The sequence below is a fragment of the Rhinatrema bivittatum genome, chromosome 16 (genome assembly GCF_901001135.1).
Source record: "Rhinatrema bivittatum chromosome 16, aRhiBiv1.1, whole genome shotgun sequence".
Lineage (NCBI taxonomy): Eukaryota > Metazoa > Chordata > Amphibia > Gymnophiona > Rhinatrematidae > Rhinatrema > Rhinatrema bivittatum.
Window position 1 is genome coordinate 2458686 of NC_042630.1, and position 66603 is coordinate 2525288.

Consider the following 66603-nt stretch of genomic DNA (forward strand, 5'->3'; position numbering starts at 1 on the left):
CTCAGAGCCATGGACACCTCAATCACGCACTGACTGTGTATTATACACCCACCGTGGGGGAAACAGGACACTCAGAGCCATGGACACCTCAATCAGACACTGACTGTGTATTATACACCCACCATGGGGGAAACAGGACACTCAGAGCCATGGACACCTCAATCAGGCACTGACTGTGTATTATACACCCACCATGGGAGAAACAGGACACTCAGAGCCATGGACACCTCAATCAGGCACTGACTGTGTATTATACACCCACCATGGGGAGAGCCATGGACACCTCAATCAGGCACTGACTGTGTATTATACACCCACCATGGGAGAAACAGGACACTCAGAGCCATGGACACCTCAATCAGGCACTGACTGTGTATTATACACCCACCATGGGGGAAACAGGACACTCAGAGCCATGGACACCTCAATCACTCACTGACTGTATTATACACTCACCATGGGAAGAGCCATGGACACCTCAATCAGACACTGACTGTGCTTTATACACCCACCATGGGAGAAACAGGACACTCAGAGCCATGGACACCTCAATCAGGCACTGACTGTGTATTATACACCCACCATGGGAGAAACAGGACACTCAGAGCCATGGACACCTCAATCAGACACTGACTGTGTATTATACACCCACCATGGGAGAAACAGGACACTCAGAGCCATGGACACCTCAATCAGGCACTGACTGTGTATTATACACCCACCATGGGAGAAACAGGACACTCAGAGCCATGGACACCTCAATCAGGCACTGACTGTGTATTATACACCCACCATGGGAGAAACAGGACACTTAGAACCATGGACACCTCAATCAGGCACTGACTGTGTATTATACACCCAGCATGGGAGAAACAGGACACTCAGAGCCATGGACACCTCAATCACGCACTGACTGTGTATTATACACCCACCCACCATGGGAGAAACAGGACACTCAGAGCCATTGACACCTCAATCAGGCACTGACTGTGTATTATACACCCACCATGGGGGAAACAGGACACTCAGAGCCATGGACACCTCAATCAGGCACTGACTGTGTATTATACACCCACCATGGGAGAAACAGGACACTCAGAGCCATGGACAACTCAATCAGACACTGACTGTGTATTATACACCCAGCATGGGAGAAACAGGACACTCAGAGCCATGGACACCTCAATCAGGCACTGACTGTGTATTATACACCCACCATGGGAGAAACAGGACACTCAGAGCCATGGACACCTCAATCAGACACTGACTGTGTATTATACACCCAGCATGGGAGAAACAGGACACTCAGAGCCATGGACACCTCAATCACATACTGACTGTGTATTATACACCCACCATGGGGAGAAACAGGTCACTCAGAGCCATGGACACCTCAATCAGGCACTGACTGTGTATTATACACACACCATGGGAGAAACAGGACACTCAGAGCCATGGACACCTCAGTCAGGCACTGACTGTGTATTATACACCCACCATGGGAGAAACAGGACACTCAGAGCCATGGACACCTCAATCAGACACTGACTGTGTATTATACACCCACCATGGGAGAAACAGGACACTCAGAGCCATGGACACCTCAATCAGACACTGACTGTGTATTATACACCCACCATGGGAGAAACAGGACACTTAGAACCATGGACACCTCAAACACACACTGACTGTGTGTTATACACCCACCATGGGGAGAAACAGGACACTCAGAGCCATGGACCCCTCAATCAGACACTGACTGTGTATTATACACCCACCATGGGGAGAAACAGGACACTCAGAGCCATGGACCCCTCAATCAGACACTGACTGATTATTATACACCCAGCATGGGAGAAACAGGACACTCAGAGCCATGGACACCTCAATCAGGCACTGACTGTGTATTATACACCCACCATGGGAGAAACAGGACACTCAGAGCCATGGACACCTCAATCAGACACTGACTGTGTATTATACACCCACCATGGGAGAAACAGGACACTCAGAGCCATGGACACCTCAATCAGACACTGTGTATTATACACCCACCATGGGGGAAACAGGACACTCAGAGCCATGAACCCCTCAATCAGACACTGACTGATTATTATACACCCAGCATGGGAGAAACAGGACACTCAGAGCCATGGACACCTCAATCAGGCACTGACTGTGTATTATACACCCACCATGGGAGAAACAGGACACTCAGAGCCATGGACACCTCAATCAGACACTGACTGATTATTATACACCCACCATGGGGGAAACAGGACACTCAGAGCCATGGACACCTCAATCAGGCACTGACTGTGTATTATACACCCACCATGGGGGAAACAGGACACTCAGAGCCATGGACACCTCAATCAGACACTGTGTATTATACACCCACCATGGGGGAAACAGGACACTCAGAGCCATGGACACCTCAATCAGACACTGTGTATTATACACCCACCATGGGGGAAACAGGACACTTAGAGCCATGGACACCTCAATCCGGTACTGACCATTTTTTTTAGCCTGGGGAGGCAGGTGAGAGGCAAGAGGAGAAATGATATTCAGATCAATAGACAGCTTCAGAAATTAGGAATGTTTGCTAGGTTTATTGTATCTGATGTAATTTCTTGTTGACATTCAGGAGATTCAACTACAGAATCTTTCTCATTAATACTTCCTGACCCGGTGATATCAGGATCAGTCCAGGCTTACTTTTTCATCATAGGTAAGACTATTCAGTTGGCTGTGGGTTTACTGAATGGTTTCTTGCTGGTTTGGGGCTTGTGGCATGGCAATGTGAATGCATCCAGTGTGGTGATCTCCCACCAAATTAAACCCTATAGTGGATTAGGATTTCATCTTTATTTGGTCATTACCAAAACATTGATCCTACAGGGGCTCCTGGGGTCTGCCGACACCACATCAGAAATGATTACTGCACTACCAGATATTAGGGTCCTGGTCTTGTCTTCCACCTGTTAGGGGATGTGATGGGGAAAGCCCTGCAGTACACAGACAACCTCCTGGCGATGCCATATGGAAATGGAGAGCAGACTATGGCCAATCTAGACCAAAATATCTGTATTATGCAGTTCTTGGAGAGAACTGGACAGTTGACGGACACAACTAAGAAGAATGGTGTGCAGTTTCTGATGCAGGGTATGTAGGATTTTCTTCTTACATGGAGAAGTATTGATGTATGGGCAGATGATGATGGACAGATGGAGCAATGAAGGGTGTGAGAGCACTGACCACTGAGATTAGCCACTGATGTTGCTGTGGAAGGAGAGGTCATGGCAGCACCAATGGTGGCAGTAAATGTCCTTTCACCTCTCTACTCCCAGGTTATCAGCGCATGCAGAATTACAGGCGTGTGGATGGCTCCTTCAGTGCCTTTGGGGACAGAGATCCAAAAGGAAACAGTCGGTATGGAGAAAAATGCAGCAAAGGTGTCATTTTAGGGAGTGGGGCATATGTTAGAGCATTTCTAACTTAAATCTCTCTGTCGCACTTTGTCTCTTTCTGTGCATAAGCACCAGAAATTAGGGGTGTGCATTCATTTGCAACGTATTGGCAATCCGCAACATATATGCCATATTCGTTGTATTCATGGGGGTCACGAAATGTATGGCGAACCCCCACGAATACAACGTATCACTAACGAATAAACCCCCACCCTCCTGACCCCCCCAAGACTTGCCAAAAGTCCCTGGTGGTCCAGCGGGGGTCCTGGAGCGATCTCCTGCACTCGGGCCGTCGGCTGCCGGTATACAAAATGGCGCCGATAGCCTTTACCCTTATTATATCACAGGGGCTACCGGTGCCATTGGTCGGCCCCTGTCACATGGTAGGAGCACAAGATGGTGCCGGCCGTCCATTGTTTCTACCATGTGACAGGGGCCGACCAATGGCACCGGTAGCCCCTGTGACATAGTAAGGGCAAAGGCTATTGGCACCATTTTGAATACCGGCAGCCGACGGCCCGAGTGCAGGAGATCCCTCCAGGACCCCTGCTGGACCACTAGGGACTTTTGGTAAGTCTTGGGGAAGTCAGGAGGGTGGGGGGGAGGTGTAGTTAATTAAATTAAAGGGTGGGATGGGGGGTCTTTTGGGAAACAAATACATATGTAACTAATGAACGGATTGGGGTCCCCTGAGAACAGATGCAACGGTTTTGGGTCCCGATGAATACCGAATGGGACAAATCCGTCCCTGCTGCACATCCCTACCAGAAATAGCAGAATCTGGTTCCTTAGCCCCAGAGTCTCCTTTCTCTCACTCTTCCTCTTGGCCCCCGCAGGCTCACGGCGAAGTCGCTGAAGATCCTGAACGCAATTGAAACTAACATACCAGTGGATAAAAAAATCTTCAGAAATGCCCTGGCCTGGCTGAAGAACCAACAGCTGCCCAGTGGTGACTTCCAGATGGAGGGCCATCCACCATCCTGGCTGGGGACTTCCTGGAGGGTGGGTGAGCCTTGCCATCTTCCCATGTCATTGAAAGCAGCTGCTTACTGATATTTCACTTATGGGAGTCTCGACTCCCAGACCTTGTCTTGGCCTGAAGCCTGGCATGGGTCAGCAGTGGGAGGTGCCGTGCCTCTGATAGCCATGTGGGCTAGTTTTGATGTCCCTGGCTTTCGGTGGCTCCGATGTGGACAGTGTCAGTCCCCTGGTGCCGTCTGCTGATCGGTCCCAAGGGCTAGAGGGCCAGCTTCCTTCCCTCACTGACGAGGTCCTTCTCTTCTCTGGCAGGACGAGGTGAACGAGAAACTCTCCAACACCGCCTGCATCATCACGGTTCTTATGGAAGTGAAGCTGCCCCCTGACGTGAGTAAAGTCTTCTGTGGTGGTGGTGGTGAGCATGGGGGCAGGGCTCCTGCCGTTGTGTCCATCCCTTGCTCGCAGTTGCCCATGACTGACCATGCCCATGTCTTACAGGAGATGCTGATTGCCAGGGGCCTGCAGTACCTGAGAAATGGCCTGGGGGAAGCAGAGAGCCCCCTCACGCAGGCCCAGCTGGCCTATGCCTTCACCCTGTCCGGGGAGGCTGACGAGGGCCGGAGGGCGCTGCTGCTGAGGACCTTGCACCAGCAGGCTGAGACGCACGGTGGGCACCACCGCTCTTCTGCATTCTCCTTCCCTTTCTCGCTTCCACCGGGGGGGACGACCAAGTGACTGCATGCCACCTTAGAAGAGCTGATCCTATCCCGGGTTGCAAGTTGTGTTAGTTTGGATTTCTTTAAAGAAAGAAGTGACAATGTTTTCATGTAGTTCACTCCGAGTATTTCCCATGAACGTGCTAATTAGGCAGTGCGTCATCTTTCTGCAGATGGTCAGCTGCACTGGAGTCTGAAAGGAAGAAGCACCTCCCAGTTCTGGTCTGAGGAAGAGACAGCTTCGTATGTCCTGCTGTCCCATGCGTCTAAGGAGAAAGCTTCCAAGGAGGAGATTATGAAGGCCTCTCAGATCGCGGCCTGGATTTCCCGGCAAAAGAGTGCTCAGGTATGAGAGAGCAGGCAAGCGTGCCGGGGCAGTCTCTCTGACGCTCTCAGCTTTGCCCTAGGGAATAATCTTCCACCTGTGTGGGCTCGGCTGCAGACCCCTGCCAAATCTGTCACAAATGTGGGGGAGGGGCTGGGCAAGCAGTGGGGGAACCATTCAGTGACATTGTGATGTCCCTCTCTCGCTCTCACACACCCACCTACATCAGTGCTACAGGTCATCTCATAGGGATGCCATACTGGGTCAGAGTGAGGGTCCACCAAGCCCAGCATCCTGTCTCCAACAGAGGCCAATCCAGGCCACAAGAACCTGGCAAGTACCCCAACATTAAACAAATCACAAGCTACTATTGCTTGTTAATTACTGTAATAGCAGTTTATGGATTTTTCTTCTAGGAACTTATCCAAACCTTTTTTAAACCCAGTAACTCTAACTGCTGTAACCATATCCTCTAGCAGTGAATTCCACAGCTTAACTATGCACTGAGTGAAAAAGAATTTTCTTTGATTTGTTTTAAATGTGCTACTTGCTAACTTCATGGAGTGCCCCCTGGTCTTTGTATTATCTGAGAGAGAAAATAACTGATTTACATTAACTTGTTCTAGACCTCTCATGATTTTAAACACCTCTATCATATCCCCCTCAGTCGTCTCTTCTCCAAGCTGAAAAGTCCTAACCTCTTTAGTCTTTCCTCATAGGGGAGCTGTTCCATTCCCCTTATCATTTTGGTTGCCCTTCTCTGTACCTTCTCCATCACAATTATATCTTTTTTGAGATGCAGCGACCAGAATTGTACACAGTATTCAAGGTGGGGTCTCACCATGGAGCGATACAGAGGCATTATGACATTTTCCGTTTTATTCACCATTCCCTTCCTAATAATTCCTAACATTCTGTTTGCTTTTTTGACTGCTGCAGCACACTGCACCGACGATTTCAATGTGTTATCCACTATGACACCTAGATCTCTTTCCTGGGTGTGCTCTGGCACATGTGTTCACACGGTTTCCATGTTGGTCCTCATTTGAGTTGCGCTCTTGCTGTGCCCAGGTGTTCTCATGACTGGGGGCCAGCTAGGCCTGGGGAACCCCTCCCCCTCACAGGGGCAGCACAGGACGTCTGCCTGGACCAGCCACCTCCCCTGCAGGTTCAGTGTTTGGGTTCTGGTGGCCGCAGGAGTTAGCTGGAGCATGGCACAGGCTGGTACTGAGGACAGGCAGGGCGGAAGGCACGGACTAGAACCAGGGGCAAGGCTGGGACTGGAGAGCTCGAAGTGAGGGCAAGGTCTGGACTGAAATCAAGGATTGCACAAGACAAGGAGTGGGAAACGATAGGAATAGAACAAGCAAACAATAAAGAAGGAAGTCTGAACAAGTCCCAAGGCTGGGCTAGGCGACACTAGAAGGCCTGACGGCCAGAGGGCAGCATAGAGAGGCCCAGGAGGCCACAAGGCTGGAAAGAAAGGCAAGGATGGCCAGGTCAGATGAGGTCATGTGATGCGGGGAGGCAGGTGGAAATGTGAGAGGCGTACACACGTGTTCTGTCTCCCCAGAACACGCCGCTGGCACTGCAGGCACTAACTGCCTACACCAATATTGCGAACATTGGCGCAGAAGGGATACAGCTGACAGTGACCTCATCGAGCGGTTTCCAACACAGTTTCACTGTGGGTGACAGCAACCAGTTTCTGCTACAAGAGGTGTCGCTTTCAGACATCCCTGAAGATTACTCCGTAGAGGCACAGGGGCATGGGTGTCTGTTTTTCCAGGTGCGTGCAAGAACCCTCTGTACCTTTTAGTGGCGCTGCCCTGCCCTCAGATCGCTACTATGAGAGGAAACGCAATCCTAGGCCCTCCCTTCTGTACCCATCCCCTGAGCCCTCTAGTCCTAAAGGTGACAGGTTCTTTCTTTTTTGATAGGTAAATCTGTGGTATTACATCCCTCTCCGAAAGAGCAATGTGTCTTTTGCTCTCAGTGTGGAGACGGAGCGCTGGAACTGCTCAATTCCCTTTTCCGGGTCGTTCAACCTCACTGTCCAGGTCAGGTAAGGAGCCTGCACAGTCCCCACAGTAATTGCAGAAGCCACCAGAGTTAAAAGGTAAGCCCTCTGATCTGAGGCTGCACATAATGACCTCTGGCTAAGGCATCAGGTCTCACGTAGAGAATGCGCCTTTCCTCTCGCCTCACGCCGCAGTGCTGATGCCGCTTCGCACTTTCACAGATGCACTGTGATGTCAGCAAGCCTTGCTGATGCTGAGTTCGCATGGGCCACCTCTGCATCTTATGTATTTATTTTATTTATTTATTTAATTGTTTTCACATTGGAGTATATCACATCGGTTTACATTATAACTAATGGAATAGTAAGTCTAAGATGTCGTATTCTTGATGCATTATAACATTGAGGATATAAAAACTTAAGGCTAAAGCGCCTTACAATTAATAGATTGTAAGCTAATAACTTGAGACTAGGGTGTCTTATTATGGATACATGGAAACAGAATGAGTAGGTGTCTTTGATTGCGGAGAGGAAAGGTTAAGGATCTGCTAAGGGAGTGGGAGGGAAGGTAGATGGGAAGGGGGAGAATTAGTCCGAGTGTTGGTAGGCTTTTTGGCATAGCCAGGTGGTTTGCTCTATGAGGTTAATGAAAATCCACTTGTGCCACTATGAGGTCACGAAACGTTGCTTTTGACTCATCGGTTTGTGCTTGCGATGTCACTGCCATTAGCAGGCGTGGAAGGGGCTCTCCATGTGAGCGCCCCCTGGATCAGGAGGAGAAGGGCCTGGGAGGGGCAGGAACTCTCTGGATGCCCCCTGATCAGACTGACAGGAAGGGCATGAGCACAAACATTGCTACCCATTGTCCCGGCTCTCTACAGGTACGTGGGTCCTCAGTCTGCCTCCGACAAGGTGGTGCTGGAAGTAAGGCAGCTGTCCGGCTACTCCGTCACCGAGGAGTCTGTGAGAATGGTAAGGCAGCCTCATCCCCTTCTTCCTGCCACCATACAGAAGGCAGTTTGGCCAAGGTCTGATAAGGCCGGGGTGGGCAGAAGGAAGGCAGACCCTCCAGAAAGCCAGGGTCCTGCTAGTACTGCCCATGTGGTACAGAAACCTCCCAGAAGAGAAACATTGGAGCAATGTGTGAATAAAGCTCTAATCATCTCTTGATGTCTCTATTTCTCTGTCACTGTGGCCTCTTGGATCTTGGTCTCTTCTGGGCTCCCTCTGTCTCAATATCTTTCTGTAATCTCGGACACTGCCTTTCTATTCCTTCTTGCAGACAGAGCAGAATCCCTTGGTGAAGTCAACCACAATTTCCAACAATAAATTGCTTATCCAGCTGGAGCAGGTGAGAGGAGGCAGGACTGAAAGGGAACAGTTGTACAAAAGGAAAGGTAGCCTCTTAACCAGTCTTCTCCATCTCTCTGCTCAAGCTGACCTCGGAGAACCAGACATTCACTTTCTCAATGAAAAAGGAAATCCCGGTGAGGAACCTGCAGCCTCAATTTGTGAAGGTTTTTGATTTCTATAAGCCAGGTGTGTTTCATATAGTTTCACAACATCTGCATTTCAAATCCCACCGCTTTGCCAATTCTCCCACTGTATGACCTTCAGCATGGAGTCACTCAGGGCTATAACACCTGCAGACCCAGCTCTCAATCTCATCACTGCCACCAACTCTTACTGTGTTACCTTCAGCCTGGAGTCATTCAAAGCTGTGACACCTACAGGTCCAGCTCCCAATCCCACTTCTAATACCAACTCTCACTCTGATCTTCAGCATGGAGTCACTCAGAGCTGTGACATCTGCAGACCCAGCTCCCAATCCCATTGCTGACATCAACTCTCACTCTGTGATCTTCAGCATGGAGTCACTCAGAGCTGTGACATCTGCAGACCCAGCTCCCAATCCCATTGCTGACATCAACTCTCACTCTGTGATCTTTAGCATGGAGTCACTCAGAGCTGTGACATCTGCAGACCCAGCTCCCAATCCCATTGCTGACATCAACTCTCACTCTGTGATCTTCAGCATGGAGTCACTCAGAGCTGTGACATCTGCAGACCCAGCTCCCAATCCCATTGCTGACATCAACTCTCACTCTGTGATCTTTAGCATGGAGTCACTCAGAGCTGTGACATCTGCAGACCCAGCTCCCAATCCCATTGCTGACATCAACTCTCACTCTGTGATCTTCAGCATGGAGTCACTCAGAGCTGTGACATCTGCAGACCCAGCTCCCAATCCCATTGCTGACATCAACTCTCACTCTGTGATCTTCAGCATGGAGTCACTCAGAGCTGTGACATCTGCAGACCCAGCTCCCAATCCTATTGCTGACACCAACTCTCATTGTGTGATCTTCAGCCTGGAGTCACTCAAAGCTGTGACACCTGCACATCCAGCTTCCAATCCCACTTCTGATACCAACTCTAACTGTATGACCTCAAGCCTGGAGTCACTCAGAACTATGACACCTGCAAACACAAATTCCAATCCCACCTTTCGCACCGTGCAACCTTCAGGATGGAGTCATTTAGAGCTGTCACACCTTAAAACCTGTCTTTCTAACGCTTTCCTGACACCAGAGTCCCTTTCCTCTCTCTAGTTTTCTTTTCATGTGCCTTTTTACCTCTCTGCTGTCTCTTACTCATTGGGAATGTGCACAGGAGGCAATGAATTCTATTCCCTACATGAAATGCCTCTCTTCTCGCTGACTGGAGAAAGGCACTGAAGGGCTGAGAATGGCAGGCACCACCTTTACCTCTTAAATTAATGTAATTGAGGAGCTCTTATGTAGGAACCTCTCACTGAGAGCTTTGCTTTTGTTACAGATGAAAAAGCAATAGTGGAATATAACAGCCCTTGCTCCAGGTAAGTAGTAACCAATCCTTCCCTTCCTGCCCTGCAGCACCCCCTGCTATTCCAGTACTGAGACCCTCACACCCAGCTCTGCCCATGCACCTCACTCCTGCCCTGCTGCATCCTCCTGCCATTCCTGTACTGAGACCCCTCACACTCAGCTCTGCCAATGAACCTCACTCCTGCCCTGCAGCACCTCCTGCCATTCCAGTACTGAGACTCTCACATGCAGCTCTGCCAATGCCTGACCCTCAGCACCACTTGTTATTCCAGTAGTGAGTCCTCCACACACAGCTCTGCCAATGACCACACTCTAATGCCCCTTGTTTATTTTTTCCGTCAGAACAGATAATAAAGAGAATTACAAGCCTTGAATGATGAAATCAGTGATCAGGATGTGGAAGGGGATTGTTCGTGCCATTGTAGAAGTGCATTTTAGAATTCTGCTGCCCTGTGTACGTGCAACTGCTGTGTCTGAGATTTGAGGCCTGTAGACAGCCTAAAATAAACTTCATTAGCAAATGGAAGCAGAAGTGGCATGAGGAAGGAGGAAGGTTAAAGCCAAGCCTAGCTCAGCCCCATGAAGCTCAACTTGCACTTGGGAAGATAAAGAAAGCCGCACTGTTGACACTGCTGTATGGGTTTCTTGCAGTGGGATAGTCCAATAAAAAGATGGCACTTTTAGATTTCTTCTCATTGTTGATCTTTATTTTGACTTCTTATTTCAGAAAGATGTACTTCACTTCATTGGTACTATTGCCTATAAATGATTAAATAAATACATTGCTATGAGAAAAACAGGTCCCTCTGTTTTTAAATGATAAAATTAGAAGAAATCAAATCAATAAACTATAATTGGAAAAAAAAAAAACCCTGCCTGTGACACTGGTCTCTGTTGAGGCCCTGCACAGTCCCATGGTGGCACACATCAGACAGTGTCACTGCACCCTACAACACTGTGTGATATGCAGTGTGACTGACACTGCATTGAGGTCACCATCTCACCAATTCAACCTAAACAGGCTCATGTAGGCCTGCTTTTTAACAATCAGAACTACAAGTGATATTCAAAGGTGATAATTCAGAGGAACTAAAACAAATCTCAGTGAACCTGGAAGATGTACTAGGGCAAATTGACACACTAAAGAGTAGCAAATCAACTGGACCGGATGGTATATATATCCCAGAGTGCTGAAAGAACTGAGAAATGAAATTGCATACTGCTATTGGAAATTTATAAACTATCACTAACATCATCTATGGTGCCTGAAGACTGGAGGGTTACCAATGTACCGCCAAGTTTTAGAAAGGGATCCAGGGGTGATCCAGGAAATTAGACCAATGAGTCTGACATCTGTGCCAGGCAAAATGGTAGAAACTGTCATAAAGAACAAAATTGCTGAACATAAAGATAAGCATAGTTTAATGGGACAAAGCCAACATGGATTTAGCCAAGGGAAGTTTTGCCTCGCCCATCTGCTATATTTTTTGAGGGTGTAAATAAACATGTGGATAAAGGTGAGCCAGTTGTTATAGTGTATCTGGATTTCCAGAAAGCATTTGACAAAAGTAACTCATGAGAGATTTCTCAGGAAATTAGAAAGTAATGGGATAGGGGGCAGTGTCCTATTGTGGATTGCCAATTGGTTAAAAGATAGAAAACAGAGTAGGGCTAAATTATAAATTTTCCCAATGGAGAAAGGTGAATAGTGGAGACCCCAGGGATCTGTTCTAGGACCGATGCTTTTTAATATATTTATATATGTCCTGGAAATGGGAACAAGTGAGGTGATCAAATTTGCCGATGACACAAAATTATTCAAAGTTGTCAAATCACAAGAGGATTGTGAGAAATTGCAAGAGGAACTTGCAAAACTGGGAGACTGGGCATGCAAAATGGCAAATGAAATTTAATGTGGACAAGTGCAAAGTGATGCACTTAGGGAAGAGAAACACAAATCATAGCTACAAAATGCAAGGTTCCACATTAGGAGTCATCACTCAGGAAAAGGATCTAGGTGTCTTTGCTTTCTTGGCTGCTGCACACTGAGCAGAAGATTTCAACATATTTTCAACAAACAGAATGCTGGGGATTATTAGGACATGTCATTTTTGCTACACCAGACTAATACAGTTAGCCTTCTGAAGATTTTTCTTTATTATCTGATTTTATTTATTACATAAGATATGCCATACTGGGTCAGACCAAGGGTCCATCAAGCCTAGCACCCTGTTTCCAACAGTGGCCAATCCAAGTCACAAGTACCTGGCATGTACCCAAGTATTCTCTGTTCTACCCTTTTAATATTTTAGCAAACCTTTCCTAAAGACCTGGAACTGTGAAGTACTGAGTCAGAGTGTGCATGTGAGTATTTGTGTGGGGAATTAGCTCCTGGGTTCAAGCTGCCAGGTATAATTCCGGTAATTGTGTGTGTTTACATTGGGTGAGCCCTCAAGGCAGTCCTGTATGTGTGCAGGTGATAAGCCCCTCAGATAACTCCCAGAGACCACAGTGAGATTAACCTCCTGGTTCAAGCCACTGGGCAGAATGCCAGAGTGCACAGTTTGAACCCAGAACACAAATAAACATGAATTGGTTTTCTCTTAGTTTTAAATGTACAATTTAATAATTTCATTGCATGTCCCCTAGTCTTTCTACTGTTTGAATAAATATTTTTTTTACTCAACACACAATTATGCTCAGAAATTTATTGCCAGAAGATGTGGTGAAAGCTGCATTTAAAAAAGGTTTGGAAAAGTTCCTGGAAGAAAAGGAAATACATCATTATTAAGGTAGAGTTGCAGAAATCCACATTTTATTCTTGCGATAAGCAGCTTTATCTACCCCTTGGGATCCTGCCAGGCACTTGTAACCTGGCTTGGCCACTGTTGGAAACAGGATACTAGGCTTGATAGCCTCTTGGTCTGACCCAGTATGGCAAGCTTTATGTTCTTATGGGACAGAAGGAGTGTGTGTGTGTAGATAACACTGTGGCTGGATTGTACTTGTCTTCTGAGGGGACAGCGTGTGTATGTATTGCACAGTTGGATTTTCAGGGATGACGGAGGCTGTCCCCCTGTGCATTGAGAATATCATAAAGCTCTGTATCGCAGCATTGTGGAACCTCATCTTGAGTACTGTGTGCAGTTATGATCACATCTCAGGAAAGATAAAGCAGAATTAGAAAAGGTATAGAGAAGGGCAACCAAGATGATAAAGGGGATGGAACAATTCTCCTATAAAGAAAGGCTACAGGGGTTAGGACTCTTCAGCCTGGAGAAGTATGATGTTACTGGGTAATACATTTAAAACTAATAAGAGAAAATAATTTTGTATTCAACAAATAAAAAGCTCTGGGATTCACTGCCAGAAGATTTGGTGAAAGCTTTTAGTGTAGCTGCGTTTAAAAAAAAAAAGTTTATACAAGTTCCTGGAGGAAAAGTCCATTAACCATTATTAAGGTAGAGTTGCAGAAATCCTCTTCTTATCCCTGGGATATGTAGCTTGGGGTCTCTCTACCCCTTGGGCTCCTGCCCGGTTCTTGTGACCTGGCTGGGCCACTCCAGGAAGCAGGATACTGGAGCCTTGGCAAGTCTCGCTCTGGTAGGACCAAGGGATACAAGCAGCGCTGGCTAAGTCTCTTCGACTGACTGGGGAGGGGGGAGAGAGAACCCTTATTGCCTGCTGCTGGCTCATCTCCTCCATGGCTTCCTCTGGGCCGGGCCAAGCCTATGAGGAGCACCGCTGGGAGGCTTCTTGTTTGAATACCCAGCCCATGGTCTCCCACTTCCGGCCGGTTATAGACTAGTCGTGATGACATCACTTCCGCCTTTCGCATGCTCCTCAGAGGAACTGGACGCAGGCTCGGTGCGCACGCGCGTGAGCCTCGTGACAGCGAAGGCGCGTGACAGTGCCGGGAAGTGAAACTGGCGGGGGGCGTGGCCGGAAAGTCCTAGCAACCCATCCGGTAGGGGCGGGACAGAGTCCGGGCGCACGGATTGGACGGGAGCGGCGGAGGGGGCGGACGCTGATTGGATGCCGGCGTCCGTTTCCGCTTTCGTTTCTTGTTTCCGGGATATGGAGCGGCGGCGAGGAGAGGGGCTGGAGCTGCGGTGAAGCAAGGACGGAGCGGGTAATGCCTGCCGAGGCCCAGGAGGACTATAGGTCCCAGCGTGCACTTCGCGGCCTTGCTCACCTGCACTCCATTATAGAGCTCTAGCCCCCGATATACCGCCCCGCCCACGCTTCCTCCTCGCTGTCGCTACCCGACGGCTGCCCTGTGGTGCAGGCCTGCGAGCAGCCGGTGAGTGCGTGTCCTTGGCCTCCCTGTGAGCGTTAGCCGGGGTGCACGCCCCGTGATCGCGGCCGCTCGGGGCACCGCCTGTCCCGCCCTGTCACCGCTCAGTGGTGCTGCATTCCTCTGTGCCCGGGGTATTGCTCTGATGGGCAGAGGGCGCTCCCCACCGGTCCTGGCCCTGTGACTCCTGGGCTGGATGCCAGTAGGAGAGGGACCTGGGCGTGTGCTCCCCTCTTAATGGCACCGCTCATGCTGGCTGTCCCATGACTTCATTTGTATGAAGTATGCATGAGGGGATTACTGGTGGCTCGAGGGCAGGCAGATGTTTGGGATGGGTGCTTGAATGCAGACATTTTCCCGTGGGATATGATAGAGGTCTTTAAGATCATGAGAGGTCTAGAACGGGTAGATGTGACTCGGTTATTTACACTTTCAGATAATAGAAGGATTAGGGGGCACTCCATGAAGTTAGCATGGGGCACATTTAAGACTAATCGGAGAAAGTTCTTTTTCACTCAATGCACAATAAAGCTCTGGAATTTGTTGCCAGAGGATGTGGTTAGTGCAGTTAGTGTAGCTGGGTTCAAAAAAGGTTTGGATAAGTTCTTGGAGGAGAAGTCCATTAACTGCTATTAATCAAGTTTGCTTAGGGAATAGCCACTGCTATTAATTGCATCAGTAGCATGGGATCTTCTTAGTGTTTGGGTAATTGCCAGGTTCTTGTGGCCTGGATTGGCCTCTGTTGGAAACAGGATGCTGGGCTTGATGGACCCGTGGTCTGACCCAGCATGGCACTTTCTTATGTCTTGTTCCCTTGTTCCTGTAGGATGTCCCCGTGCGGTGGTTGCGTCTGTGCCCTGGCCGCACTGTTGACCTGCTTGGTGCTGGTCAGCAGTGCTGCAGGAGATCCGGTGGCAGCAACCTGTGATCTTGTAGGGAACAGTGACAAGGAGTCGGCAGCAGAGAAGGCAGTGATCCAGAAACTGGCGCCTCTGACCCCACTGGTGTAAGATAATCCTTTTACTCTGTCAGAGCAGGGGAACACAGCTCCTCCTACGCACAGTCTCAGATGTTACCTCTAGTACCTGAATGTAATCAACTTTGATGTACACTTTGAAATGCCAAAAAGTGGAATATAAAAATCTAAACAAATAAATATTGCGAAGGCCAGGAGCTCCAGCCAGGGGTGTTGGGAGGATGTAGAACCTTTACTGTCATACTTTCTCCTGTATATCTGAGTGACAGTAGAAATGCCCCAATATCTGTAGGGACTGTTATGGTACTCGGCATAGCAGTGTTCCCCAGTTCTATTTAAATGTATAATGGGAGGACTGACTGTTCAGGAAGAGCATTCACTGTAAGCCTTAAATGTTGCTCAAGGGATGGCTTGAAATTTAAAGCTGCTGAAGGGAGATAATTTTCTGTGTTCATAGCCACTGGCTGAATTGTCCTGGTGCCCTCTCTGTAGGCTCAACACAACAGTGAGAGCTGGGAATGACACCTACATTTATAGCTTCCGGGTGTGCGGCACTATCGGCAAAGAAGCAAGTGCGGGCCTGGTGCAGTTCAACAACCTCACAAAGATGCCGGTGGTGGTGGGACGCATCACAGAGACTCACGTCTTCAGCGGCTGTAAGCATGGGAAGGGAGGGAATGCTGTGGGCAGCAGCAACCTCGCTTTGTTACTGGGGGTGTTCCCTGCAGACCATTGTGAGCAGCAGGGACTGGGAAGATGCCCTTGAGGGCTGCTGGGATAATATGGCGGTGCTGCCGGGGTTTGTGGTTTTGCTGGACTGGTAATGCTTGCTTAGCTGTTGGTTCATCCTAGTAGCATGACTGGATAGCCAGGACCCATCCTGCAGTGTCTAATAATCCCTATTATTATTATTTTTTTTTTTAAGACTGGATGGGTGTGGGCTGCTGGGAAGTGTAGCAGCTTTAGGTACACCAATCAGAGTGCAGTATGGATCTCTCTGCCTCGCCCTGCTGATTGTAATATATCCCCCACCTCCTCTGGTAGAGCGAGAGGCACAGGCGATCCTCCTACATATACCCAGGAATATTCCAGCTGTCCTGTGATGCTCACCTCCTTTCTCTCTGCTTTGAATTTTTTTGTCAGCGGACTGGATCTTGTTAACATATCGAGGGGGCGATGTTTATAGTAGCCACTGCAGCAAGGAGCCTCGTAAAGCTATGGTGATGATTTCCTGTGACCGCAACACATTGGCGGTGAGTTTGGCCTAGGGGGGAGAGGAACCATGGGCTGCCATGGACCTCATAACACAGTAACATGAAATAGATGTCCAGCCCTGTTGCACAATCCCTGCCATTGCAATCCATGCCCTCCTGCACAGTCCCTACAGTCTCATGGCAGGATGTGTGACAGGGACACTCAGTCCTCCTGCACAGTCCCTGCTGTCTCATGGCAGGATGTGTTACAGGGACACTCAGTCCCCCTGCACAGTCCCTGCTCTCTCATGGCAGGATGTGTTACAGGGACACTCAGCCCTCCTGCACAGTCCCTGCTGTCTCACGGCAGGAAGTGTTACAGGGACACTCAGCCCTCCTGCACAGTCCCTGCTGTCTCATGGCAGGATGTGTTACAGGGACACTCAGTCCCCCTGCACAGTCCCTGCTCTCTCATGGCAGGATGTGTTACAGGGACACTCAGTCCTCCTGCACAGTCCCTGCTGTCTCATGGCAGGATGTGTTACAGGGACACTCAGTCCCCCTGCACAGTCCCTGCTCTCTCATGGCAGGATGTGTTACAGGGACACTCAGTCCCCCTGCACAGTCCCTGCTCTCTCATGGCAGGATGTGTTACAGGGACACTCAGTCCCCCTGCACAGTCCCTGCTCTCTCATGGCAGGATGTGTTACGGGGACACTCAGCCCTCCTGCACAGTCCCTGCTCTCTCGTGGCAGGATGTGTTTTGGTTGGGGAATGTCTTTGTGTGGGTGGGTAAGGAGGGAGGAAGAGAAGTTTGTGTTTTAGGACTTTATGCAGGTTCTTGAAACTTTCACAGGATGGGTTCACTCTTATGAACGAGGAAAACACCAAAGAAACTGACTGTTTCTACCTCTTTGAGATGAACAGCAAACTGGCCTGTGCCCCTGAAGACTCTCGCCTCAGTGTGGGCTCTGTCCTGCTGATAGTGTGAGTATCTCCTGGAGAGGAGGGGGCTGTGTGTCTCTCTGCTCGGGGGAGGGGGAGGTTTCGGGATCATGGTCTTGCCGTCTCTGCTCAGTATGTGAGCATTGTCTGCCTGTGCTCTCTCCTTGGCATGTTACATGCTGCTTGTATATCTGCCTCTATCCTGTTTGCTGTGTATCTCCTGCCTGTGGCCTCTCTTCAGTGTGTGTCTCTCTATAATCCTTCCCTCTGCCTGCTGTCCCTGCTGAGCTCAGTAAATCTCCTGCCCTGCAGTCCCTTCCATAGGTAGAGAGTAAGGAGTGTATAATCCTTCCCTCTGCTCACATGTATTTATTTAGATGTTTTATATACTGTCGTTCCAAATGAAGATCACAGCGGTTTACAGAACTTACGTTCATGCTATAGTTCAAGACAATGCCTATATATCTAGATCTGGGACATGTTGGCTCAGCTCTAGGGCATTAGGCTGGAAGTACGGAGGATCTGTTTCAGCAATATCCCCCTCCTGTCTTCTCTTGGTCTCAGGGTTGCCTGCTTCCTTGCTGTGTATCTCATCGGTGGCTTCCTGTACCAGCGGCTCGTAGTCGGGGCCAAGGGGATGGATCAGTTTCCTAACTACAACTTTTGGCAAGACTTGGGGAGCCTAGCAGCTGTAAGTGCGATCCCTCCTCCTCCCAGCGTGGGAGCTTCCACTTCTCTTGTCCTGGCCGGGAAGGGGGGGTTAGGAGCGAGCACCATGTTTCTAGCAGACCCCTTGCTGGTAGTACTCTGAATCCAGTTCGTGCGTGAGAGCTTATGTGACCTGTTACAAGTGCTCTGACATTTTCCTTCCCACCTCAGGATGGCTGTGACTTCATGTGCCGGGCCAAGCCTCGGAATACGCCAGCGTCCTACCGCGGCGTGGGTGACGAACAGCTGGGAGAGGAGCCTGAAGAGAGAGATGACCACCTGCTGCCAATGTGACCATCCTGACTTATATCCACTGTGACCCCATCTAAACATCTCCCTTGCCCCACATCTACTGTGATGTCCCATTGTGACCCCCCCCCCCCCCCGTGTGACTGTTTCTCTCTCTCCCTGGAGCAGTGGGAGAAGACTCCATTTGTCCCCTGTCTGCCTAGGTTTGGATTCCCGGAGCAGTGGGCACATCCGCCCCGCGGCTGGGTCACCTCCTCCCAGGAATGCTGCCTGCAGGTGGCTGGCGGGGCTCCTGCTTGGGATTCTTTGCTTTGTGCTGCTCCCATGCTTTGTCGTCTATGATTACAGGGAGCCCTCTGTGCTGTAACCATGTGGCTGCAGGCGCTCGAGCCTCCAGGAGGCAGCAGCTACTCGCAGTTCCTTCTTTATCAGGACTATGGGGAACCTTGGAGCCGGAAGTGACAGAATGTGGTACTTACCCAGATACTAATAAGCGGGGGAGCTGTTTTTTTAAGATGAGTCCTCCCATGGAATAATTCTGCTCCCCGGGGGCAGGGCTGAGCCAGAATGCCTTGCTGTGGGGCAGGAGCTGTGTTCATGCTTGGAAAGGTTTCCCATCGTCATGCGCGGTTTCCTTGCTCAGAAGACCAGGATGAGGCTGGCTCTTGGGCCCTGGGGATGCCACGGCTCATGAAGTAACGTCATGGGACGGGGCCTGCAGCCAAAACTGAATGAACATTATCCCTCTTGGTCAGACTTAGAATTTTAATTTACGTTGGTGTTTATTTCTTTTGAAATTCTTTATGAATTCCTTCAAAGGTTAGATGAGGCAAAGAGTAAAGCAAGAGATAAAAAAAAAAAAAAGTGGTGGCAGCAGTGGGATGTGGGGGTTTTAAGGTTACCTCCTAGCAACCCTAAGTAAATTTGGGGATCTTGCTGCCACTGCACCCATTAAATTAATGGCAGAAGTGGGATTCAGGGGTGCGATGCCAGATCCCTGCTCTGCAGTAACCTGGGAAGGCTTGGATAGAGCTGGCCTGCAGCCGATGTGTGTGCAGGGGCAGGAAGCCCGTGGGCTGCTGTCAGCATTGTAAGCCCTGGACATCTGCCCCCCCCCCCCCCCCCCCCCCCCCCCCCTGTAAACAGATGCCCTTCTGGTGGTGGGGATTTATACAAGCAGGACTTGAACTCGCGTGCACTGCTACTCCTTCATTTTATTGTGATTGCGTCTTTGTTCTGCCAAGCAGATTAATGAAGAATTTACTAGTCCAAAATGCTTAATTTTATTTATACAGTACAGAATGGGTCAGCTTTAAAAATTAAATCTGCCCTGTGGTGTCAGGGTCATGGCTGGCAGTCTGTGTGCTGTGACTTTGGTTTAGATCTCATTATATAGCACGGGCTTGCAGAAAAACAATCAGAGAGGTATAAGAGTGTGCAGGAGAGCTCACTTCCCAGCAGGCTTTGGTGAAAAAATGTAATTAAAGAGTTCTGTACAAGCAGCTGCTTTCCAAGCCTTTCAGTGCCTGCCCGGAAGACTGAGAGCTTTCTCCTGGCCCAGCTTTACTATCCGAGAGTAGTCACTTCTACCCTGCAGTGCTTTCTGAAGACCAGAAGCTCTCTTTGGTGGACCTGCATGACCTGGCGATGAAAGGAGTAGTGGGGGCTCCACCGGCTGTGCTACTTGTGTGCTGGGTGTGTAGAAGGTGCTGTAGCGGGGTTGTACTTGTCCTAGGAAGGGGACAGTGTGTGTATGTGTTGCATAGCTGTTACCGGTGCTGAATGTTAAAGGCTTGCAGTAGAAGCAAAAACTCATAAAAAAATGTTTTGGGTACATTTGAGGGAATATCCTGGGAAGGGAGTCAGTTGGACCATTAGATGATCAAGGGATTAAAAAGAGCACTTATGGATGACAAAGCCATAGCAGAGAGCCTAAATGAATTTTTTGCTTCAGTATTCATCGAGGAAGATGTAAGAGTTATACCTATGCAAGAAATGATTATAAAAAGGGGCACTGAAACAAATCTCAGTGAACCTGGAAGGTGTACTAGGACAAATTGACAAACTAAAGAGTAACAAAGCACCTGGACCAGATGGTATACATCCCAGAGTGCTAAAATAACCGAGAAATGAAATTGTGGACCTGCTATTGTAAACTATCAGCAACATTATAATACCTGAAATCTGGAGGGTTGGTAATTTAACAAATTTTTATGAAGGAATCCAGGGGTGATCCAGAAAATTACAAACCAGTGAGTGACATCTGTGCTAGGTTAAATGGTAAAAACTATCATGAAGAACAAAATTGCTGAACACACAGATAGGCACAGTTTAATGGGACAAAGCCAACATGGATTTAGCCAAGGGAAGTCTTGCCTCACAGATCTGCTACATTATTTTGAAGATGTGGATAAAGGTGAGCCCGTTGATAAATTGTATCTGGATTTCCAGAAATTATTTGACAAAGTCCCTCATGAGAGACTTCTTAGGAAATTAAGAAGTCAGGGGATAGGAGGCAGTGTCCTATTGTGGATTGCCAATTGCTTAAAAGAAAACAGAGTAGGGCTAAATGGTCAATTTTTCTCAATGGAGAAATGTGAATAGTGGAGAGCCCAGGGATCTATACCAGAACCACAGCTTTTTAACATATTTATAAATGACCTGGAAATGAGAACACCACCTGAAGTGATCAAATTTGCTAATGACACAAAATGATGCAAAGTTGTCAAAGCATAAGAAAATTGTGAGAAATTGCAAGAGGACAGTGCGAGAGTGGGAATGGAACTGGCAATTCCCTGTACATACCCGGATCAGTCCAGACAGCTGGGTTTTACCTCCCCTCCAGCAGATGGAGACAGAAGTTTTTGACTGACGCTGCCCTTAAGTTGAGGTGCCACCATTAGTTTTTGTGAGAAATTGCAAGAGGACAGTGCAAAACTGGGAGACTGTGCATGCAAATGGCAAATTAAACTCTGGCATTTGTTGCCAGAGGATGTGGTTAGTGTAGCTGGGTTTAAAAAAGGTTTGGATAAGTTCTTGGAGGAGAAGTCCATTACCTGCTATTAATCAAGTTGACTTTGGAATGGCCTCTGCTATTACTGGCCTCAGTAGCATGGGATAGACTCGGGCGGTTTTTAAAAGGATTACGCGCATAAGTTACGCGCGTAACCCTTAAAAAAAACCCCTCCTTCGTGCGCCGAGCCTATTTTGCATAGGCTCGGCGGCGCGCGCAAGCCCCGGGACGCGTGTAAGTCCAGGGGCTTTGCTAGGGGGGCATTTTGGGGGGGTGGTGTGACGTTCGGGACATTCCGGGGGGGCGTGGTGCCTGGGGGCATGGCCAAGGCCTCCGGACCAGCCCCTGGGTCGGGTGATGGCGCGAGTGAGTTACACCTGCCTCCAGCTTTTGCGATACAGGTGGTGGTGGGGGGTGGGGTTAGATAGGGGGAGGTGGAAGGAAAGTTCCCTCAGAGGCCGCTCCCATTTCAGAGCGGCCTCTGCGGGAATGGGCAGCGTGCGCAAGGTGTACAAATTTGCACCCCCTTGCGCGGATTTTAAAAGATACATGCGTATCTATTGAAATCCGGCGTACTTTTGTTTAAAATGTACCCACGTGTGTTTGGGTACTTGCCAGATACTTATAGCCTGGATTGGCCACTATTGGAAGCAGGATACTGGACTTATGTTCAAATGGAAAAATGTCCACGCTAGGAACTGAGGGATCTCGGAAATCTCCTCAGGAATTCTCATCTGGGGATGGGACCTTTAGGTATCACCGCAGGAGAGCGGGGCTCAATCTTTCTCCAGTTTAAAAGTTGAATTTCTACTTCCAAAATGTACAGTAATCCCCCACTGGGAAAGCACGTCCACATCTACTGGAGACAGAGAAATACAGAAGGGCTGTATCTAGGGTGAGATCAGCTTTGAAACCTGTCTCCCATCTCCATCTGCAGGCAGGGGAGCACATAACTCACTGGTCCTGAGTCCATCTGCCTACACGCTAGGAAAATTAAATTTAATGAGCACAATTGCAAAGTGACACACTTAGGGAAGAGTAACCCAAATCATAGCTACAAAATGCAAGGTTCCACATTAGGAGTCACCAATCAGGAAAAGGATCTGGGTGTCATCATTGAAAATATGTTGACATCTGCTCAGTGTGCAGCAGCAGCCAAGAAAGCAAAGAGAATGCTGGGGATTATTAGGAAAGGAATGGAGAATAAAACAGAGAATATCATAATGCCTCTGTATCACTCCATGGTGCATCCTCATCTTGTGTTCATATATCACACACAAAGAGAATGCTGGGGATTATTAGGAAAGGAATGGAGAATAAAACAGAGAATATCATAATGTCTCTGTATCACTCCATGGTGCATCCTCATCTTGTGCTCATATATCATACACAAACAGAATGCTGGGGATTATTAGGAAAGGAATGGAGAATAAAACAGAGAATATCATAATGTCTCTGTATCACTCCATGGTGCATCCTCATCTTGTGCTCATATATCATACACAAACAGAATGCTGGGGATTATTAGGAAAGGAATGGAGAATAAAACAGAGAATATCATAATGTCTCTGTATCGCTCCATGGTGCATCCTCATCTTGTGTTCATATATCATACACAAACAGAATGCTGGGGATTATTAGGAAAGGAATGGAGAATAAAACAGAGAATATCATAATGTCTCTGTATCGCTCCATGGTGCATCCTCATCTTGTGTTCATATATCATACACAAACAGAATGCTGGGGATTATTAGCAAAGGAATGGAGAATAAAACAGAGAATATCATAATGTCTCTGTATCACTCCATGGTGCATCCTCATCTTGTGTTCATATATCATACACAAACAGAATGCTGGGGATTATTAGCAAAGGAATGGAGAATAAGAGAATATCATAATGCCTCTGTATCACTCCATGGTGCGACCTCATCTTGTGTTCATATATCATACACAAACAGAATGCTGGGGATTATTAGGGAAGGAATGGAGAATAAAACAGAGAATATCATAATGTCTCTGTATCACTCCATGGTGCATCCTCATCTTGTGTTCATATATCATTCACAAACAGAATGCTGGGGATTATTAGGGAAGGAATGGAGAATAAAACAGAGAATATCCTAATGTCTCTGTATCACTCCATGGTGCATCCTCATCTTGTGTTCATATATCATACACACACAGAATGCTGGGGATTATTAGGAAAGGAATGGAGAATAAAACAGAGAATATCATAATGTCTCTGTATCACTCCATGGTGCATCCTCATCTTGTGTTCATATATCACACACAAACAGAATGCTGGGGATTATTAGGAAAGGAATGGAGAATAAAACAGAGAATATCATAATGCCTCTGCATCACTCCATGGTGCATCCTCATCTTGTGTTCATATATCATACACAAACAGAATGCTGGGGATTATTAGGAAAGGAATGGAGAATAAAACAGAGAATATCATAATGCCTCTGTATCACTCCATGGTGCATCCTCATCTTGTGTTCATATATCATACACAAACAGAATGCTGGGGATTATTAGGAAAGGAATGGAGAATAAAACAGAGAATATCCTAATGCCTCTGTATCACTCCATGGTGCGACCTCATCTTGTGTTCATATATCATACACAAACAGAATGCTGGGGATTATTAGGAAAGGAATGGAGAATAAAACAGAGAATATCATAATGTCTCTGTATCACTCCATGGTGCAACCTCATCTTGAGTATTGAGTGCAGTTCTGATCACCACATCTCAGAAAAGATATAGCAGAATTAGAAAAGGTACAGAGAAGGGCGAACAAGATGATAAAGGGGATGGAACTATTCCCCTGTGAAGAAAGGCTGAAGAGGTTAGGATTCTTCAGCATGGAGAAGAGACGGCTGAGAAGAGATATGATAGAGGTCTAGAAAATAATGAGAGAAATGGAATGAGTAAATGTTAAAATCTGTTGTTTACTCTTTCAAAATTACAAAAATTAAAGGATATGCAATGAAGTTACTAGGTAATACATTTAAAACTAATAAGAGAAAATAATTTTTTACTCTGCCTAATTAAGGTCTGGAATTCATTGCCAGAGGATGTGGTGAAATCTGTTAGTGTAGCTGGGTTTACAAAAAAAAAAAATTGGACAAGTTCATGGAGGAAAAGTCCATTATTAAGGGAAAGTTGCAGAAATCCACTGCTTATTTGTGGGATAAGCAGCTTGAAATCTACCTACTCCTTGGGATCCTGCCAGGTACTTCTGCCCTGGATTGGCCACTGTCGGAGTCAGAACACTGGGCTTGATGGACTCTGACCCAGTATGGCGAGCCTTATGTTCTTATGGGACAGAAGGGGGGTGTGTGTGTGTGTGTGTAGATAGCACTGTGGCTGGATTGTACTTGTCTTCCGAGGGGACAGCATGTGTATGCGTTGCACTGTGCCTGGACAGAGAGTATTGTGCGTGGAGCTTGCACTGCTTCTGCCTGAGCTCTGGCTAAGTCCCTGCAGTGGTGACGTCACCTTGCATGGGGTGAGGATGGGTTTGGCACAGTCTTCCTGGCAGCGAAATTTGTTTTTGTTCGGTATAACTGATGTGCAAAGACCGCAGCCGAGTGAGAATCTGCAGGGGCTTCTGATCCGGTTTTAAGAAAGACATGATCCTGCTCTCTTTTGTACAGTATACATTTAAATAAAATAGACAGTTTTAACAGGTGGTCTGTCCCCGGGTAATAAACTCAGCCTGCAGCACGAATTCCAAGAAGAGTGTGTTTTATTTCTAGAGGAGAAAACCCCAACCTGGGAGAAGGTGGGAGGCGCGGCCCGGTTTACAAACCAGCGGTGAGTCTCTTTCCCACAGGGCTGTGGCCTTAGCCAGCCCTGCTCACCCACCCAACCAGAAAGCCTGTATCTCTCCACACTTTTAAAAGAAGAAATTGTAAAAATTAAAAAAAAAAAAAAAACCTGCAAGCAGCAGCCCCCCCCTCTCTTGTACATGCCAGCAGCTCTCCAACATCTCTGGACAGGCGCGACGGCAGGAAAAGGAAGATACATCTTTCATTGGTTGCTGCAAGCATTTTCTGTTTCGAGCTCGGGGGATCAGGATCAGTCCATCCTCCCCTCCCCCGCCCATGCTGCTAGGTCTCCTTCAGGATGTTGATTTTGGCACAGATTTTGAGGGCAGGGCCTAGTTTCATGTTCATGGCAGACATGAGGTGTTCCTCCTTCAGCAGCAGCAGCGCCTGCCCGTCGATCTCTTGCGAGCGGAAGTCCTCTGCTATCTCCTGGCAGCCTGCGGAGCGAGAGGAGAGGAAAAGCGGTGAGGCATGGCGCAGAAACACAGTGCCTGGCTGGGCAGCCTAGTCGCCAATGGGTTAGCTTTTCCCTTTTAATATTCAGTCCTTTTGGTCAAAAGAAAAATGAGAGACAGAGATAATTCAGAAATCTGTACCTCTGCTTTAAGAGAAAAGCAGAACAAAACAAAACAAAAAAAAGATAGGTATTCAATACATCAGAGGGCTAGATATGGTCGAGGCATCGCAAGTATGTAAAGAGAATCCATTTTCTCAAATCCCTTGCCTTGTCCTCAAATTCATAACCTTAGCCAAGTTCCACTGTGCCAGGCAATGTACCTCACCTCTGCTCTTCCGTTCGCTAAGAATTAAGGAACGAGGCAATGGGTGCAGCCAGACTCATGACTGGTGCACACCCATCCACGTCCCAATAAACCCTGCGAGCATGCATGGCAAGGGCCCAGCATCAGATGAGCAAACAGACATTTCTGGTTCTCATCTAACCGAGTAACCTTGGATGCTTTCCAAGGTGTCCACGCTGCACTCTGCACAGCAGAATATGAAGTTTGCTTAACGGAGGCAGATAAGGTTGTGCTTACATTCAGCCCAGACTTAGAATCAATATCCTTTTTCCCCATGTTTTTGAAAACTCCTAACTTAAAAAGAGTAAGAAAGATATTCTTTTTACCTTTCTTAACAGAGAGAGAAAAGGGATGGACTGTCTTTAGGAAAATTGGTTCTTACCTGCTAATTTTCGTTCCTGTACCACCACGGATCAGTCCAGACTCCTGGGTTTATGCATCCTTGCCAGCAGATGGAGCCAGAGAAAGTTTTGCAGGCACCATCTCTTAACCTAGTGTGCCACCTGCACACTAGGTTAAGAGATGGTGCCACCTGCAGCTCCTGCAAGCAGAACCTGAAATCCAAAACATCTAACAAAACTACCTCAATAAATCCCTCGGAACGAGCAAAGGAAGGATGAAAAAAAACAAACACAAACCACTTTCAGAACAGTTACAAAAAGAAACCTATGCCATTCTTTAGTAGATTCCAAATATTAAAGGAAAACCAGATTGAGCGGACTCTCCACAATGCTCTCTCCTTTCCCAGGTGGGACTCTGGACTGATCTGTGGTACAAGAACAAAACTTAGCAGGGGAGAACCAGTTCTCCTTTCCCTGTATATACCCGGATCAGTCCAGGCTCCTGGGATGTACCAAAGCTTCCCTAACTGGGGTGGGACTGTGAGAGTCCCGCTCGAAGACGACGCTCACTGAAGCTACTGCTGTTGGAGGTTTGGATATCCAACTGGTAATGTCTGGCAAAAGTGTGCAAAGATTTCCAAGTAGCCACCCTACAAATCTCCTGAGGTGACACCAACTGACAATCGCCCAGGAAGTCGCCTGGGAACGGGTAGAATGAGCCCTTAATCCCTCCGGGACAGAATGACCCCACAATATGTAAGCAGAACCAATTGCTTCCTTCAACCAAAGTGCAATCATGGCCTTTGAAGCTTTCTTACCCTTTCTGGCCCCACTCCATAAGACAAAATGGTGATCTGACAGTCTGAAGCTGTTAGTGGCTTCCAGATATCGCAACAAGGCCCTCCTGACGTCTAACCGTCGCAACTTCTTAGCCTGAGGCGTATCAACCTCCAGATTCAAAAAGGCTGGAAGTTCCACTGATTGACTCAAAATGCCGTAACAACCTTAGGTAAGAATGAGGGAACCGTCCACAAGGAAACTCCAAAATCCGAAGAAAGGGTTCCCTGCAAGATAGGGCTTGGCGTTCCGACACTCACCTAGCTGAACAAATAGCTACAAGGAAAACAACCTTCAAAGTGAGACCTTTTATGGTAGCTCTTTTAAGGTGTTCAAAAGGTGCTGCACACAAGCTGTTGAGAACGAGATGAGGCTCCAGGAAGGACAAATCTGGAGAGCAGGGGGCCGTGTTTTCCTCTTTCGAGGAAACACATGACATCCAGATGCACAGTCAAGGATGCCCCTTCCACCTTGCCTAATAAACAGCCTAGAGCCAACACCTGAACCCCTCAAGGAATTGAAGGACAGGCCTTTTGATAAACCCTTTTGCATAAAAGGCTAATATCTGCGGCACAGACGCTCTCCTAGGGATGACATCCCGCTCCGCATACCAAGACTCAAAAGATCCTCCACACCCTGACATACTCCAGGGAGCTAGCGGTCTTGCAAGCTCAAAGCACAGTAGCAATAACATCCTCCAGATAGTCTTTATTTCTTAATTGCCTCCTTTCAAAAGTCAAGTGCTAGACAATAGCGATCCGCTTGATCGAAAAATAAGAGGGCCCTGCCTTAGAATATTTTGTAGATGGCCCAACCTCAGGGGACCATCCACTGTGAGATTGACTAGATCTGCAAACCAAGGTCAGCGAGGCCACGGGCCATGAGAATCACTCTTCCGGGTGTATCTCTATTCATCTGAGGACCTTGCCCACTAGAGGCCAGAGTGGAAACATGTAAATTAGATTTTCATGAGGCCAGGGCAGAACTAGGGCACCCACTCCTTCCGCCCCAAACTCCCTTCTGAGACTGAAGAAGCGGGGTGCTTTGGTGTTCTTATGGGTTGCCATAAGATCCAGGTGAGGCTTGCCCCACTTGTTTGAGATGAGGGTCATCAGTTCATCTGCCAGCTCCCATTCTCCGGTGTCCAACTGCTGACAGTTCAGAAAGTCTGCCTGCATGTTGACAGAACCTGCTACATGTGATGCTGCTAACAGGGCGAGATTCTGTTCCACCCAGGACATCAGTATCTCCGCTTCCCTGGCCACCGCTTGACTCTTGGTGCCCCCTTGGCAATTGATGTAGGCTACTGTTGTCGCATTGTCCGAGAGAACGTGGACCAGTCGATTGCTCAAGGGTGGGAGGAAGGCCTGATGTGGCAACCGTACAGCCCCAGTTTCCAATAGATTGATGGAACATTATGTTTCTTCCGTCAACCATTGGCCTTGCACCGCTTGGGACTGACACACGCTCCCCAGCTGGAGAGACTGGCGTCGGTAGTGACTACCACTCACTGTGGTATCTCGAGATCTACTCCTCTTGACAAATGTTTCCGTACAAGTCAACATGATAGGTTGGACCTGGCTGACTAAGTGGAAGAAGGAGATGAAACTGCTCCAACTTCGGGTCCCACCGGGAAAGTAGTACTCTCTGAAGAGGTCTCATATGAGCAAATGACCAGGGAACCAATTCTAAGGTTGAAGCCATGGAGCCCAGGACCTGTAAATAATCCCAGACCCTGGGGACCCTGCTCTCCAAGACGTTCCAGACGACCTGTGACTGCAATTTGCAGATTTGCTCCTCCGTGAGGAAAACGTTTCCAAGACGGGTGTCAAAGCGTGCTCCCAAAAAGTCCAAGACCTAAGAAGGAATCAGGTAGCTCTTGGCGAGGTTGATAATCCTGTCTAAGGATCTCAAGCAGTCCATGACCAGATCCACTGCCTGACAGCACAGGTCCTCCAACTTTGCCCGGATAAGCCAGTCGTCCAGATACAGGTAGACCAGGACATCCTGCTTCCTAAGTGCTGCCACCACCACCACCATTACCTTGGTGAACATTCTAGGGGCGGTGGCTAGACCGAAGGGTGTAGTGCAAAATTGGAAATGCTGACAGAGGATCATGAATCTGAGGTATCTTTGATGATCCTGGTGAATTCCAATGTGCAAATAGGCCTCCGTGAGGTCCATGGATGCTAGAAATTCCCTGCTCTTCATGGCCGCTATAACTGACAGTTTCCATCCGGAAACGGGGCACCTTGAGAGCCATGTTCACTTTCTGTAAATCCAGGATGGGTTGGAACGATCTCTCCTTTTTGGGTACCACAAAATAGATGGAATAACGTCCATCCCCTGTTCCTCACGGGAAACGGGAACGATGGTTCCCAGCATTCTCACTCTGTGGATGGTCTATTGCACGTCAATCTTCTCCTTGGGGGAAGTTCACAGGGGACACCATGAACAGACGTCTTAGAGGATGAGCAAATTCTAATGCGTAACCTCTTTCTATGACACTTAGAACCCACTGGTCTGTGGTGATCTTGACCCACTCCTCGTAAAAATCGGGTCAACTGACCACCGATAGCTAGTACTGAGGAGTGGGTCGGCCATTTCTCACTGAGAAGATTTGGGACCAGTAAGTCCTTGGCCTGAGCTGTGATGGTTGGGTCGCCGGTTCTGAAAGGACTGGGACCAGGACCGAGACCTCCCAGATATCTGTCTCCGGCCTGCACTCTTGAGTTCTCCTTTGGCGGGGCGGCCGTTGGTTCTGAAAAAATGTGAATGTAGTGGGAGGAAACCCTTGGATCCTTTGGGCCTGTCTTAAGGCAACTTGTGCACCTTATTCTCCCCTAAGTTCTTGATAAGCTGTTCCACGTCTTCTCCAAACAGAAGTTTGCCCTTGAAGGGGAGAGCCCCCAACTGCGCCTTGGACAAAACATCTGCTGACCAGTTCCGCAGCCATAAAAGCCTCCGGGCCGAGACAGCAGATACCATAGATCTCGAAGAAGTGCGCACAAGCTCATATGAGGCATCCACCCCAAAGGCAACCGCTGCCTCCAAGTGCTCCACTTGCTCTGACTCCTCCGGCGACAGGTCTCTAGCACTCTGTAACTGCTGTACCCATTGTAAGCTGGTGTGGAGCATAAAGCTGCTACACACTGCTGCTCCGATACCCAGAGCAGATACTTCAAAAATTCGCTTCAGGTATACCTCAAGCTTCCTGTCCTGAAGGTCCTTTAAAACTGCCACCCCGGCCACCAGGATAGTAGTCCTTCTTCATGACCATGGACACAGGGGCATCCACATTGGGAACTTTAAGTAGCTCCAGCACCTCTTGGATTTATTTATTTATAGGCTTTAATATACTGAAGATCATATACTGGTACATATCGCTTCGGTTTACAGAGAACCAAAATTGGAATTACAGCAAAAAAAAATGAGTACATTAAACATAGCATAGATAGTAAAGGTTGAAGGGAACCCTACGAACGCATAACAAACATAGGAACAAGCATTGCATCAAAACTCAAGCATAAAGAGTGTAACCTGGAATATGAAGATAGTTGGGCATTAGCCACAGAATGTTCTAGCCTGTGGCCATAAATCCAAAATCAATCTGGTGCAAAAAGAAATAACAGCATGATTGCGGGTAGTAGTCAATGATGTGGCATTGGGTGGTGAAGACTTTAAGTGAAGGCTCTTGTGAAAAGCCAAGTCTTCAGCTTTTTTTTGAACTTTTTTTTTTTTTTTTGGATAGGGGATACAATTCATCCATGGCTCTGCTGACCTTCAGGCCAATTTCAGGAGTGTCCCACTCCCTGACGATTAACTGCTTTACCATCCTATGCAAAGGAAGGTAAGTGGCCGGATCTCGCATTCCAGCCATGACCTGATCCGCCGAGTCCAGGTCCTGCTCCACCAGCGGCACAGGAATCCCCAGCTCCGCTAAGACATGCGGGATAAGAGGGGCAAGCTCCCCGCTGAAAGAGATGCAGCATTCTGGGATCATCCCCCTCAAGAGGGGGGCATCGTTCCCGGGTCCTCCTCCCATTATCTGGAGGGTCCCCTGAGGATAACTGCAGATCTATGTCCCCCGTCGCGGGATCACGCCCAACAGGGGCTCTGATGGTGCGGATCCTGTTGGCACCTGCTGAATCAGAGGCAGTGGGCTTCTTCTTGGGGGCTGCACGGATAAGCTGCGATCCGGAGGGAAAGGCCTGATGCATTAATAAAATAAATTCCGGCGAAAAGGGTGGGAGATCCAGCTCATCCCCCACCGCAGAATCGAGATCACCCTTCTCCCAGTCCCTCTATGCACCTGTGGGGCTCCCCGGGGCTGCAATGTACCGGCGAAGTCGGAGGGAATTCCCCGCCTCCAGCAGGTGTCTCCTCCAAGCACGCAGGAGAAGACAAAATGGCCACTGTTCCCGCACTCAATGGGAATGGGTCGGCCTCGGTCGAAGGGGAAGAACGAACCCAACACGGCTCCCACCGCCGGGAAAAGGATTCCGCAGATCCCCTCAATGAGCCCAGTGAGAGCACAAGCCGGCTCGTGACAACCTCCCCACAGGCAAGGCAGCGAGAGGGATGCGGCGTGATAGTGTCCCCTGAGGGAAATGCTGGGGTAGTGCCGAAAAAGGAAGGCAAGAAATCTTTAAATCTACCATTCTCTGCCGGTTGGGAAGCACTGGAGACCTGGGAGAACAGAGAGCACAACTGGACAAGAAAATTATTTCCTTTCCTGCTAATTTTCGTTCCTGTAGTACCATGGATCAGTCCAGACCCTGGGTTATGTCCCCCTTCCAGCAGATGGAGTCAGAGCAAAAACTGAGAGGGTGGTCCCTCATGACTGGTGCGCCCTCTGTAAACCTTCAGTATTAAGAATATCCAAGCAACAAAGAAAACCCCTTGAATGGATCAATACAAAAATGAATATCAACTAAATTGAACATCAAACTGTAAATCTGAACACGCAAACTTGCAATGTGAACTCTCAGTCAGTCCCAAACAGGTCCTGAAATGATTACAGTGTCGAGCTGAAGGATTATCCCAAAGAAAAAACCCCAAAATCCTTAGGGTGGGCGTCTGGACCGATCCATGGTTTCTACAGGAACGAAAATTAGCAGGTAAGGAAATAATTTTCTTTTCCTTATACGTACCAGGATCAGTCCAGACCGTGACATGTACCAGAGCTTCCCTTAAATAGGGTGGGCCACTGATATCCCAGCTCGAATGACTCGAGCCCCAAAAGAACCAGAGGTCATTGATTGCAGATTCAAGCGATAGTGATGTGCAAAAGTGTGCAAAGACTTCCAATTGGCCGCTCGGCAAAATTCCTGCAGAGAGAGAGACCGCTCGGCTTTCTGCCCAGGAAGCTGCTTGAGCTCGGAGAGAATGAGCTTAAATACCGTCTGGGGGCTAATGCCCCGCGCCAATATACACAGTAGAGATTGCTTCCTTCATTCATCGGGCAATGGTGGTCTTTGAAGCCTAGTTCCCCTCCTTGGGACCACTCCAGAAGACAAAAAGAAGATCTGATAAGCGGAAGTCATTAGTAACCTCCAGATATAGAAGGAGGACTCGCTTGACATCTAGGCACCGGAGCTCCTTGGAATCCTCAGCCTGGAATGATGGCAGTTCCACCAACTGATTCAGATGAAAAGATGAGACCACCTTTGGAAGGAAAGATGGTACAATACCCGAGGATACTCCGGGATCCGTAGAGCATAGATAAGGCTCTCTACATGACAAGGCCTGCAGCTCAGAGATTCTGCGAGCGGAACAGATGGCAACCAAGGAAAAACTGTCTTGAGTCAGGTCCTTGAGGGTAGCGCTCTACAGTGGTTCAAAGGGCGGCCCGCCAAGAATACGAAGGATCAAAATCAAAAACTCCCCAAGGGGCATAAATTGCGAATCGGTGTTTCACATGCTTTACACTCCCTTCAAGAACCGGATCACGTCCGGGTGTGTCGCAAGAGGAGGGCTATCCCGATGAGGAACTAGAGCACCTAAGTCTGCCACCTGAACTCGGAGAAAATTGTAGGCTAAACCCCTCTCCAGCCCTTGCTGTAGATCTGGGCCTATGGTCGCACACCGTGGAGAGAGACGTGAAGACTGGCAGCAAGCCTCAAACACTTTCCAAGCTCGGACATAGGACATGGAGGTGGAAGGCTTCCTAGCCTTGAGAAGAGTGGAGATAACTGCCGCTGGATACCCTCGTCTCCTCAGCCGGCGCCATTCCAAAAGCCAGTCTGGTCGAAAAATACTGGTCCCTGCTGTAGGAGGTTCGACAGATGCCCCAGGCGCAGCGGTCTGTCCTCTGCTAGGTTGACTGCGAACCACGGCCGACGAGGCCACTCCAGAGCCATGAGGATCACGCGCCCCTGTTGAGCCTCTATTCTTCGGAGCACTCCTCCCACCAGGGTCCAAAGCGAGAACACGGAACGTAGGATATACCTCGGCCATGAGAGGGCTAGGGCATCGACACTTTCTGCAGCTGAAAAAGTACGGAGCCTTTGCATTCCCTCATCGCGTGACGAGTAGTGCCACTGACTCCTGGGACAGTTCCCATTCTCCGGGATCTAAGCGCTGGCAACTTAAAAAAATCCGCCTGAACATTGTCCACCTCTGCAATGTGGGACGCCACCAGATGAGACAGGTGGAGTTCCACCCACAGCATCAACTTGTTCGTCTCCCGAGTCACATGGAGACTTCTTGATCTACCCTGACAATTGATGTATGCCACAGTCATGGCATTGTCGGAGAGGATCCGGATTGCTCTGCCTTGTACTAGGGGCAGAAAACACTGCAGCACAAGATGGACTGCTCTTGTTTCTAGACAGTGGATTGGCCAAGTTGCCTGTTCTGGTGTCCACTGACCCTGCATCGAGTGCCGACCGCACACTGGCCCCAGCCGGAAAGGCTGGCGTCTGTTGTAACGAGTACCCATTGTGGAACCTCGAGCTCTACTCCTCGAAGCAAATGATCCAGGTCGAGCCACCAGGTCAGGCTGCCCTTGGGTAAGGGCGGTATCGGCAGAGGAGCCTGAAATTCCTGAGATACCGGCTTCCAACGGGAGAGTAATGCTCTTTGTAAGGGATGCATGTGGGCAAAGGCCCAAGGCACAACATCTGTCGTGGAGGCCATGGAACCTAGCAACTGGAGATAGTCCCAGGCTGTGGGAAGTCGGAGGTCCCGAAAACGCTGAACCTGAGCAAGGAGTGATTGGGCCCGCTCCAGATGAAGAGAGCCTGTGCCTACTTTGATGTCGAAATGAGCTCCCAGAAAGTCGAGGGACCAGGATCCCTTCCTTCCTCAAGGGCCGCCGCCACCACTACCATCACCTTGGTAAAGGTGTGAGGATCGGTTGCCAGGCCAAATGGCAGGGCCTGGAACTGCTGCCCCAAAATCTTGAAGCGAAGGAAGCGCTGATGCTCCTTCAGGATGGGGATATGAAGATAAGCCTCCGTCAAGTCCAAGGACCCCAGGAACTCTCCCCGGTGCACTGCAGCAATCCCCAAGTGCAGAGTTTCCATCCTGAAGTGTGGTATCTTGAGCGTCCTGTTGACCATCTTGAGATCCAGGATCGGCTGGAAGGAGCCTTCTTGCTTGGGGGCTACGAAGTAGACGGAATAATGGCAGAGTCCTTATTCCGGTAGTTGCACCGGAAGAATGGCTCCTAGATCCAGGAGGCAGCCTAGCGTTTGACATACTGCGCCCTGTTTCCTTAGTACGGATGGAGAAAAGACAAACCTGTCTCTGTAGAATATCCAGGACGCCCTGGTCTGAGTTGATCGTGACCCACTCCTCGTAGAAGAGCGACAGGCATCCTTCTATCCGGGGAATCGAAGAGTGGGCCGGCAATGTTTCATTGTGAAGATGTAGTGCAGTCCCTTGGGCGAGGGTGTCTTGGGCTGATCTTCATCGCCGAAAGGAATGAGACCAGGACTGCGATGTAGACGAGGGAGGCCTGTGGGGCACTGGCTGCACCTGGCGGAAGCGCCGTTGTCCTTTGAAATGGTTTCGCGCGGAGCTGTACGTTCTGGATCTCCGAGGATGATTTTCCGGTAACCTAAGTACCTTATGCTCCCCGAGCGACTTAATAAGTTGCTCCATCTCCTCTCCAAAACAACAACTTACCCTTGAAGGGAAGGGAGCAGAGTTGAGACTAGGAGGAGGAATCCGCGGACCAGGTCCTGAGCCAGAGGAGGCGCCGAGCTGAGACTACGGAAACCACAGACCTGGCCAGCACCCGGAGAAGATCATACAGCGCGTCCGCGCCATATGCTATGATGGCTTCTAGCCTTTCCGACTGTTGTGCCTCCCCTGGAGACAAGTCCTGAGTAGTTGTTGGCCCCTCCGGAGTCATGCACGCTGCATCCAGGAGCTACAAACAGCAGCCCAAACTCCCAAGGCGGACACCTCAAACACTCTCTTCAAATACACCTCAAGTTTGCTGTCCTGCAAATCCCTGAGGGCTGCTCCTTCAGTCACAGGAATAGGTGTCTAGCCGTGACTGCTGATACCGATGCACCCACCTTTGGTACCTTAAGTAGTTCCAGGGACTCCTCTGCATGGGCAACCGGCTGAACCCTAGAGGATCCTGAAGGGGCCACTGGAACGGCAGGGCCAGAAATACTGGTGCTGTACCGGGCTGTGATGGTACCGATCCCAGAGGCCCCCCTGCCACGACCGAGAGTTCCCCCAGACTGACCACTTTAGGAGGAGAGGGAGCCAAAACCGCATCCTGGTGCTGACTCCATCTGCTGGAAGGGGGACATAACCCACGGTCTGGACTGATCCGGGTACGTACAGGGAACATCTCTCTCCTGCTTGTTTCCTTTTTCTTTTTAACTTAAATCGTTGGAACAAAATAAACTATTGATACTTCCCTGAATGGCAGAGGATTAGAAGACCATGTGCTGGGAGGGGAGGGAGAAAGACCACTGGCTAGCACCATGGCGAGCTATTTTGGAGTCCTCGACCCCTGCTCGCTCCAGCCTTGACCGTAAAGGACCTCCTGGGAGGCGCTGTGTTCTGGACAAAATTGGAGCTTCCAAGAAAAAAATTCCTCTCTTTTCTTTGTTTTTGTTGGACAGAACTGCAGGTTTTGCACCACCGCCATCTGCTGGAGACAGAGAAATACTGAGGGACTGCAGGTGGCACACCTGCGAAACGTTCTCTGTCTCCATCTGCTGGAAGGAGTCTGCAATGATCTGGGTATGTGCAGGGAATAAGGATGCCATGTGACAAGCATTCAAAGCTTCGTTTGTAAATAAACTGAGATATACACCAACATCAATAAATGTAAGAAGGCTCAGCGTGCTTTAGCCAAGTCCTTTACTAGGGAATGAGTAGCCAGCCGACCTCGGCCTAGAAGGTATTCAGAAGCCACCTATGATGAACCACCTCCTTTTTCCCCTGCTGGTGCTCGTGGAGGGAAATCACAGTAAAACAGGTACCCACCCATTTCTGGATTCAGGGTGATTTTATAATTAGAGGGTTGTTTTTCCATTGCTACAGACATCCCGATCTTACAAAATGGCACCTCAATCAATGCTTTTACAATTTTATTCCAAAAACAGTCTACATTTCCTTGCTACAGCAACCAAAGGATGAGTAACTAGATTAACTTTTTTCGATCCTAGGTAGATTCCATGGCCAAAATGTTAGCAATTGCTTGAGCGCTCTGTTTTTTTAATCTCCTGCACTGACCTTGGAGTGAGGCAATGAACTCGTACACCTCCTCCACACTCCAGCGATTTGGGTTACTGGACAGGAAGACGGGGTTAATGCCCAGCAGCTCTGGGGGAGGAGGTGCAGTGCTGGCAGCTCTGAGGTCGCGGTCCCCGGCGTGCCCAGCAGACAGGGAGAAGGCCTCATCGTAGCTGGAGTTATCGGAGCCTCGGCTGGAGTCTTCCTGAGCCTGTGGGTGAAGCAGGGGAGGGAGAAGGTGGGAGACAAAAGTGAGACCCCCCCCATCCATACACTTCAGGCCCCAGGAGGCAAATGTACGCACCGTGTGAATAAAAAAAAAAAAGGATTATACAGACAAGAAGAGAGGCTCGGCTCTAAGCCTGCAACGAAATATTAACAGCTCCGCTTCCGATGCAGGGGACCATGGGATGTACCAACCTCTAACCCAAAGGCATAATATGGAAGAGCCAAGGGGGCCCCAGTGCGATCTCCGAGTCTCTCTCATCTCAAAACACTCCCCCCTGGGTTCTGCTTCTCCGCTGTCTCGGACACTCTCGCCCCGGACATGTTTCCCCTGAGCTCCGCCACCGCCTCGGAGCTTCTCTTACCCTCAGGCGCTTCCCCTGGATCTTGGCGCGTGCAATCTCGGAGCTGCTGCGGCGTGGCCCTCGGCGGCGGGCCCTGGCGCTGTTGGTGTCCTGCAGCTCCTTCAGTTTCTTGCGTTTCATGCGCAGCTGGTGGCTGCAGCTGACGTTGTACCTGCGGGGGGGGGGAAGTTGGAAAGCTGGTCTCGGCTCCCTGGGCAAAGGGATCTGCCACGCGCGCCCTTCACCGTGAATAGCAACGCGCACCCCACCCAGAAAGATAAAAAAATTAGGGACCCCTGATGCAGGCAGGGGCCTTGCACAAGCTTTAAAAGTGTAAAAAAGGCTGAAGCAAAAGCAAAAACAAAAAACTTTAAGGAGTAGGAGGCACGAATGGCTCTCGTGCTCAAATATCTCAACTGCAAATTCCAATTAAATAAACGTGGGAAAAAGTCTCGATTAGATTCAGTGCCACAGGTAACACTGAAAAGGAAACAAGTTACTGCCGTCCCCGTTTTTATCCCGGATATTTAAGGAGCTGAAGGTCCTGCTGGTTAAAGTTGGGCAGCCTTGTGAGGCCGGCCTGGCGCCCTATCACCCTCCAGCCCTTCCAAGTTGCCACGTTTAAAGGGCCAGCGCCACCACACACTGCATAATTTGTGCTCCAGGGCCTCCCCTACCCACCCTCCTGACCCCAACCCCTAACCCTCAATGGGAAGCCAGCCCGGCTCTTTACACTTAATATTTTTAAGGTAAGTGTGCCCGTCAGGGGGATGTGGGGGAAACGGGGCCACCAGGCCTGTGCTCCTCTGTTTTTCTGGTTTCATAGCTCCTCGCTCCTCAGCCGGTTACATTGTTAAGCAGCTCCCCCAAAATGCCCAGAGATAAGTACGAGGAAAACTGAACGCCGGCCGTGCAGTGGTCCCATCAGTTGCAGCCGCGTCGTGCTGCCCTCCCCCGCCTCACCTCTTGGCACAGGTCATGGAGCAGAATCTCTTGGAGCCGCGGAACTGCTCGGATGGCGCGTACTTCCCGCAGTACTCGCACCTCAGAAGGCTCCCCTTCTTTTCCAAGTCTGAGAGCGAAGGGGGAAGACATGAGGAGGAAAAAAAACAGAACAACAACCCACTTATTAGGGGTTCAGGAAGAAAGTGCGGTGGGCAGAAGCTGGGCTGAGGAGCTTACTCACCCCCGCCTGGCGCGGCGTCCCCTCCTGGGACTCTGCATGCATTTTCAGGGACGGCGGAGCCCGCCCCCCCCTGTGCCTGTTTCTCGGCGTCCTTCAGCAGCTGGGAGCAGCCAACCTGAGACAGGGGGAAGACGACGATCAGAGACGGCTACAGCAGCTCGGTCTGTGACGTGTGCCTGCTGCGATTCTCACTCCCACCGTGCACCGAGAGCTGGCAACTCTTCTACTGTAAAAACACTTGGACAAAAGTCAGTTCCCTGCACATACCCAGATCCTTCCAGCAGATGGAGACAGAGAAAGCTTTGAAGGCACCGCCTCTTCACCCGGTGCGCCCCCTGCAGTGCCTCAGTATTTCTCTGTCTCCAGCAGATGGAGGAGGTGCAAAATCTGCAGTTCTGAACCTAAGGGGGGGTGGGGGGAAGAGAGAAATAGAAGTTTTGTTAAGTATTTTATGCTTGGGTACTCAGTAATACTGAGGGTCTGCAGGGGGCGCACAGGGTCAAGTGGCGGTGTCTGTGAAACTTTCTCTGTCTCCATCTGCTGGAGGGGAGGCAAAACCCAGGAGTCTGGACTGATCTCTGGTACTACAGGAAGGAAAATTAGCAACCCAGGACCACTCTTCCTCTGTCTGAAGGCTCCTCCCTTTCCTGGAACAGGATCAATGGTTGGGGATCTCTTGGCGGGTGCTCCTTCAGACTTCTCGCTCGTTCCTAGCCTCTGCTCGCGCTCTGGTACCAGGCAACTACGAGACCTGTCTGGGGCACCAAACCAGAAGGAAGTGGGGTGGGCAGGGCACCGTCTACAAACACAAGCCCAAAAGGGAAGGGGGTTAGGGGCGGCGTGAGAGCAGCCCACCTCTGGGGCCCCGCTCTGTTTAGCTGCTGCCCCGCCAGGAGCCTTTGGTCAGAGGTTTAACTACAGTTTCTCCTTCACATAAAACCCTCCTCCCGCCTCCTCGCAGTCCGGAACCCGTTCTACGCGTCTCTCCACCCCGTCCATCCTCCGAGTCAGCGTTCCCATTGAGAACTGGTCCCTGCAGCTTTCCCAGGCAGCTCAGGAATGAAATCCGCCTGCTCACCGCCCACCACAGGGGGGGCAGTCTTACCAAAATGCCCCCCCCCCCCCCCTTTCCCAGCGCAAGGCCAATCCTCCTCCTTCTTCTTACCGGAAATGGTTCTGCTCCTTCTTGGATGACAAAGCCTTCAATAATGTGTGTGAGGATCTGCGGTTTCACGATGGCCTGCGGGGGCTTGGAGTCGCTGTTCTGGCGGGAGACCATGCCAAGGGAGGGGGCACAGGACAGGGCACTGGCGACAGTGCTCGGGGGCACAGGGGCGCAAGCCTCAGACCTCTCTGGAAGAGAAAAAATAAGTAGAGAGTAGAGAGAAAGCTCCCAGCTGCACACCCAGTCCTCCAGTAACATCGATCTGCCGGCCCCCCCTGAACGAACGACCCACACCCCATACCCTGGGAACGTCCTGCCGGCCCCCCCTGAACGAATGACCCACACCCCATACCCTGGGAACGTCCTGCCGACCCCCCCTCAATGAATGACCCACACCCCATACCCTGGGAACGTCCTGCCAGCCCCCCCTGAACGAATGACCCACACCCCATACCCTGGGAACGTCCTGCCAGCCCCCCCTGAACGAATGACCCACACCCCATACCCTGGGAACGTCCTGCCGGCCCCCCCTCACTCCTGCTCCCCCCCCCCCGAATGACCCACACCCCATCCCTGTACCCAATACCCTGGGAACGTCCTGCCGACCCCCCCTCAATGAATGACCCACACCCCATACCCTGGGAACGTCCTGCCAGCCCCCCCTCAATGAATGACCCACACCCCATACCCTGGGAACGTCCTGCCGGCCCCCCCCTCGCTCCTGCTCCCCCCCCCCCCTGAATGACCCACACCCCATCCCTGCACCCAGTGCCCTGGTAACGTCCTGCCGACCCCCCCTCAATGAATGACCCACACCCCATACCCTGGGAACGTCCTGCCGGCCCCCCCTCGCTCCTGCTCCCCCCCCCCCTGAATGACCCACACCCCATCCCTGCACCCAGTGCCCTGGTAACGTCCTGCCGACCCCCCCTCAATGAATGACCCACACCCCATACCCTGGGAACGTCCTGCCAGCCCCCCCTCGCTCCTGCTCCCCCCTGCCCAGTGGCCCCCCCGCATGTCCAGAACGAGAGCCCAGAGCCCACCCTCGCGCCCGTGACTTCCCTGGCCCAGCCATGTGCAGGGCCTGAGGAACGTTCCCCACTCACACAAGTCTTCTCCTGGGTACAACGGCCTAGCAGAGCAGCTCAGTTACAGCCCCTGCAGTGAATGCAGACCCAGGACGCTTCTCTCTCAAGCCCCTGCCCACATAACTCGTTCTCTCACCAGGGACAACTCCCTTCTCCTCCAGGGGTTTGGGGCTATCGGTAACCGGAGACAACTTTGAGGCCACGGAAGCCATGGGCACAGCCTCATCCTTTTCCTCCTGGGCCTCAGCCTTCCTCTTCCCAGCCACAGGCTGGAGCTTCCCCTGTGCAACAGCAGAGAAAAGGTGGAGAACGCGGAGTCACCGAGCGCAGGAAGCGCGAACCCGGATCAGTCACCTCAGACTTCATTCTCTGCCCATTCTTCCTTATTACAACATCACAGACCCTCCCCCAGCTTTTAGCCCTCACTCCCCCACCACTCAGGATCCCCTGTGCCCGTTCCAGGTCTTCTTAAATTCTGCCTCGGCCACCATCATTCTGAAGCTGCTCATGGCATCCAGCAGCCTCTCTACAAACCAATATTCCCATGTTATTCCCGAGTCCTGCGACTCCCTTCCAGCTGAAAGGGACCCCTGCACTCCGTACACGTCTCCCTCCTACCCCTAGTTCCCAGTGGGGTCTACTTGTGTCTGTAAATCCCATAAACTCCTTCTGCAGCACACCTTTAATGCAAACACCCGCACGCGGCACAGAGTTTCACGGTTCTAAGCACATCTGGGCAATATTCCAGCCTCATTTCATGGCAATAAGAAGCACCTCTCGGTCTTTTAACGAGACTCACCGACAGCAGCGAGGACTGCATGAAGAACGGAGCCGCCTGCACCAGCGAGGACTGTGTCGGGTTCCTCGCCGCCTCATGAGCCGTGGAAGCAGAGGCCACCGGCACGGCCAGGCCCTGGGAGGAGCCTGTGGACTGAAGCGTGCTCGGGCCCCCGGGCACCTGCGCCAGCCCCACCGCCTGCGCCGGACCCTGCTGCCGGCCACCCACCACCTGCACGGGGATGTGCGGCTGGGTTGACGGCTTCCCCCCCAGTTGGGCCGGCAGCAGGCTCCCCGGCTGCAGCTTGGCCGGCTGCTTGGGCTGGATGGGGACGGGCGTGGGGGCCTTGGCCTGGCTGGGGAGCACGTCGGCCTGGGGCTGCAGCTGGACGGCACTCTGCTGGGGCTGCACCATGGGCTGCACCACCAGAGTCTGGGCCTGGGGGGGCGGCGGCTGCTGCGGGGCCAGCTGCAGGTGGGTGGCCGTGTGCAGCAGCTGGGACTGGCGGTGCTGGAACTGCTGCTGGTGGTGGATGGCGATCTGCTGCTGGATGACGAGCTGCTTCTGCTGCAGGTGTATCTGCTGCTGCTGCTGGATGAGGGAATGAGGCTGCAGCTGAGTGTAGGTGGCTGCGGAGAGAAAAAAACCCAAGGCCGCAGCTGAGGCTAGCTCGATGCGGAGACAGGAACAGCGTGCGTGCAGTCAGAGACAGGAGGAGCAGGAGAGGCTGCAGAGACAGAGACGGTTCCCCCCAGAAGGAAGTACTCACCAGAGCTGATCAAGGTCTGGCTGGGAGCCGGGGTGGCGCTTCTGGTCAGGTTCATGCCCACCGTCTGTCCAGTCTCACTTTCCGCCTTCTTGGCCCCGCTGTCCGTCTCGGTCTGGCTGCCCTGGCTGATGGTCACGGCCTGTGCTGTGGGCAGAGGCTGCACCACCCCAGTTCCCTTCCCTGGACAGCCCCCTGTGGGCTGACCCAGTGCAGTGGCCTGAACCCCCCCAGAGCCCCCACCACTACTGGCAAGCGCCATCTGGCTGAGGTTCAGAGACTGCCCGCTGCCGGAGGCCTGACTCACAGCCAGGCTTTGCCCCATGCTGGAGGTCTGGGGGGGACCCGCGCCCTGGCTGTTTCCTGCCAGCGGGGCTTTCTGAGCGGGGCTCTGCAGCTGAGGGCTGCTGCTGGGGGGCTGCTGGCCTCTCACTGCCAGATTCTGCACCTAAGACAGAGACAGATAACAAGCAAGGTAAACGCAGTCACCTTCCAAACACTAATGCTCCTTCTTTATAGGGTGCTGTCAGCTTATACAAGGGTGTCAGAGGGCAGTCCTGGACGGCTGCACAGGCGCCAGCTTTTCAGGATCCTGCTGGTGAACGTGCACGAGATGCACTGGCATTCAGTGGAGGGAGTGCACGTAAATACATTTCATGAATATTCACCAGGAACCTCCTGAAGGGCTGACTGGTGCTGCCCTGCAGGACGAAGAAGCTTGAATGTCGTGCCCAGGGTCATAAAGAGGTCGCCAGCAGTGGGGACCGGAAAGCAGAGAGTTTAAAGAGCCTCTTACAGGGCGGCCCTGCAATCAGACTGACCTGATCCGCGTCGGAGTGGGCAGCCTGGGATGGCGGGACCTCCTGCTGCTGCTGAACGGCCGCCACGGCTCCGCTGGGCATCAGGATGAGCTGGGAGGCCAGGGGCATGCTGCGGCCCAGAGTGCGGTTCACCTGCAGGAGGTTTCCGAGCTGCGGCTGCTGCGGAGGAACAGAAGAGGCCAAGGCTGTGGTCAGAAAAGCGTCAGCTGACGTCGAGCATGCAGAGCGGAGGAGGGCGAGGATCTGCAGAGGCGCGGCAGGGCGCGTACATGGCCCGGCTGAAAACATACCGGGCAGTATCCACATTTATCCAAGGCCTGCACCTAACCTCCCAGCCTCCTCTTCCATGAGCTCTATCTACCGCTGGCCAGCTGTGCCGAGATGCCACCAGGCTCCTCCTGCCTGCCGCACAGCGCCAGACACTGAAATCATTCACAGCGCAGGCATGCCGGGCTCTCGGCGAGGGGAGAGAGAAGGCGCGAGTGTTTCTCCTCTGCAGGGGACGCCTGGGCCTCAGGCTGGGTGAGGCTCTTTTTTTTTTTTTTCTCTATTCCGAATATTTGTTGTTAATCCAGTCCCACAATCAGTACGATACACAACTTGAACAATTTTCAGTATGAAACGTATGCAGAAACTCTCAGATTTCGTTAAAATTACAGCCATTTCCACAATGCCTGGCTCAGATTCGGTTTTCTACCTTTCACTATCCAAGTTTCTCATTCTGCTCTGCACAGCAATGCAAGTGCCGGCCAGGATCAGGGTGGCAGCAGGCTGAAGGGGTACCAGGAGGGCTCATCGTTTCAAACTTATGCCAGACTGAGGAGGGGGGAGGCTGCATCCAGGGCCCAATTACTGCAGAGAGGTTACTTACCTGATAATTTCCTTTTCCTTAGAGTAGACAGATGGACTCAGGACCTATGGGTTATGTTTTCCCCTGCCAGCAGATGGAGACAGAGTCAGGTTTCAAAGCTGACGTCACCCTAGATTCACCCCTGCAGTGACCTCAGCCCCTCAGTCTTCTCTTCAAAAAGCCATTGTGGACGTATTATTGAAAAACTTGAATGCAATTTAATAACTTGATTAAAACTGGTGACCGTAACTGTACTCAACCAAACACAAGCACTGAAACCCAGCAATATTATAGATGTCCTGATCCAGGGATAGGGTGATGGCTTATCTGTAATCTCTTTGGGATCGAGATTCATGTGCGATTCCTTGACACCATTCATGGGCAACCGTAGGCGGGATGCAGAGTCCATCTCTCTACACTAAGGAAAACAAAACTATCAGGTAAGTAATTTCTTCATTTCCTGGCGTGTAGCCAGATGGACTCAGGACCGATGGGATGTACAAAAGCTGCTCCCGAATGGGGCAGGAGACTGCCTGTGATCTAGTTAGCACCACCCTTGCAAAGGCTGCATCCTCCCCAGCCTGTACATCCAGGCGATATAACCTGGAGAAGGTGTGCACGGAGGACCTCGTCGCTGCTCTGCCGATATGGACGGGAGACAGTAGCTTAGCTCCCTCCCAGGATTCTGCCTGGGCCCTAGTGGAATCAGCTTTAACCTGAAGGAGTAAAGGCTCCCTGCCTCTACATAAGCTCCCGTGATCACCTCCTTGATCCAGCGAGCTATGGTAGCCCATGAAGCTGCTTCACCTTCACCGCCGTGAAGAACAAACAAGCGGTCCATCTTACAAACTGGTTCTGAGCGTTCCAGGTACCGTACCAACAGCCTACTGACGTTCAAGTGGCGTAGGAGGGGATAGACTTCCGAGTCCTTGTGTCTCTCTAGGGATGGTAAGGAGATGGACTGGTTCAGGGAAAACTCCGAGACTCCCTTTGGCAAGAAGGAAGGGACAGTGCGAAGCTGCAATGTTCCTGAAATCAACCAGAAGAACGGTTCCCATGACAGCACCTGTAGTTCAGAGATGCAACGAGCCGAGCATATCGCCACCAAGAATACAGTCTTCAGTGTTAATAGGTGTAGAGACAGAGCGCACAGCGGCCGAAAGGAAGGCCCTGCTAAGAAGTCCAATACTAGATTGAAGTTCCATAGGGGGACCAGCCACTTTAACAGTGGTCGTAGGTGTTTAACTCCTTTTAGGAAATGGGGCCAAGTCCGAATGCACAGACAAGCGGGTTCCATTCACCTTGTCCCTGAAACAGGAGACAGCTGCCACCTGGACCTTCAAGGAGTTGAGGGACAAACCTTTATTCAGGCCATCCTGTAAGAATTCCAGAATTATGGGGATCTTGATCGACCGAGGAGAGAGCCCGCGCACTCGCACCAGGCCTCCAATATTCTCCAGATCCACACGTACGCCAAGGATATTGTTCCGTGTGCAGAGCAAGTGGCAATTACTGCCGCCAAATATCCGCATTTCATCAGTCGAGCCCACTCAAGGGCCAGACCGTAAGACAAAACTGAGTTGGGTCCTTGTGAAGGATCAGACCTTGTTGAAGGTCCCTGTGTGGAGGGAGGTATAGGGGGTTCTCCACCAGAAGCCTCTGCATGTCTGCATACCATAGGCATCTGGGCTAATCCGGTGCCACCAGAAGGACTAATCCTCTGTGGCGTTTGATCTTACGAATGATCTTGCCCAGCAGAGGCCATGGAGGGAAGGTGTACAATAAGTCCCCCTGTGGCCAGATCTGGACCAGGGTGTCGATCCCTTGGGAGCGTTGATCTCTTCTGCGATTTAAGAATTGGGGAACCTTTGCGTTGTGGGATGTGGCCAGTAAGTCGATGAATGGGCAGCTCCAGGTATCGACCAGGAGCTGGAAGGCTCTGGTCAATAACGCCCATTCTCCCAGCTGAGAGTCTGCTCGGACATTGTCTTTTCCCACGATGTGGGAGGCCGAGATCCCTTGTAGATTTAACTCTGCCCATTCCATAAGGGGGGGGTCTATCTCCAGAGACACTTGGTGTCTTTTGGTTCCTCCCTGGTGGTTGATGTAGGTTACCGTTGACATCATGCGGACCGCCTGGCCCTGGAGTCAGTGACTGAATTGTAGTCATGCTAATCTGACAGTTCGGGCTTCCAGATGGTTTGTGTTCCAGCTCGCCTCTTTCTTGGTCCATCACCCCTGGGTTGTTAATTCCTGACAGTGAGCTCCCCACCCTCGGAGGCTCACGTTCATCATAAGGACTAGCCAAGTTCAGTGGGGACAGGCTTACACTCTTGCTTAGGTGACCTTCCTGTAGCCACCACTGAAGCAGAGAACATACTTCCATCAGTAGGTGGATCAAGTAGTCTTAGTGCGTTCCAACGTGACAGCAGGGAGCGCTGGAGTGGCCGCATGTGTGTCCTCGCCCACGGTACTACTTCCAGGGTTGACGCCATCAGGCTGAGAACCTGGAGATAGCTCCACACCCTGGGGTGCATTTGGCCCATCAGCTTCCTTATCCTTGAGGGGGAAAAGAAGACTGTCTTGCTTGGTGTCGAACCAGACTCTCAGGTACTCTAAGGAGGGCTTGAGGCTGCTTTTGTCCATGTTCACAATCTAACTAACTTCCTGAAGCAGGGACGTGACCCTGCTGAACACCTATGAGGCTCTCTTCCAATGACTTCGCCCAAATCAGCCACTCATCTAGGTAAGGGTGCACCAGGATCCCTTCTTTCCTCAGAGCCACCACCACCATCATATGTTTGGAGAATGTTCTGGGGGTGGTTGCCAGGCTGAAGGGCAATGCCCGGAACTGGTAATGGTGGCCCAGTACCGCAAAGCATAGGAAACGCTGGTGGTCCTGGTGGATTAGAATATGAAGGTAGGCCTCCAAGAGGTCTAGGGAGGTTTAGAACTCTCCCGGTTGCATGGCCATTATGACTGAGCAAAGAGTTTCCCTGCAGAAGTGAATTATCCGCAGATGACGATTGATGCTCTTGAGGTCCAGAACTGGGCGAAAGCAACCCTTCTTGGATACGATGAAATAGACGGAATAACGCCCCATATTTACTTGGGGTGTAGGTACCGGGGTTATAGCCCTCAGACTGTGGAGGGCTCAGACTGTGGATTCCACTGCCAGATTTTCATGCTGGCAGTGGCAAGGAGATATTATGAACCTGTCCCAAGGGATGCTTCAAAATTCCAGAGCGTACCCTTCTCATATGATGACCAGTACCCATTTGTCCGGTGTGATCTCAACCCACTTCTGACAGAAGAGGGATAGTCAGCCTCCTATCTCCTCGTCCTGTGGATGGATCGGCCAAACTTCATTGGGGAGTTCGGGTCTAACCTGAGCCCGAACCAGTTCCTCTTTTTGGTGGACAGCTCTGAAAGGACTGAGAACTTCCTGAAGGTCGAGATGTCTGAAATAGAGAGTTTCTGTGGGGCCGAAAATGCTGGGAGCCCCTGGTCAGACCCCTCATAGGCGAGGGAGTGCTGCAACCTCTTTTTCTTATCTTCCGGTAGCTGCAGCACTGGAGATTCACCCCATTTATTGGTCAACTTTTCCAATTCTCTTTTGAATAGGAGGGATCCCTTAAAGAGCATCTTTGTGAGGTTTGCCTTAGAGGTCGCGTCCGTTTACCAGTTTCGTAGCCATAGTTGCCTTCTGGCTGCCACAGCTGAGGCTATCTTTCTGGCTGAGGTATGCACTAGGTCAGAACTTGCATTCCCTAGGAATGCTGCGGCGGGCTCCGACGCCTCTCTGGAATGCGCTCCTGAGCTATCTGCCTCTCTCTCTCTCTCTCGAGAAGCAGACACCAGCGAGCCACCCGAGCACAGCAGGAAGCAATCTGCAGGGTCACTGCTGTCCTGTCAAAGGCTTGCTTAAGGATGGACTCTTGCCGTCTATCATGTGCATCCTTCAAGGCCGCTCCTCTCTCTACTGGGATAGTTGTTTGCTTTGAAATGGAGCAGACCAGGGAGTCCATTTTCGGGAAACGCAGCCGATAGCCTCTGGGTCCAGTGGGTACAGGGTCTCCAATGCCCGGCCTCCTTTAAAGCTGCCTTCCGGGGCGTCCCATTCCAGGCCAATTAACTCCTGGATGGCTTCCAGCACTGGGAGATAGCAAAAGGCTTTCCGTACTCACACCAGGATGGGGATCTTCTTTGGTTCCGACATAGGGGCTGTGCTGGGAGCTCCCAGTCTTCAGGGTCTGGGAAACCAGTCCCGGCAATTCATCTCTGTGGAAAAACCGTAACATGGTCCGGTATGGCTCCAAGCCGTCCTCCAATGAGCCTGCATACCCTTCGTCGTCCGTGGTGTCTGGGTCCCTGTCAGGGATACCCTTGGTGAGGCGAGGCACGCCCCTAGGCAATACTAATAGGCTGGGAGGACAAGACTCAGTCCGGGCAGGGGCAGCAGCTGACTGCGCCTGAACAAATGCTTGAAGGCCCTGAAAGAATTCCACCCAAGAGAAGGTCACTGGGTCCATGCCTAGGCCAGGGGGGACTGGGGTAGACGCCGCTGAACTGCCCTCTCCCAAGGAGGACGCAGTCCCGGGATTGTTCAAATCCAGGGTAGTACCGGGTAAGGTCATGGCTGACCCATCCTCCGACTGGGAGGGGCCGGACTTGGAGAAGTTCTGACAGCCCAGCCCTCCCTGGGCCTCCTCACAGCGCTGACACAGGAAGGATTCAAGGTCAGACTGTGCAGCCCTAAACTGGCAGGCAGCACAAAGGGAGCGTCGCTTGTGTTTCTCTGCTGCCGGAGCCTTAGTTCATTGCAGGTTGTGCGTTCAGCGCTTGAATTCGAGCGTGCAGAAATCCACCCCGACGCGCCTAAGTCTAAGCACCAGGTACTGCACGAATGTATGCGTGTACCTATACATGTAGGTATGTGCGCAGTTATGCACACAGGTGAGCACGTACCTATGCGCACAGTAGGGCTGGCCCGCACCGCACGTTCCGGTCTATGGGGGAAAATGGCGCCAATCAAAACTGCACGTAAGATGGCGCCGCCACGTGGAGTGCCTCACCGAGCCTGAAGCAGGGCCTACCCCATTGGAGGGCCGCTCAACCCGCTCCGAAACCCCCTTCCTTTGCCCCAATGGGATCAGGAACGTCGTCGGTACGGCGCGCTGAGCAAGAGACAGGAGGAAAGACTTACCGAAGCCCTTCCACGTCTCTGGATCAGAGGAGTTTCTTTTACTTACCTGGGCTCAGCGCTTACCGGCTGAGTACAGAGACGGTCTCCGGCTGCAGGGAGAGACCACAGTCACCACCGCGCTCGGCTTCCTGCACCCGCTGCCTTTCAGCTGCTTCAGCAGCAAAGTCCGGCTCGCCGGAAACCGGCTACCGAGGCAAACATCTGAGGGATCTGGGAAATCACCTCAGGAACTCTCAACTGGGGAGGGACCCTTAGGTATCACCGCAGGAGAGCGGGGCTCAATCTTTCTCCAATTTAAAGATACATTTTCCTCTTCTAACGAGTACTGTGTTTCTGATAGGGAAAGCACGTCTACATCTGCTAGGAGACGGAGAGAATACTGAAGAGCTGAGGTCACTGCAGGGCTGTATCTAGGGTGACATCAGTTTTGAAAGCTACGGTCTCCATCTGCTGACAGGGGAGGACGTAACCATTGGTCCTTCTGTGTACACTAAAGAAAATGAAGTTATCAGGTAAGTAATTTCTCCATTTACTTTTTATTCAAGTTATTAAGTTGTATCCAAATTCTAAGCAAGTTTTTTCAATAGTATGTCCACAATGGCTTTTTGAAGAGGATACTGAAGGGATGAGGTCACTGCAGGGCTGTATCTAGGGTGAGATCAGCTTTGCAACCTGACTGTCTCCATCTGCTGGCAGGAAAGCATATCCCATTGGTCCTGAGTCCATCGGGCTACACGTTAGGAAATCCTAAATATGAATAGGCATCAAGACCGTGACCAGTTGGCTAAATGTTCACGCCAAACCATCCACACCAAGATCATGACTTGCCAGTCTCAAACCAAATATTTTATATTCTGTGTTGCAAAGTGCATATTCTGAGCTAAATTGTCTCTCTCTCCACTGGATTCACTTTTTGGCACTTTGTGGTTGAGTTTACACTCCTTTGCCTACAAACAACTCCCCGATGGGTCACTTCATGTGTTTAGTCCACATGGACAAGCTGAATTACCTATTGGTACCCACACTATGGAACAGCCTTCCTGTCTCCTTCACATATTAATGCTCCACTTAACTGCTGACTTCTCTCTGTAGAGCTACATGACATGCACTTTGTAATCCACCCTGCTGTAACTTCAGTAAATCAAACCAGAACCACCCTTCGTGCCCTTTCTGCAATCCTAGCTGTCGTGACAATTTGAAGTCTCCAGCTGCATAAACAAGATAAAATGATGGCAGATAATGTCCAGCTGAATGCGGATGAACATATCATTTGCAAATAAACTCACTTTTAATTCACATTTCTCTACCATTATCCCCTCAAAGGCCTTCAGTTGCCTTCGTTTAATCAACTAAAGGCTTGATAGCTAAAAGGAACAACACTTCTGCCTTGTATCTCTTCTAATCTGAAAGTGTCATTATATAATAATTTAATGTGAGTGTCTTACCCGCAGGTACATCTGCGCCTGGGACTGATTGAGAGGGGGCGAGGTGGCATTGCCGAGCAGCACAGATTGTGTCAGCGTAGTGGCGCCCGGTGAACTCACGCTCTGCGAGCGGCTAATGAGCTGCGTGGCTGACGTAGTGGCCAGACTCATCTGAAATGCAGGAGAGAAGAACCTGTTGCTCCGAATGTCCCCAGTACAGGATCAGTCCAGACCGTGAGTTGAGCCTCCTGTCCAGCAGAGGGAGACAGAGAAAAACTGAAAAGGGTATCCTATATCAGGACAGTGCTCACCCTGCACCCCTTCAGTATAAACGTTATCAAAGCAGATAAATAGAAAGATAACCAGCATAAGATCAAGCAAGCAACAAGTAACTGATAGATTGAACAATTCAAAAACTCTGTAAAAAGACCGGTCTTGCATATATATTCATATTCATCTGATAGGATCAGACAGATCTGCCAAAATGCTGTGAGGAAAAAAACAAGAGGAAAAAACTTCGAGCGGATGTAACAATACCTGGGTGGGAGTCTGGACTGATCCGTGGTACTACAGGAACGAAAATTAGCAGGTAAGAACCAACTTTCCTCTCCCTGTACGTACCCGGATTAATCCAGACATTGGGATGTACCAAAGCTTCTCTAAACAGGGTGGGACAGAGATAGTCCCGCTCGAAGCACCTGCCGTCCAAAAGAGCCAAAAACTGGTGCCTGTACATCGAGGAACTTCCAAGTAGCCGTTCTGCAAATTTCCTGTGGAGAGACCGATTGACACTCCGCCCCAGAAGCAGCTTGTGAACGTAAAAAATGGACCTTTAAGCCTTCCGGAACCGTCTGGCCCCGAGAGAAGGACGCGGTGCAACCGTAGTCTTAGAAGCCTTGGTTCCTCTCTTTGGACTACTCCAGAAGACAAAGAAATGATCAGAGACTCTGAACACATTTGTAACCTGTAAATACCGTAGTTGTACTCTTTTGCGCCGCAGATCTCCACCAGGTGTGGTCGCGATGTCCTCAGGGGAAGCAGGGAGCTCCATTGGCTGATCCCTACAAGACAACGCTTGGAGCTCCGACACCCTCCAGGAGGAATAGAGACGAGGAACGGTCTGAAGAGGCAGACCCTTAAACGTAGCCCCCGGAGGAGTACGAAGGGCCCTCGCAGGAACCCGAAGCACCAAGATAAAGCTCCACGAGGGACAAGGAGCCCGGACAGGCGGATGCAACGCTCGGCCTCCTTGAGGAATCAAACGACATCCGGATGAGCCGCCAACATGTCTAGACCCGAGAGAGGAACCTGAACCCGTAAGGAGTTGAAAAAGAAAACCCTGAAAAAAACCAGTCCGTAAAAATGAAAAAAACCTGAGATACCAGAGCCTTGCGTGCTGGCCTTCCGGACTCAGCCCAGACAACTGCAAAAAACCTCTCCAAACTGGACGTGAGAGAGAGAGGTAGAGGGCTTACGGGCCCGCAGCAGAGTGGATTTAAGTTTTTTCTTTATATCCCTTCCGGCTTAGTCGCTGCCGTTCGAAGTCACGCAGCTAGATAGAAGCGATCCACCTGTCGAAGCGGGTGTGAAAGATGGCCGAGGAGAAGAGGACTGACTGTCGCGAGGATCACTATCTCCTCGTACCATGGCCCGCGGGGTCACTTGGATGCTACGAGCATGAGGGGTCCCCGAAGTTCTATACTTCTGAGGCCAAGGGGGAAAAACGTACCGGAAAACGTCGTGAGAGCAGGGAGCACCAGGCCACTCCTTCCGAACAGTGCACCCTTCTGTGGCTGAAGAATCAGCGAGCTTTTGTATAATTCGGAGTAGCCATCAGGCCCAAGTGGGGGGTACCCTACCTGAGGATGATCAGCACCATCGCTCCGTCAGAGAGCTCCCACTTTTTTTTGCGTAGACTGAGTTTGACCCACTGCACCCCAGCCCGATAGGCTGGCGTCCATCGTGACCATGATCCATTGAGGCGTGTACAGGGGCATCCAGTTCATGAGGTGCGCAAGTGAAGACCACTATTGCCTGTCGGCTATGATGGAGTATGAGAGCGGGAGGAGCGTCCAAAACTGTTCCGGTGCTGTCTTCCAGTGGGCCAGCAAAAACCTGCTGTAATGGACGCATATGTGCAAAACTCAAGGAACCAGCAAGATAGTGGAAGCCATGGGCTTCAGGACCTGAAGAGAATCCCAGGTCATGAGTAGCGAGAGAATTACGCATTTGATCCATAAGTTTGAGCACCCGAGCATCCATCAGGAACACCTTGCTCCCAGGAATTCCAGAACCTGGGAGAGCTGGAGATTGCTCTTGGAAAAGCTGACTATCTCCCCGAGTGAGGTGAGGGAAGCCAAAGCCCTGTCGACCGCCGATCTGCAGGGAGGAGGGATGAACCAGGGCCCTGTCCCGGTGGAGAGTGGCCATTACCACCACCATAACCTTGGTAAAAGTTCAAGGCGCATGGACGAGTCCGAATGGAAGAGCCCGAAACTGGAAGAGGTGCCCCAGAATGCTGAACCGAAGATACTTCTGATGGTCGCGGCGTGTAGGTATATGCAGGTAAGCCTCCATTAAGTCAAGTGAGACCAGATATTCGCGCGAGCGAACCGCCGCCATCCTCTCCCACAGGGTCTCCCGGTGGAAAAGGGGAACACTGAGGACTCGACTGACTCTCTTGAGGTTCAAGGTGGACGGAAGGAACTGCCTTTTATTTTTTTTTGCACGACGAAGTATACAGAATACTGGTCGGCTCCTTGTTCCTCCACCAGGACCGGGATTATAGCTCCGAGAGCATGCAACCGGACAAGAGTCTGGCAGACCGCTGGATGCTTCCAGTTTCGTAGGGAGAGAATATGTGTAGGTCTGGAAGATCCCGAGCAGAATCTAAGCGGAAACTTCATCTATCACCTCGAGGCCCCACTGGACCGACGTGATTTTAACGCATTCCTCGAGAAACGAGGATAGACAACCACCTAACTTGGGTCAGCCGTAATCCATTGGGAAGAGGGCTTTACGGCCGAGTGCTGTGGGTTACGCTCCCGGAAGGGAAAGAGACCAAGACTTAAGGAAAAGACTTCGGGCGGCCCTCCGGCAGCTTATGAACCTTGTTCTCTCCCAAGGATTTAATAAGCTGCTCAAGGTCCTCACCAAAGAGCAACTTGCCCTAGAAGGGAAGAGTGCCCAACTGCGAACCCATAGACCAACTGCGCCACCAGAGGAAACGCCTGGCCGATACCGCTGCAACCATTGGCTTGGCCAGCACTCAGAGCAAATATTATAGGGGTCCACCCCATATACTCCTGCTGCCTTCAGTCGTTCTGCCTGCTCCGCCTCTGCAGACGGGAGGTCCTGGGTGCTGAGCAATTCTTAACTCAAACTAAGGCCAAGGGGATAAAGTGTGTCCATTGCCACACCCACGCGGAGTCCCACCTCGGGAGACTCGCACTCCTGGAGGAGCAGCTGTCTGTACATATGTGTAGGAGCCCTAAGTCCCGCCAGGACCGGGTCCACGTTAGCTGCGAGGGGGGGGATGTAGCCGAATTCTCCGGTGACACTCCAATGCCCAGCTCGTCCCAAAGTCAAGGGAATGAGCTGGTCCAGCTCTGCCCTTTGGATCAACAGAGGACATTCGGGTCATTCCCCTCTAAGGGAAACCCTGGAAGCAAACCAGAGTCCAGATCAGAATCAGTGGGTGCAGCCATCTTTTTTTTTTTTTTTTAATACAAAAGTATAGAGAATACTTGCTTGATCTAGGAAAAAATCTGAGAAGAAAACCCCAAGGGAAATGGAAAACTGAGGAAAGAAGGGAACCGCAGGTTCTACTGTCTGAATCTGCTGGAGACAGAGAAATACTGAAGGGACACAGGGTGAGCACTGTCCTGATATGGGATACCCTTTCAGTTTTTTTCTGTCTCCCTCTGCTGGACAGGAGGCTCAACCCACTGTCTGGATTGATCTGGGTATGTACAGGGAAAGAACCAGTTACTCTGCATGTCTATCTGTACAGACACTGTCCCAGAAGCTTGCATAGTACTCAGAGAGGGGGGGGGGGGGGGGGGGAAGAGAGAGAGAGAGAGAGATGCACCCCCAGAGGCCGGGACAGTGCCGAGAGGGTACAGGAGAGATGTAGAGATGCACTCACAGAGGCCGGGACAGTGCTGAGAGGGTACAGGAGAGATGCACTCACAGAGGCCGGGACAGTGCCGAGAGGGTACAGGAGAGATGTAGAGATGCACTCACAGAGGCCGGGACAGTGCTGAGAGGGTACAGGAGAGATGCACTCACAGAGGCCGGGACAGTGCCGAGAGGGTACAGGAGAGATGTAGAGATGCACTCACAGAGGCCGGGACAGTGCCGAGAGGGTACAGGAGGGATGTAGAGATGCACTCACAGAGGCCGGGACAGTGCCGAGAGGGTACAGGAGAGATGTAGAGATGCACTCACAGAGGCCGGGACAGTGCTGAGAGGGTACAGGAGAGATGTAGAGATGCACTCAGAGGCCGGGACAGTGCCGAGAGGGTACAGGAGAGATGTAGAGATGCACTCACAGAGGCCTGGACAGTGCCGAGAGGGTACAGGAGAGATGTAGAGATGCACTCACAGAGGCCTGGACAGTGCTGAGAGGGTACAGGAGGGATGTAGAGATGCACTCACAGAGGCCGGGACAGTGCTGAGAGGGTACAGGAGAGATGTAGAGATGCACTCACAGAGGCCTGGACAGTGCTGAGAGGGTACAGGAGAGATGTAGAGATGCACTCACAGAGGCCGGGACAGTGCTGAGAGGGTACAGGAGAGATGTAGAGATGCACTCACAGAGGCCTGGACAGTGCTGAGAGGGTACAGGAGAGATGTAGAGATGCACTCACAGAGGCCGGGACAGTGCTGAGAGGGTACAGGAGAGATGTAGAGATGCACTCACAGAGGCCGGGACAGTGCTGAGAGGGTACAGGAGGGATGTAGAGATGCACTCACAGAGGCCGGGACAGTGCTGAGAGGGTACAGGAGAGATGTAGAGATGCACTCACAGAGGCCGGGACAGTGCCGAGAGGGTACAGGAGAGATGTAGAGATGCACTCACAGAGGCCGGGACAGTGCTGAGAGGGTACAGGAGAGATGTAGAGATGCACTCACAGAGGCCGGGACAGTGCCGAGAGGGTACAGGAGAGATGTAGAGATGCACTCACAGAGGCCTGGACAGTGCCGAGAGGGTACAGGAGAGATGCACTCACAGAGGCCAGGACAGTGCTGAGAGGGTACAGGAGGGATGTAGAGATGCACTCACAGAGGCCAGGACAGTGCTGAGAGGGTACAGGAGAGATGTAGAGATGCACTCACAGAGGCCGGGACAGTGCTGAGAGGGTACAGGAGAGATGTAGAGATGCACTCACAGAGGCCAGGACAGTGCTGAGAGGGTACAGGAGGGATGTAGAGATGCACTCACAGAGGCCTGGACAGTGCTGAGAGGGTACAGGAGAGATGTAGAGATGCACTCACAGAGGCCGGGACAGTGCTGAGGGTACAGGAGAGATGTAGAGATGCACTCACAGAGGCCGGGACAGTGCTGAGAGGGTACAGGAGAGATGCACTCACAGAGGCCGGGACAGTGCCGAGAGGGTACAGGAGAGATGTAGAGATGCACTCACAGAGGCCTGGACAGTGCCGAGAGGGTACAGGAGAGATGTAGAGATGCACTCACAGAGGCCGGGACAGTGCCGAGAGGGTACAGGAGAGATGTAGAGATGCACTCACAGAGGCCTGGACAGTGCCGAGAGGGTACAGGAGGGATGTAGAGATGCACTCACAGAGGCCTGGACAGTGCCGAGAGGGTACAGGAGAGATGTAGAGATGCACTCACAGAGGCCTGGACAGTGCCGAGAGGGTACAGGAGAGATGTAGAGATGCACTCACAGAGGCCTGGACAGTGCCGAGAGGGTACAGGAGAGATGTAGAGATGCACTCACAGAGGCCTGGACAGTGCCGAGAGGGTACAGGAGAGATGTAGAGATGCACTCACAGAGGCCAGGACAGTGCCGAGAGGGTACAGGAGAGATGTAGAGATGCACTCACAGAGGCCGGGACAGTGCTGAGAGGGTACAGGAGAGATGTAGAGATGCACTCACAGAGGCCGGGACAGTGCCGAGAGGGTACAGGAGAGATGTAGAGATGCACTCACAGAGGCCTGGACAGTGCCGAGAGGGTACAGGAGGGATGTAGAGATGCACTCACAGAGGCCGGGACAGTGCTGAGAGGGTACAGGAGAGATGCACTCACAGAGGCCGGGACAGTGCTGAGAGGGTACAGGAGAGATGTAGAGATGCACTCACAGAGGCCGGGACAGTGCCGAGAGGGTACAGGAGAGATGTAGAGATGCACTCACAGAGGCCTGGACAGTGCCGAGAGGGTACAGGAGAGATGTAGAGATGCACTCACAGAGGCCTGGACAGTGCCGAGAGGGTACAGGAGAGATGTAGAGATGCACTCACAGAGGCCTGGACAGTGCCGAGAGGGTACAGGAGAGATGTAGAGATGCACTCACAGAGGCCGGGACAGTGCCGAGAGGGTACAGGAGAGATGTAGAGATGCACTCACAGAGGCCGGGACAGTGCCGAGAGGGTACAGGAGAGATGTAGAGATGCACTCACAGAGGCCGGGACAGTGCCGAGAGGGTACAGGAGAGATGTAGAGATGCACTCACAGAGGCCGGGACAGTGCCGAGAGGGTACAGGAGAGATGTAGAGATGCACTCACAGAGGCCTGGACAGTGCCGAGAGGGTACAGGAGAGATGTAGAGATGCACTCACAGAGGCCGGGACAGTGCCGAGAGGGTACAGGAGAGATGTAGAGATGCACTCACAGAGGCCTGGACAGTGCCGAGAGGGTACAGGAGAGATGTAGAGATGCACTCACAGAGGCCGGGACAGTGCCGAGAGGGTACAGGAGGGATGTAGAGATGCACTCACAGAGGCCGGGACAGTGCCGAGAGGGTACAGGAGAGATGTAGAGATGCACTCACAGAGGCCGGGACAGTGCCGAGAGGGTACAGGAGAGATGTAGAGATGCACTCACAGAGGCCGGGACAGTGCCGAGAGGGTACAGGAGAGATGTAGAGATGCACTCACAGAGGCCGGGACAGTGCCGAGAGGGTACAGGAGAGATGTAGAGATGCACTCACAGAGGCCGGGACAGTGCCGAGAGGGTACAGGAGAGATGTAGAGATGCACTCACAGAGGCCTGGACAGTGCCGAGAGGGTACAGGAGGGATGTAGAGATGCACTCACAGAGGCCGGGACAGTGCTGAGAGGGTACAGGAGGGATGTAGAGATGCACTCACAGAGGCCGGGACAGTGCTGAGAGGGTACAGGAGGGATGTAGAGATGCACTCACAGAGGCCTGGACAGTGCCGAGAGGGTACAGGAGGGATGTAGAGATGCACTCACAGAGGCCGGGACAGTGCTGAGAGGGTACAGGAGGGATGTACTCACAGAAGCTTGGCTGGTGCTGGTTTGCTGAGGGGTGCTTGTGTTCGGAGAGCTCGCTTGGCGGCTGGCAGCAATAGTCGCCTACAAGACAAGGGAAGATGTCGTTTGTGCTATGAGAGGCCTCTGGCAAGGGAGGGAGAGGCTCCACCTATCAGAACACATGAAGCACCAAAAATCCTAACCCAGACAATCAGAGACGTAAAGTTTGGTTGTTATTCAAAAGAACCGTAGCTCTGTCAGGCAATCAGAAGGCTCCAATTTACTTTCAAACTACGTAACTGATCTTGAGGGAGTCACTTTATCTCCCTGTGTCTTTGCTCTGATCCCCAGCTCGGTCACTGCCCCTCTGTGTGTGTGACCTCAGGGGGTCACTTTATTTCTCTGGCCCCAGACATCCTTAATACTCCATACTCATAGGGAAGCACTGATGATATAGAATCACTGGAGAATCTGCTATAGGATTAAGTTCTCTTCCATGCACCTCCTCCTGCCTTCTGGTCAGCCTCTGATTCCTAACCCCGGATCATCCCCCTGCTCCCCATCTGACCCCTCCAAGCTCCTCCTCTGGTCTCCCCTTGCTCCACTTCTGATCTTCTATCTAACCCCAGACTTTTCCCTCTGAACCCTATCCTAGATCTTTTCCTTACTCCTCTCCTCTGGTATCCCCTTGCTCCACTTCTGATCTTCTATCTAACCCCAGACTTTTCCCTCTGAACCCTATCCTAGATCTTTTCCTTACTCCTCCTCTGGTCTCCCCTTGCTCCACTTCTGATCTTCTATCTAACCCCAGACGTTTCCCTCTGAACCCTATCCTAGATCTTTTCCTTACTCCTCCTCTGGTCTCCCCTTGCTCCACTTCTGATCTTCTATCTAACCCCAGTCTTTTCCCTCTGAACCCTATCCTAGATCTTTTCCTTGCTCCTCCTCTGGTCTCCGCTGAGTCCCAGTATGTCTGACCTGCTGGACGGCGGCCAGGCTGTGCAGCTGAGCGTTGCTGAGCTGCTGCTGAAGCATGATCTGGTGGAAGTACTGAGCTGCATTCGGCTGCCGCTGCAGCGCTTGCAGAGCCTGCAGGGAACAGGGGATCGAGAGAGAGAGGAATAGGAAGGAGGAGGATAGAGAGACACATTAGTCTACAGCACAATTCAAGAAGGCAGCAAGTCTGTGTCTCCAACTGACCATGGTCTGAACTACTGTACCATCATCCACCCTGCCTACACTCATCCCCACCAGAACACAACACAACCAAACATGGACCCATTCACTCCCAAACTGCACTGCTTCTTAGCCATCTGTTCTCCCACTCCTTACCTGCACGGCCTGACGCTCATACAGAGACATCTGGGATATCTGGGGACGGGCACTTCCCCCCGAGCTCCCATTGGTGGAGTTTGGGCTCTGCTCACTCTCCGTTTCCATGGTGGACCTCACACCTGCAGAGAGACCCACAAGTCTGCCAATGTCAGCAGGTACGTGATGCCCTTTCAGCCCCTGGAACTGGACACCACCTATGGACTCTTCTTTCTCAAGCTTTCTGCTCCCCCCACACAGAGCTCTGACCCCTGATCCTCCCCCTCTGGGAACCTCTTATTTTACCTCTTCTCCTCTTGTCTGAACTCAGACACCCAAAGCTTACTTGTGAGAAAAAGTATAGACAAATGTCAAAAGCCTTTACTTGTGCAAAGTAGTTTGGTTGCTGCGCTACTTTACTTGATTTTGGTGAAATAAAGCATGAACAAACATGTTTCAGGACTAACAACACATCTGTGCCAAGTTTTGGAGAGCGACTGACCTACACCTTCATTACAGAAAACCTTTACAGCAGGGGTGGCCAGTCCTCGAGAGCCAAAAACAAGCTGTCCACAATGAATATGGCAAGAGATAGGATTGCATACAATGGAGAGAGTGCATGCACATCTAACTCTTCCATATTCATTGTAGATGTTCTGAAAATCAGAACTGTTTGTGGCTCTCGAGGACCGGAATTGGCCACCCCTGCTCTAGACAGCTCTGCTAAACTGACCTACATCTTCTTTATGCAAAAGCCCAACTCAGATCTAAATGCACCACATCTAGCGCTCAACCCTGAACTGACTCTCAGGTCACCCAAAGAAACTCTTCAGCTTTGTTTGACACCATCTTCTTCCTGTAAAACCACGGTGCTCGGACCCTGCACCAAACTCTACATAATGCAAACATATTTCTTGTATCAGGGGAACAGGGAGAGGCTACAGAGCAATATGAGGAGATACAGTTCCAGGAGGAAGAGGCTATACAACACATAACAGACCGCAGAAAAGGACCAGATGGCCCATCCAGTCTGCCCAGCAAGTTTCTTATGGTAGTATCTGCTGCTCCATACAGTTACCTCCAAGCCTTATGATAAGATTAGGAATATTTACAATAAAAACCTAGCAACTGTCAAACCCATAAATTACTGCTAGCTACTGGGTAAGGAGCCTTCTTGATAATTCAGACAAAGCTGCTTGACGTTCTTTGCTTATGGACTTGGCCGTAGAAGCCGTCCTGTGCTTTTCCCCTTATGCCTTCTTCATAATTCAGACTGTGCTGCTTGACATTCTTTGCTTATGGACTTGGCCGTAGAAGCCATCCTGTGCTTTTACCTTTATGATGTCTTGATAATTCAGACAGTGCTGCTTAACGTTCTTTGCTTATGGACTTGGTCATAGAAGCCGTCCTGTGCTTTTCCCCTTATGCCTTCTTCATAATTCAGACTGTGCTGCTTGACGTTCTTTGCTTATGGACTTGGCCGTAGAAGCCGTCCTGTGCTTTTACCTTTATGATGTCTTGATAATTCAGACAGTGCTGCTTGACGTTCTTTGCTTATGGACTTGGCCGTAGAAGCCATCCTGTGCTTTTTCCCTTATGCCTTCTTCATAATTCAGACAGTGCTGCTTGACGTTCTTTGCTTATGGACTTGGCCGTAGAAGCCGTCCTGTGCTTTTTCCCTTATGCCTTCTTCATAATTCAGACAGTGCTGCTTGACGTTCTTTGCTTATGGACTTGGCCGTAGAAGCCGTCCTGTGCTTTTTCCCTTATGTCTTCTTGATAATTCAGACAGTGCTGCTTGACGTTCTTTGCTTATGGACTTGGCCGTAGAAGCCGTCCTGTGCTTTTTCCCTTATGTCTTCTTGATAATTCAGACAGTGCTGCTTGACGTTCTTTGCTTTGCGACTTGCCGTAGAAGCTGTCCTGTGCTTTTACCTTTATGATGTCTTGATAATTCAGACAGTGCTGCTTGACGTTCTTTGCTTATGGACTTGGCAGTAGAAGCCTTCCTGTGCTTATAAGAACATAAGAAAATGCCATACTGGGTCAAACCAAGGGACCATCAAGCCCAGCATCCTGTTTCCAACAGTGGCCAATCCAGGCCATAAGAACCTGGCAAGTACCCAAAAACTAAGTCTCAAAACTAAGGCTTTTTCCCTTATGCCTTCTTGATAATTCAAACAGTGCAACTTGACGTTCTTTGCTTATCCGTAGAAGCCATCCTGTGCTTTTTCTCTTATGTCTTCTTCATAATTCAGACAGTGCTGCTTGACGTTCTTTGCTTATGGACTTGGCCGTAGAAGCCATCCTGTGCTTTTTCCCTTATGCCTTCTTCATAATTCAGACAGTGCTGCTTGACGTTCTTTGCTTATGGACTTGGCCGTAGAAGCCGTCCTGTGCTTTTTCCCTTATGCCTTCTTCATAATTCAGACAGTGCTGCTTGACGTTCTTTGCTTATGGACTTGGCCGTAGAAGCCGTCCTGTGCTTTTTCCCTTATGTCTTCTTGATAATTCAGACAGTGCTGCTTGACGTTCTTTGCTTATGGACTTGGCCGTAGAAGCCGTCCTGTGCTTTTTCCCTTATGTCTTCTTGATAATTCAGACAGTGCTGCTTGACGTTCTTTGCTTATGGACTTGGCCGTAGAAGCCGTCCTGTGCTTTTTCCCTTATGCCTTCTTCATAATTCAGACAATGCTGCTTGACGTTCTTTGCTTATGGACTTGGCCGTAGAAGCCGTCCTGTGCTTTTTCCCTTATGTCTTCTTCATAATTCAGACAGTGCTGCTTGACGTTCTTTGCTTATGGACTTGGCCGTAGAAGCCGTCCTGTGCTTTTTCCCTTATGTCTTCTTGATAATTCAGACAGTGCTGCTTGACGTTCTTTGCTTATGGACTTGGCCGTAGAAGCCGTCCTGTGCTTTTTTATATCTGCATATTATTACCCCAGACTGTAAAAGTCAGGGCTCGTGTTGGTTGTTGTCTGTATCCAGTTCCCCTTTCTCCACCTTCCCGCTGCCAAATCGGGGAGTGAGGTTGCATTATTTTATATACATATCTGGGGTATAGTCTTGAGGAGATTACATTGCAATACAGATTTAGGGAGTACATTCTGGGGAGGTTATGTATAGTTCACTACCTTTGTATGTGAGTTATGCTACAAAAGACATATTGGTGCTGCTTTTTTGAGAGATTTAATGATTGATTTTGTATCCCAGCATTAATTGCCTTGTAGGGACCCTGCTTGAACACAAAATACCATTAAAAACACTTTTTCATGGGACATATAAAGATGGCCATTTTCTACAACCGTCATGTGTTCAGGCATTTAAAAAGTGGCTTTGAACTCTGCCCTGCCTGTTCACGCTCTTTCTGCTGCTGAAGAAAAAGCATGGACATGCCTCGTTACCAATCATTTCTGGGGGGTCCTTATACTCATTTGTATATTTATGGTGTATAATCCTGGGGGGGAGGACAAAGGTAGATTATATAATCTTAGGGGAGGGGGATTTAGATTATTTCATTCTATTTATTTCTCTCTATAAACTGCTTTCATAAATACAAAATTAATGAAGGTGGCTTGCACCAAAACCAACAAAGCAATATCACACACACACAAAAAAAAAAAAATCAGCATAATCATTACAAACAAACTGAGGAATATTCCGGATAAGAACAATTTCGGAACAGTTGGTCAGTCTTTCGTCCTGCACATAATAGCCCTTGCTCCAAACCCTTGCTCCAAAAGTACTCTTATCACAGAGTTACCCAAGTCACATATTCAATCATGTCCCAAAGTTTTCCACCTCACAGAAACAACCATGTTACAATGTCAGTGTCACAATGACACAATGTTACAATGTCACAATGTTAAATGTTGTCCATGTTACAAAACCAATCATGTTACAATGTCTAAATGTAAAATATGAAATCTATTCTTATAGATACCACTGTGTAAACTGTAAACCGGTGTGATAAAACCAGTTGAACATCGGTATACTAAAAAACAAATAAACAAACAATAACCTATTTTTTTGTCCAGCAGTGTTTATCCTTGTTTTGTAAATGTTTGAAATTTATAAAGAGCTTAAAAAATGGGAAATGCAATCACAGTCAGCATGGATTTACCCAAGGGAAGTCTTGCCTCACAAATCTGCTTCACTTTTTTGAAGGAGTTAATAAACATGTGGATAAAGGTGAACCTGTAGATGTAGTGTACTTGGATTTTCAGAAAGCGTTTGACAAAGTTCCTCATGAGAGGCTTCTAGGAAAAGTAAAAAGTCATGGGATAGGTGGCGATGTCCTTTCGTGGATTGCAAACTGGCTAAAAGACAGGAAACAGAGTAGGATTAAATGGACAATTTTCCCAGTGGAAGGGAGTGGTCAGTGGAGTGCCTCAGGGATCTGTATTGGGACCCTTACTTTTCAATATATTTATAAATGATCTGGAAAGGAATACGACAAGCGAGATAATCAAATTTGCAGATGATACAAAATTGTTCAGAGTAGTTAAATCACAAGCAGACTGTGATACATTACAGGAGGACCTTGTGAGACTGGAAAATTGGGCATCCAAATGGCAGATGAAATTTAATGTGGATAAGTGCAAGGTGATGCATATAGGGAAAAATAACCCTTGCTATAATTACACAATGTTGGGTTCCATATTAGGTGCTACAACCCAAGAAAGAGATCTAGGCATCATAGTGGATAACACATTGAAATCGTCGGCTCAGTGTGCTGCGGCAGTCAAAAAAGCAAACAGAATGTTGGGTATTATTAGAAAGGGAACGGTGAATAAAACAGAAAATGTCATAATGCCTCTGTATCACTCCATGGTGAGACCGCACCTTGAATACTGTGTACAATTCTGGTTGCCGCATCGCAAAAAAGATATAATTGCGATGGAGAATGTACAGAGAAGGGCGAACAAAATGATAAAGGGAATGGAACAGCTCCCCTATGAGGAAAGGCTGAAGAGTTTAGGGCTGTTCAGCTTGGAGAAGAGACAGCTGAGGGGGGATATGATAGAGGTGTTTAAAATCATGAGAGGTCTAGAACGGGTAGATGTGAATCGGTTATTTACTCTTTCAGATAATAGGACTGGGGGCACTCCATGAAGTTAACAAGTAGCACATTTAAAACAAATCAGAAAAAAACTTTCTCTCTCTCATCACACAATTAAGCCTCTGGAATTTGTTGCCAGAGGATGTGGTTAGTGCAGTTAGTGTAGCTGGTTTTAAAAAAAAGTTTGGATACATTCCTGAAGGAGAAGTTCATAAACTGCTATTAATCAATAGGGAGTAGCCACTGCTTGTTGACGGCAGTAGTAGATTGGGATCTATTTAATGTTTGGGTACTTGCCAGGTAGTTGTAGCCTGGATTGGCCACTGTTGGAAACAGGATGCTGGGCTTGATGGAGCCTTGGTCTGACCCAGTATGACAACTTCTTATGTTTAAGGTGGATTACAACATCAGTGAATATTCCCAGGTTGGGGGATGTTACATTGTATATTCTCAGTGTATATAGTAGGGGGAGGGGTTACATATTTCAGGAGTATGCTGTTGAATGTCTTACATTGTATTTTCTCAGAGAATGTGGCTGGGGGCTACAATATACAGTATATATATTTTTTTTTGGGGGGGCGGAGAGTGGTTAGATTGTATATTCCTGGGGCATACTTTGAGACAGGAAGTTATATTGTATATTCCCAGGAAATATTATCCTGGAGGTTTACATTATATATTCTCAGGCTGAGGGGGATGGTTACATTGTAAATTTCTGGGGGCAGGGCCGTTGGATTATATATTTCCAGGGTATACTGTCAGAAGTCACCCCCACCCCCTCTTCGATGGCCCTGAGGCAGGGGTTTACATTGTAGATACCAGGGGAGGGGGGATACAGAGTATATTTCTGGGGGTGGGGGTGCTGCATTATACAGTCGAGGATAGGGGGTTGCATTGTATATTTCTGGGGGAGGGGCTGCTGCATTATACAGTCGAGGATAGGGGGTTGCATTGTATATTTCTGGGGGGGTGCTGCATTATACAGTCGGGGATAGGGGGTTGCATTGTATATTTCTGGGGGCGGGGGTGCTGCATTATACAGTCGGGGATAGGGGGTTGCATTGTATATTTCTGGGGGGGTGCTGCATTATACAGTCAGGGATAGGGGGTTGCATTGTATATTTCTGGGGGCGGGGGTGCTGCATTTTACAGTCGGGGATAGGGGGTTGCATTGTATATTTCTGGGAGGGGTGCTGCATTATACAGTCGAGGATAGGGGGTTGCATTGTATATTTCTGGGGGGGGATGCTGCATTATATAGTCGGGGATAGGGGGTTGCATTGTATATTTCTGGGGGAGGGGATGCTGCATTATACAGTCGAGGATAGGGGGTTGCATTGTATATTTCTGGGGGGGTGCTGCATTATACAGTCGGGGATAGGGGGTTGCATTGTATATTTCTGGGGGCGGGGGTGCTGCATTATACAGTCGGGGATAGGGGGTTGCATTGTATATTTCTGGGGGAGGGGGTGCTGCATTATACAGTCGGGGATAGGGGGTTGCATTGTATATTTCTGGGGCGGGGGTGCTGCATTATACAGTCGGGGATAGGGGGTTGCATTGTATATTTCTGGGGGGGGTGCTGCATTATACAGTCGGGGATAGGGGGTTGCATTGTATATTTCTGG

General features: G+C 50.3%; 3 protein-coding genes across 11 annotated transcripts in view; 2 read left to right on the plus strand and 1 right to left on the minus strand.

The window, feature by feature from the left end:
* The window catches only part of LOC115077986 (alpha-2-macroglobulin-like protein 1), a 52100-nt gene extending 41032 nt beyond the window's left edge, over positions 1-11068 (plus strand). For 3 of the 8 annotated variants that reach the window (XM_029580492.1, XM_029580493.1, XM_029580494.1), the window contains 14 exons: positions 2651-2734; positions 2992-3168; positions 3354-3435; positions 4310-4475; positions 4764-4838; positions 4950-5118; positions 5341-5513; positions 7066-7281; positions 7433-7557; positions 8394-8484; positions 8795-8863; positions 8949-9051; positions 10351-10390; positions 10722-11068. In XM_029580492.1, the coding sequence (XP_029436352.1) occupies positions 2651-2734; positions 2992-3168; positions 3354-3435; positions 4310-4475; positions 4764-4838; positions 4950-5118; positions 5341-5513; positions 7066-7281; positions 7433-7557; positions 8394-8484; positions 8795-8863; positions 8949-9051; positions 10351-10390; positions 10722-10752 (1601 nt within the window). In that variant the 3' untranslated portion in view covers positions 10753-11068. The remainder of the gene's footprint in view (positions 1-2650; positions 2735-2991; positions 3169-3353; positions 3436-4309; positions 4476-4763; positions 4839-4949; positions 5119-5340; positions 5514-7065; positions 7282-7432; positions 7558-8393; positions 8485-8794; positions 8864-8948; positions 9052-10350; positions 10391-10721) is intronic. The other 5 variants (XM_029580495.1, XM_029580496.1, XM_029580497.1 and 2 more) reach the window with 5 other exon arrangements.
* Positions 11069-14365: 3297 nt separating this feature from the next.
* On the plus strand, positions 14366-20103 carry M6PR (mannose-6-phosphate receptor, cation dependent). 2 transcript variants are annotated; one of them, XM_029580509.1, is made up of 7 exons: positions 14366-14511; positions 15503-15682; positions 16145-16308; positions 16796-16905; positions 17702-17832; positions 18355-18481; positions 18670-20103. In XM_029580509.1, exons 2-7 carry the CDS (start codon positions 15504-15506, stop codon positions 18790-18792), a joined length of 834 nt encoding a protein of 277 aa, XP_029436369.1. In that variant the 5' UTR covers positions 14366-14511; position 15503; the 3' UTR covers positions 18793-20103. The 2 variants fall into 2 exon arrangements, with proteins under 2 accessions (XP_029436369.1, XP_029436368.1); XM_029580508.1 differs by having other exon boundaries at positions 14435-14682.
* Positions 20104-25497: 5394 nt separating this feature from the next.
* On the minus strand, positions 25498-60079 carry PHC1 (polyhomeotic homolog 1). The gene is made up of 14 exons (XM_029580507.1): positions 59935-60079; positions 59581-59691; positions 58627-58704; positions 51161-51310; positions 43660-43818; positions 42842-43286; positions 42094-42701; positions 41431-41575; positions 40204-40391; positions 39039-39153; positions 38816-38924; positions 37874-38024; positions 37284-37494; positions 25498-26034 (listed from the first exon to the last, which is right to left on the minus strand). The coding sequence occupies exons 1-14, from the start codon at positions 60040-60042 to the stop codon at positions 25880-25882; spliced, it is 2733 nt and encodes a 910-aa protein (XP_029436367.1). The 5' UTR covers positions 60043-60079; the 3' UTR covers positions 25498-25879.
* Between the last annotated feature and the right edge of the window lie 6524 nt (positions 60080-66603).

What these genes read in the sequence shown, in the direction of transcription:
- M6PR (XM_029580509.1), top strand. Translation starts at nt 15,504, where the DNA reads ATGTCCCCGTGCGGTGGTTGCGTCTGTGCCCTGGCCGCACTGTTGACC. An exon ending in GTGACCGCAACACATTGGCG is followed by an intron (nt 16,906 to 17,701) that starts GTGAGTTTGGCC and finishes AAACTTTCACAG; the next exon opens with GATGGGTTCACTCTTATGAA. An exon ending in GGCTCTGTCCTGCTGATAGT is followed by an intron (nt 17,833 to 18,354) that starts GTGAGTATCTCC and finishes TCTTGGTCTCAG; the next exon opens with GGTTGCCTGCTTCCTTGCTG.
- PHC1 (XM_029580507.1), bottom strand. Translation starts at nt 60,042, where the DNA reads ATGGAAACGGAGAGTGAGCAGAGCCCAAACTCCACCAATGGGAGCTCG. An exon ending in ATGAGCGTCAGGCCGTGCAG is followed by an intron (nt 59,692 to 59,934) that starts GTAAGGAGTGGG and finishes TGTTCCCTGCAG; the next exon opens with GCTCTGCAAGCGCTGCAGCG. An exon ending in TCCATGACCTGTGCCAAGAG is followed by an intron (nt 38,025 to 38,815) that starts GTGAGGCGGGGG and finishes CCCCCCCCGCAG; the next exon opens with GTACAACGTCAGCTGCAGCC.